The following is a 72089-nucleotide window of genomic DNA, read 5'->3' on the forward strand; positions in this document are numbered from 1 at the left end:
CACAACGCTGAGTGCCTGGACACAGCCCTTAGCCGTGGTATATTGGCCATATATCACAAACCCCAGAGGTGCCTTATTGCTATTATAAACTGCAGTAAAAATAAATGTTTTGTCATACCCGTGGTATACGGTCTGACATACCATGGCTTTCAGCCAATCAGCATTCAGGGCTCGAACCACCCAGTTTATAATTCATTATAACTTCCTCATATACTGTAAAACTACTGTTTCATACTCAAGGGGGATTACAGCAAAATGTCTCTGGTCTGAATGAGATTAACAATCTCATTTGTATTACTATATGTAACGAAACTGGTTAAGACAAGAAGAATGCATTTGCTCTCATAAATAGCAATAGCCAACATTTTACCACCTCTAGACAGTTCTTGTTCAGCGGAAAAGTGCATACTTGCAGAAATGTTCGTTAGTGGAAACGAGTGCGTTTGTTTCCTGCACATGTCCCCTCCTGTATACCACCTCCAGTCCTGGCCCATTGCTAATATTTCAGAAATGTGGGGCTATAAAATCAGGCTCTAGCATATCTTCCAGGCATCGCAGCTAGGTGACCGCTGTAGTTCAGTATCAGTACAGTGTGCAGAGGTGGGGAAAGAGGAGATTTCATCAGCTCAGTAGTTTAGTTTAGGAGGGCAGGGTCCAGTAACAGCCGCTCAGTGGGTTCAGTAGTTAAAGTAGTAGGTTCCTGGGCTGTCGCTGTGTGTTTAGTACTGTTTGGACCGATGAGTGACGTTGGGGAGTTGGTTTAGTTCTCAATAGTCGACCAGCCAGGTGATTGACTGGTGGAATCAGGTGTTAATTAAAAAGATGTCCATTCGATAGCAACGGTCTGGAAAGTCATCGGATACTGCAGTAATCTCACATGTTAGGTACCACAGCCGTGTGTGGGGGTAATAAATAAAGAAGGGTTCATGGCCCAATGGTGCAGCAATGGGAACAGGTCAAACTGACAGCTTGTTCCAATGGAAATGGGCCCTCCCATATGTCCATTAGTGGAACTCTCTACTCAAATGGAGGAGGAGGATGCAGGGCTTGGAAGAAGGATATTGGGGATTTTTATTACAAGGGTGCAGAAGAATAGAGTTCCAGTACAAAGTGCCATTCCTCATTGGTGCCTGTGTGTCTGTCTGTCTGTATATATGCAAGGACTGCAGTGTGTGTGTTTGTGTTTGTATGTCTGCGATGGGCGCTGTGTCCATCATTCTGTCCGTCTGTCCGAGCGAGCACACAGGCTCTCACTTGCACGTGTGCACATCGTAGACGCGCACGCACTCCTGGCAGCTGACGTAGCAGCACCAGTGGAAGATACAGTGGCACTTCTCCTTTCGCTTCTCAGTCCGGGTGTTGTGGCCCCTGCCGCAGCAGAGCAGGTCGCAGCCCTCGATGCCATGCGAGGACACGTTGCAGGCGCGGTCGCGGGTGCCGAACGAGCCCGTCTCCTGGTTGGGCTCGCAGAAGTTGGGTGAGCCCTCGTAGTAGACCATGTCACGCTCCGTGGGGTGTTTGAAGAAGGCATACTTGGCGCGCAGCGTCTCCACCCAGCCGCGCGACTCGCGGTGCTTCTCCACCACCATCTCTGAGGCGCTGTCATACTTGTCCTTCAGGTAGTCGCCCAGCATGCGGAAGTCGGGCTGTGCCCACCAGCACGTTTTCACCTCACAGCTGCCAGACAGGCCATGACATTTACAGCGCAGGTGCATGTGGTCCAGGATGGTCTGAGAGAAAAAGAGGAAGAGGGAACAGCTCAGAAACTGATAGAATAATCCTGTTTTCTTTCAGCACAGTGTAAATGTGATTTCAATTGGTAGCTTGTCAATATTAATTCTAATTTTGTCTGATGTTGATTTTTTTAGTCTGGGTGTCAGTTTGTTTAGTCTAGGGGCATGTGTGTCTATTGCCTGCATTGTTTAGTCTACTAACGGACAGTCCGTTTGATGAACTGTTCTTACCAATAACCTGGCTAGTGACTACCGACTTGTAGGTTGAGAACAACATGCTACTTGGCTGAGTCTTCAGGTGTGGTTCAGGCAGCTGTGAAACAGAGGCAGGCCTTTGCAGTGTACAGCAGCTAATTCCCTCAGAAGTCACTGCGCTCACCTGAGCAATGCCACCGGCTCTCTTCGCCTTTGTTTAGATTTGTTTAGCTTGAATTCTCTGGCTATATTTAGCTGCAGAATTCCCCCAGCTGCGGCGGAAGGCAGGTGTTTGTGGCACCTTTGGGCGAGAGGGGAGTGGGGGCGGTGAGGGGTTCTTAATTCTGACATCATGTCCTGGGCTTGTCAGCCCTGGGGGTAAACAATGGAGCGTGAGAGGGCCAGGTGGGGCGACTGGGATCAGGGTGATAGAGAGAGGGATAGAGGGAGAGAGAGAGGGGTTCTGACAGGGCTACCTGCCGTTTTGCGGCTCCTGTGGTCTCCCTGCTCCTGTCTAGTCAGATCAAAAGGCTGCCTTGTTGCCGTGTGGTCTCTCCAATTGCCCCTCAGCGTGCTGGTGAGGAGTAGCTCGCCAGATATTTCACTGAGCAATGACAGCAGCGAGTGATGGTTTAAGTCCGGGGTGATTCCCTTCTCAACTAACTCAGGTTATTTGTCTGTCAGGGAATTTCGGATGGGACGTGAGGCATGAAAGGCAGGGGCGACTTTTTTACATCAGATAATTACCCAGTGATTCAAGATGAAGTGCTACTTTTCAGGCGGAAACTCACAGAAATGTGCACTGAATTTAAGTCAAATACCGAAATCCTTCCTGTCACAGAATTAGTAATCTGGTACTGTAACGTTTACTGTGGATAATTCCATCCTATTGCCAAACAAGTACAGTGAGGGAAAAAAGTATTTGATCCCCTGCTGATTTTGTACGATTGCCCACTGACAAAGAAATGATCAGTCTATAATTTTAATGGTAGGTTTATTTGAACAGTGAGAGAGAATAACAACAAAAAAATCCAGAAAAACGCATTGTCAAAAATGTTATAAATTGATTTGCATTTTAATGAGGGAAATAAGTATTTGACCCCCTCTCAATCAGAAAGATTTCTGGCTCCAAGGTGTATTTTATACAGGTAACGAGCTGAGATTAGGAGCACACTCTTAAAGGGAGTGCTCCTAATCTCAGCTTGTTACCTGTATAAAAGACACCTGTCCACAGAAGCAATCAATCAATCACATTCCAAACACTCCACCATGGTCAAGACCAAAGAGCTCTCCAAGGATGTCAGGGACAAGATTGTAGACCTACACAAGGCTGGAATGGGCTACAAGACCATCGCCAAGCAGCTTGGTGAGAAGGTGACAACAGTTGTTGCAATTACTCGCAAATGGAAGAAACACAAAAGAACTGTCAATCTCCCTCGGCCTGGGGCTCCATGCAAGATCTCACCTCATGGAGTTGCAATGATCATGAGAACGGTGAGGAATCAGCCCAGAACTACACGGGAGGATCTTGTCAATGATCTCAAGGCAGCTGGGACCATAGTCACCAAGAAAACAATTGGTAACACACTACGCCGTGAAGGACTGAAATCCTGCAGCGCCCGCAAGGTCCCCCTGCTCAAGAAAGCACATATACAGGGACGTCTGAAGTTTGCCAATGAACATCTGAATGATTCAGAGAACTGGGTGAAAGTGTTGTGGTCAGATGAGACCAAAATCGAGTTATTTGGCATCAACTCAACTCGCCATGTTTGGAGGAGGAGGAATGCTGCCTATGACCCCAAGAACACCATCCCCACCGTCAAACATGGAGGTGGAAACATTATGCTTTGGGGGTGTTTTTCTGCTAAGGGGACAGGACAACTTCACCGCATCAAAGGGACGATGGACGGGGCCATGTACTGTCAAATCTTGGGTGAGAACCTCCTTCCCTCAGCCAGGGCATTGAAAATGGGTAGTGGATGGGTATTCCAGCATGACAATGACCCAAAACACATGGCCAAGGCAACAAAAGAGTGGCTCAAGAAGAAGCACATTAAGGTCCTGGAGTGGCCTAGCCAGTCTCCAGACCTTAATCCCATAGAATATCTGTGGAGGGAGCTGAAGGTTCGAGTTGCCAAACGTCAGCCTCGAAACCTTAATGACTTGAAGATCTGCAAAGAGGAGTGGAACAAAATCCCTCCTGAGATGTGTGCAAACCTGGTGGCCAACTACAAGAAACGTCTGACCTCTGTGATTGCCAACAAGGGTTTTGCCACCAAGTACTAAGTCTTGTTTTGCAGAGGGGTCAAATACTTATTTCCCTCATTAAAATGCAAATTAATTTATAACATTTTTGACATGCGTTTTTCTGGATTTTTTTGTTGTTATTCTGTCTCTCACTGTTCAAATAATCCTACCATTAAAATTATAGACTGATCATGTCTTTGTCAGTGGGCAAACGTACAAAATCAGCAGGGGATCAAATACTTTTTTTCCCTCACTGTAGATCTTTGTTCATTGTCTTTTTACTACTGTGCTTTTTACCTTTCTTCGGCTCCGAGGCTGGGTGTGTCCAGTATCATTATGTAGTGAAGTGTACTAAAGTTTATACACTGCATCCTGCTTGGCTGTGTAGTCAACAGTGTTACATATGTGTATTTACATTACATGCATGGCTTTGTGTTACCAACTGTTGTATAATTAACTGTATAGTATGTATAGCCAATATATCCATTCTAGTTGTACAGTAAATCCTCAGTGTAGGCATATTTACCGTGCGTCCTGCTTCGTTGTTGTGTCGGTTCATAGCAGAGCGTGCGTCGGGACGGTTCTCTCTGGCATCGGCAAACTCTCTGGACACCAGCACCCCAAACTCAGCGTCCTCGCTGCAGCCGCCCCACTTCCAGCCCTCCCCTGGTGGACCCTTGTGGTGGGAGTCACAGCCACACATGGTGGACGTGCCCTCAGCACAGGACCGCGTCACAGCAAACGCCACACCCGCAGAGGCGATGGCGTGGACGAACGCCGACTCTCTGGTCGCTAGAGAGAAGAAGGAAAGAGTAAATTCAATCAATGAATCTTTAGTACCATCTTCTTAACCAAACAGTTTCTGTAATCTTCATTGCTGCCAACTTCCATACATCAGGGGTAATGAAAATGACACCCTTGGGCACAAAAATATTAACACAGCTTTTCACCTTCAAGCAGGTATTCATACATCATAGCAATAAATACTTGGTTGACACACAATGTACTGCAAGAATGTTTTTTCAGAGAAAAGTCCTTGAGAGGATTTAAAACATTGGGCTCTGATCTGTGTAGAAAACACCGGGTGAAATTCTCTTCACTCTCATCAACTCAACATCTTCTCAATATTGATCATTCACTACCATAGAGCGAGGCGATATGGACAAAAATCCATATTGCGATGAATTGACCCATTTTTTGGGTAACGATAAATCAGTGATCAATAATTTTTTGGGGAGGTGGCATGTTCTACAGATTTTGGAAAGCGTCGTAGAGATGGCTTCATGTCCCCTAGCTGTGGCATCACCAAATTGTGGCTGGTGTCAGTATGGCCTAATGCTCAGTGTGATCTCACTGACCTTCTGTCATCCCTGAGGTGTGCTGTTTTGCATTGGAAAGTGTTTCAGGAATGTCGTCCCCCCCATCTCCTCCTCCTCCCCCTGTCAGAACCCACAGGGCCTCTGGGTAGAAACTGAGCAGTGCGTCTGCTCTGCTCCGCTGCGTGTTTGTGCTGAGAGATGGAGTTACGCCTCCTTTGAATGCAACAACTTATTATGTAACCAGACACCATTGTTTCACAATCGCAGCACACTTATTGTGGGCTGAAGGCTTACCCATTTCTCTGCTGCACCACCTCACACTGCACACACACAGGCAGGGACACACACACGGAGGGTATGGGGAGGCCCCACTCTGCAATAGATCCACTGTTAAAGTATCTAGGGAGGCCTAGCCCCTCTAAAACGGACTGCAGTTAGTAGTGTTCTCTACTAAACACCTGCAGGGAAGTTAGTTATTCTACAGTGTAAGTCGATCTACAAGTCTTTGTAGTGTTCATTTGCATTAAACAGAGAGAAACATACTTGAAAAAGTTGTAGTTTGGGTTGCTAGGGGACATTTAAAGTTAATTAGCGCTCAACCTTTCATGACGATATCCTGTTGATGTTGTTTTTTGCATTTATAATACACAGCCTTTGTTTGAGTGAAACCTTTATGTGAATGGCTGAATAGAGTCATAATTCATAATAGGGTGAGCGGTCATATGGCTGATGGGAAATCCTGGGAAGTGGAAATGTAATACAGTCACTAGACTACCACTAAACATCACCCCTGTTATCTACATGACAACATGTCTCACACAATATCCAATCAGATAATACATCTTGTAAATATATGGTCACAAAACCATGATTAAAGAAATTGTCTCAAAAATGTTTTCCAGTGTGCTTCATTCTAGGTAAACCGCTATAAAGCATCATTTTTGTGCTAAAACCTGGATCGCACACACCTCTGGTAGGGAGGCGAGCGGGAGTCCCAGCTAGCCCTGGCAAGCCCTGCTGGGCTCTCCACAACGGGGGCCTGTGAGCTGTGGGCCCCTGGAACTCTGGCTGTCAGCCAAGGCTGCGCTGCTCCTGCTACCTACTGGGCCCATCAATCCGCCTTTGTTTCCCTTGTGTCACACTAGATTACCCACACAAAGGGCCCAGCGACTCGCGCCCCTGCAGCCCCGCTCTGCCCAGAGTTGGCAATCCCTAAACTCCCATCCCTCCAACACCCTCTCTCCGCCACCACCCTGAAACCCCATCCTCCATTACCACCACCGCCACTATGCACCCTCAACCCCCCATTTTCCGCCTGTAGCCACCACCACCCCCATAAACACCATAGTGGGTAAGGTGGTGGTGGACTGGTATAGCCACCCTGGTCTGGGACCTCCTCCCTCGCCAACCCCATGCCGTCACTCCCGACTCAGGCTGCCCCCCTCCTTCGCCAGCACCCCCTGCCTTCCTTCCACCTCACCCCAACATGCCTGGGTTAGGTTGGGAGATTCCCTTTCAGCCTGTTTTCATGACAGAGTCAAAAGGGCGTGTGAATGGGGCGTCCGTGGGATCCGGGCTGTGTGAGGCGCGCACTGGTCTTCAGGCACAGTAGGGGTTGAGCTGAGCCCCCCAGACCCTTTCTATTGCATGTAATCTCATTTGGCCTCCCCGCTCCCTTTTTTTATTTATTTTTAGGAGACCGAGGGAGGTTCACACTGCCCCATTCCTCCCCAGATCCCTTCCCCTCTGACACGCAGACTAATTAATATCCAATCAGCAGCCTCACTCCGCAACACAAAGACCCATCTTTATCATTAGGGATTTAAATGCCTACTCCGAGCACCCCGTGTTCTGTTTTCTTAGTGCGTTCTGTGTTTTTGTATCAGATTGTTTAAAGCACCCAGTCAGTTTTAAGACCGTTGATGATTAGTATTCAGTGTAAAAAGCCTGGTAGATGATCTCCAATGTATTAACTGTAACAACTGTGTATCAACTGTAATTGTGTGAGCTAATCTTGAGAGATTTACAATACTAACTAACCTTCTTTCATGTCTGACAACATCAACAAGGTTGGGAAGCCCAGAAGAAGACACACAGACTCAAAAGACAAATGTGATGTTGAAGGTAGAGAGATGGATGGACATTGAATAATCTGTCAGTGCTGGTACCGGCGCTCATTTCTCACTGCAGTAAGGAAAGGTGTATATCATTTGTCAGTAGGAGCACAGGGAACAGGCAGTGCTCAGCAGCAGAGCAACAGGTTATTCTATCCTGATGTCAGTTTACCTCACATTTGTTTACACAAAATGGGTGCATTTCCCATTTTCTCACTGATATGTCCTTTAATGTTTTTATCACTGCTATGAGAAAAAGTAGTTTCCTCATAGAACCTGCAATCCCCTGCTGAAGTCAGATTATCTCACATTTGACTAAGGAGTCGAATTTCATGGTTGTTGTACAGCAATTCATTTTTTGTATGTTTTATATGATACTTGGCTGTAATTCATATATCCCAAAGATATATCAGTTACATCCCTCATACGAATACCTCATTGGCAGTATAGAGGAAGGAGTATATTTGTATTCTTTAAACAAACAGTCCTGTTACAGTAAGAGGCCTACCTTTGTCCAGCACAGGCCCGAAGATGGCCAGGTTGTCCTTGATGGTGGTGCAGTTCCAGCGGCGCCCCCTAAACTGGTGCTGGCACTCTTGGATGCCCAGCTTCACGCCCTCGGCCACACTGGGCATGATCTCGATGTAGTTGCGACAGAAGCGCAGCTGCTTGGGCACCAGGCCAGGGATAGAGCCACACAGGATGGGTTGGGAGCCCAGAGACGAGTACTGCTGCCCCAAGGCCAGGGACCTGCAACACAGGGAGAGGGAGGGAGGGAGGAAGGGAGTGTATCATGTACCAGCCCATCCAGACCTACAGTATATTACTGCCTAGCACCTACCCTACACAGTCTCTCAGGAGAAGCCATCTATAGGATCTGCTGCCATTGAGTATAGAGGACACTCCCTCAACTCACTGCCTCGATGGCAGGGAGGGTTATATATGCCAGGGCAGCCCTCCACAGTGGCATATTGTTCAAAGAAAGAAAGAGGATTGCCTCTCGATATACAAAATGCAACTTTCTGTCCCATTGGTTCTAATGTATTCTGTGCTCAGACTTGGTTTTGCAGTAGGTAGGGTTGATTATTGTTTTTCTGTGGTGGTTGGGTTGACTTGGTGAGTGTTTTATTGACTTCATGAGTGCTTAATGCAGTTGCAGTTGCAGATACAGAAGCTAATAGCCCCTCTTCAGGAAAGGGATATTACCTTTTAGTATTGACAAAGTGCTCCCTCTTGTTAGCCCCCACAGATCCTGATGACCCGAAAGATAACACACGCTAACCTGTCTGTTAGTTTCTCCTCTGGATAAGACAAACACAAACAACACACATGCTCAATTCTCTGTTATTAGCCTAATTTGTGGCTTTCCTATTGATGATATGTGATGTGTGTGTGTGTGTGTGTGTATGCAGTTCAGTGGGTACCATGTGTTGTATCGGACATATGGTATTCCTGAAACTCCCTGTGCCTCACCAGTGGGCTGGCATAGATGTGCTTAAACATGGATTAATCACAACAACGAGACAGCCCAGATCAGCCAGGGATGCCAGAAACCATTATAGTTTCATCGAGGTAATTAACTTTAATTGCCTGCTTTTTCTCCTTAGATAAGGGAAGGAGAGGAAAAGGTGATGTTTTCTACGTCCATGTTTTAACATGCTTACTGTGACGACAGGCTCAAACAAAACTGCACCTTCCAGAAGATGCTATGTTTGCCATAAAGTAGTTATGTGATTTTTAGGTTTTATTGTTTATTTATTTGCGAGTGTATGCAACTTTCATAAACACACAACCATGCCCTTACCTACCTATGCGATGTGGCGCAATCGACCATGCACCACAACGCATTGCTGCAGATATTAAGTCCTGTAAGCTAAATTGACAGTACTATAATTTAGCAGTAGCTTCTCTCAAGAGACAGAGCATTCATGATCCTTATCTGTTTTATGATATTGTACTGTACTGTTTTTTTCATCAGCATACACAGACATTTTAGAGTGTGAGAGAGGATGTGTGGGAGAGACTGAGAGAGAGAGAGAGAGAGAGAGAGAGAGAGAGAGAGAGAGAGAGAGAGAGAGAGAGAGAGAGAGAGAGAGAGAGAGAGAGAGAGAGGATCATGGGGAACAATCAACGCTGATCAAATCAGAGCGCCACTCGGGAAGACCTCATGCCCGCCGCGGGGCGCAACTCTATCACGGCAGCCACTGACTCTGACAGATGAGCGCACTGCTGCAACCCACCCCGACACAAAAGCCAAGCCATTGAAGTCAGAGGAAAAAGTTCACAGCTCATGTACGCTTTGCTTCCCAGCCCCCCCCCTCCTACCACCTCCTTCCTCCCACTTTTGCTTTTTGATCTCCTTTGGAATACAGGTGAGCATTGTTACAGCAGGCTCCCAGGTATCACTGCTTGCCAATGGGGCTTACGCACTGAGACAGCAGGCTGAATGGCTTGGCTAGTACTGCAGCTAAGCTGATGGAACATGCAAGACTGTCAACAGCCATCACTGCCTGGCCTGCCACATGTTCATCTTGTACTAACTGACCAATAATGTTCAGAAAGATCATGCAATTTCTGGACTAAATATAGATGGAGGGAAGACAAGTGACTAGTTCAAGGTATATTACAGCGAGCAGTCCTATCTCAAAAGTTTCAAATCAGCTAGTCATTTCAACTGCATTCACCCAGGCGTCAGACCGCTAACTAATTTCAATGCTGAGTTTTGTTATTTTAAACACACACTTGAAATATGTGTTCGTATTCATAAATATCTGTCGGCCCAATAAGAATATCCCAATGAGATCAACTGAATAAATAGATCCCAACATTTCATGTTCCCTTGCATGAAAATAGACCTCTGACTTATGTGCTGGTAATTTGAGAGTGATCATTTTTGATCTATCCATCTTTTTCTGTTATCCATTAATCTAAAGCCGTGTTTACTCAGGCATGACGGAAGACCGTATAAACTCATCTGCCAATCCCAGAAATGCCACTGAGTTCAAGTGTTGCTAACTTCACTCTGTCTGGAGTGACTGAGTGATTAAATTGCGTAATTACACAGTCTGCCAGCTGTGCTACTGCCCATTAATCTCCCAACCTGCCATGGGGCGGACCTGAGTGGATGCCCCTGCACGGAGCTGCCTGCCTTGGTGGAGCCCATCCCTGGCACCGCGATAGCCAATCGGCTCACCCCGCCTCCCTCTGGTACGTTTGCTGCTGACGCACCAGTTTCGAAGGCGACGTGTGGATGTCTGATGAAGTAAATTACCTAACCGCACGGGGCTTTCTTGTGGACTTAGCGTGTTTAGGCTACATGCTGAGGCTCTGCATCCTCTTCTATTTTGTTTGTAAAGGATGTGCCTCACTTGGTCTGTAATGGACTGACGAGATGAAAGCAAGGGGTGTCTTTGGCTAGGTGCTAATGAGAGTCTTAGACCTGAGGGGAATGCCTGTGGGTGCCAGGCGTATCGTACACACACACACACACACACACACACAAACACACACACACACAAACACACACACACACACAGAGCGTTGTGCGTATATCACGCTGAGCCTGTCTGCTTCGCCTCGCTTCTCGCCATGAGCGACGTGTCTCAACCGAGTGGGAGAGGAGCACAGAAGCAGCATGGCCTGGGCAGAGAGAGGCAGAATGCCGGGGGAATCCGCTCTAGGGGAGTAGACAGAGGAGCAGAAATTGCTTGGCAGGTGCATGCCTAGGCAGGTCTGTGACTGTGGGGCCTCCTCTGGCCCTGGGGGGGGATTAGTACTGCTGGTTGGGGGTTTTCTCAGTATCAAAACCAACCTGACGTAAGCATATGGGCCACTGAAAACCACAGACACGAAGAAGAGGAGACAAAGGGATTTCACCACACACAGCAAAACGGTTTATATTCAGGACATATATATCAAGGATATTTTCACAGGGGTAAAGCCTCTGTGAAGGTTGCGATTCTGCTCCATATGTCTTCTATGAAGGTTTGCTCCACCACTCCCTTAGCTGCTGAATAACCTTTGATTCAATCAGTATGTGTGGTTAGAATGTTTTGCAGCTGTTTCTGTGGGAGGTCTACATCACAGGGGTCAAAATGTCGTACCTGTCTATGAGCAGACTTTTCCTTTGTGACAGCCAGGTACTCTATGTCCAGAGGCACAGAAAACACTCTGCGACCCTCTGAACCACTTAAAGCATGACACCTGACCTCACTGCCTTAAGCTTGGTGGCCTGTAGGAGCGGTTGGAAGTTCATGACCAGCTAGGCCTCCTATCCTATCATCACTTCAACCTCCAATCATGCATTCAGCTCAACACCGGTCAAGGTCAATTACCTCAAATGTGTAGCCCTCCTAATCTCTCCAATAGTATGAGGCCTATGTCAACTGTAACATGTGCAATCACTCAGTGGTATTAGGCGTATAGGCTTACTTTGTAAAGTGATTGGGCATATTCCTGAAAATGATGTCCCTATGACAGTGCTGTTATACCATGTTGACACCTTTTTCCCTCAATAGGCCTAGGCTACACCTCATCCCATTCTCTTTCATTTGAATGTAGCCAAGTGAAGGTGATAACTAGGCAAGCTATCTCAATTCACCAATATTGTTGTCAGTTTGTCATCCATCCATCCATAGGCCTATCCAATAAAATAACAGGACACTGTGACTAAGTAGTTGCTGCTTTAAATTGCTTCAGTCATTATATTAGTAGACCCATTTTAATTATTTAGGATTTCCAAGAAAGCTTTATATTTGTGTTGCTAAAGTCACAGCCGAACTTAGCATTTTGTTGGAGCTCTCATTACATTTACATTTTACATTTTAGTCATTTAGCAGACGCTCTTATCCAGAGCGACTTACAGGAGCAATTAGGGTTAAGTGCCTTGCTCAAGGGCACATTAACGTCATTTAGCAGACGCTCTTAGCCAGAGCGACTCACAAATTGGTGCGTTCACCCTATAGCCAGTGGGATAACCACTTTACAATTTGGGGGGGGGGTTAGAAGGAATACTTTATCCTATCCCAGGTATTCCTTAAAGAGGTGGGGTTTCAAATGTCTCCGGAAGGTGGTGAGTGACTCCGCTGTCCTGGCGTCGTGAGGGAGCTTGTTCCACCATTGGGGTGCCAGAGCAGCGAACAGTTTTGACTGGGCTGAGCGGGAGCTATGCTTCCGCAGAGGAAGGGGAGCCAGCAGGCCAGAGGTGGATGAACGCAATGCCCTCGTTTGGGTGTAGGGACTGATCAGAGCCTGAAGGTACAGAGGTGCCGTTCCCCTCACTGCTCCATAGGCAAGCACCATGGTCTTGTAGCGGATGCGAGCTTCAACTGGAAGCCAGTGGAGTGTGCGGAGGAGGGGGGTGACGTGAGAGAACTTGGGAAGGTTGAACACCAGACGGGCTGCGGCATTCTGGATGAGTTGTAGGGGTTTAATGGCACAGGCAGGGAGGCCAGCCAACAGCGAGTTGCAGTAGTCCAGACGGGAGATGACAAGTGCCTGGACCAGGACCTGCGCCGCTTCCTGTGTAAGGCAGGGTCGCACTCTCCGAATGTTGTAGAGCATGAACCTGCAGGAGCGGGTCACCGCCTTGATGTTGGCGGAGAACGACAGGGTGTTGTCCAGGGTCACGCCTAGGCTCTTCGCACTCTGGGAGGAGGACACAGCGGAGTTGTCAACCGTGATGGCGAGATCATGGAACGGGCAGTCCTTCCCCGGGAGGAAGAGCAGCTCCGTCTTGCCAGGGTTCAGCTTGAGGTGGTGATCCGTCATCCATACTGATATGTCTGCCAGACATGCAGAGATGCGATTCGCCACCTGGTTATCAGAAGGGGGAAAGGAGAAGATTAGTTGTGTATCGTCAGCGTAGCAATGATAGGAAAGGCCATGTGAGGATATGACAGAGCCAAGTGACTTGGTGTATAGGGAGAAAAGGAGAGGGCCTAGAACCGAGCCCTGGGGGACACCAGTGGTGAGAGCACGTGGTGCGGAGACAGCTTCCCGCCACGCCACTTGGTAGGAGCGACCGGTCAGGTAGGACGCAATCCAGGAGTGAGCCGCGCCGGAGATGCCCAGCTCGGAGAGGGTGGAGAGGAGGATCTGATGGTGATGAAAAATGTATGCACTCACTAACTGTAAGTCGCTCTGGATAAGAGCGTCTGCTAAATGTCTAAAATGTAAGCAACCACAAGTCTAGTATCTGATCATGTTCTCATCATGAGGAACACTTCAGATACTAGACTTGTGGTTGCTTACATTTTAGACATTTAGCAGACGCTCTTATCCAGAGCGACTTACAGTTAGTGAGTGCATACATTTTTCATACTGGCCCCCTGTGGGAATCGAACCCACAACCCTGGCGATGCAAGCGCCATGCTCTACCAACTGAGCTACAGGAGTCCTGCTTGGTCCGTTATTGCTTTAGTTTACTTGTTGATGTAAATAGCCTACACATTTTTCACGCGCCGAAAATGCCAGTCAAGTTGTCAACCAGTTAACATAACTTCAGCCAACAGGGTGCCACATTTTGGCCTACATCATTTGTAAGTTGCTAACTTTAATTTCGGCTTGTAAAGGTTTACCAAACAGATATCATATCAAAGAGAGTCGCCACTATGTGATATTTGAAAAACAAACCAAGAGCAAACTGACTCGAACTATGCAAACCGGCTGGACAGACTGCGCGCTATAACAGTAAAACAGCCTGGGACAGGTGAGTCTTGTGCTGATCGTTTTCTTCCCACGCTTTGTTACCGATTGTAATCTTCTCATATGATGTCGCCTACACTAAAATACACCACATGTTGTAACTTTTGGCGATTAAACGTTATCAGGTAAGATGCATTCAATGTTACAGGGTTGGGGATTCGGTTTTCAATTAATAGATGGACAGTTTAATTCATGAATCTAGGCTAATGCATGCCTGGTCTCAGGCAAGGATAGGCTAGCCTAGGCTACTCACACGTGCTACACACATGCAACAATAAAGACCTTGAATAGAGAACAGAAATTATGCCTTACAAGCTGTCAAACACCTTAGTTTGAGTGAGGTGCAGGTAGGCTAGGCTACTTAACAGCAGTAAACAACATTTACAGGAGGGGTATTGCTAATGTCTTCTGACTGAGTTGCAATTCAGCTCCCTCCACAGATATTCTATGGGATTAAGGTCTGGAGACTGGCTAGGCCACTCCAGGACCTTAATGTGCTTCTTTTTGAGCCACTCCTTTGTTGCCTTGGCCATGTGTTCTGGGTCATTGTCATGCTGGAATACCCATCCACTACCCATTTTCAATGCCCTGGCTGAGGGAAGGAGGTTCTCACCCAAGATTTGATGGTACATTGCCCCGTCCATCGTCCCTTTGATGCGGTGAAGTTGTCCTGTCCCCTTAGCAGAAAAACACCCCCAAAGCATAATGTTTCCACCTCCATGTTTGACGGTGGGGATGGTGTTCTTGGGGTCATAGGCAGCATTCCTCCTCCTCCAAACACGGCGAGTTGAGTTGATGCCAAAGAGCTCCATTTTGGTCTCATGTGACCACAACACTTTCACCCAGTTCTCCTCTGAATCATTCAGATGTTCATTGGCAAACTTCAGACGGCCCTTTATATGTGCTTTCTTGAGCAGGGGGACCTTGCGGGCGCTGCAGAATTTCAGTCCTTCACGGCGTAGTGTGTTACCAATTGTTTTCTTGGTGACTATGGTCCCAGCTGCCTTGAGATCATTGACAAGATCCTCCCATGTAGTTCTGGGCTGATTCCTCACCGTTCTCATGATCATTTCAACTCCACGAGGTGAAATCTTGCATGGAGCCCCAGGCCGAGGGAGATTGACAGTCTTTTGTGTTTCTTCCATTTGCGAATAATCGCACCAACTGTTGTCACCTTCTCACCAAGCTGCTTGGCGATGGAATTGTAGCCCATTCCAGCCTTGTGTAGGTCTACAATCTTGTCCCTGACATCCTTGGAGAGCTCTTTGGTCTTGGTCATGGTGGAGAGTTTGGAATCTGATTGATTGATTGCTTCTGTGGACATGTGTCTTTTATACAGGTAACAAGCTGAGATTAGGAGCACTCCCTTTAAGAGTGTGCTCCTAATCTCAGCTCGTTACCTGTATAAAAGACACCTGGGTGTCAAAGGCGACGTGTATGCGGTGAGCGAAGTCAAGCGCAGGACACAGAGCTACTGGCAGACGTACTTTACTAACCAGTAAAAGAACATACAAAACAAAACCTCCTAACCGGGAGGAAACAAATACACGCATACGACACAGCAATGCCGACCTTACGGGAAACAAAACAATAACACACAATTTACCAAACGAGAGACAGGGGTAAATATAGGGACTACAATCAAACATAATAGCGAACAGGTGTAAACACTCAAGACTGAACAAGACAAACACCGAAACATCGATCGGCAGCAGCTAGTACTCCGGGGATGACGAACGCCGAAGCCTGCCCGAGCAAGGAGGAGGAGCAGCCTCGGCAGAATCCGTGACAGTACCCCACCCTTGACGCGCGGCCCCAGCCGTGCGCCGACCCCGGCCTCGGGGACGGCCAGGAGGACGCGGAGCAGGGCGAGTCAGATGACTCCGGTGGAAATCCCTCAACAGGGAGGGATCTAGGATGTCCCTCCTAGGGACCCAGCACCGTTCCTCCGGACCGTACCCCTCCCACTCCACGAGATACTGCAGACCCCCCATCCGACGCCTCGAATCCATGATGGAACGGACTGAGTACGCCGGAGCCCCTTCGATGTCTAGTGGGGGCGGAGGAGCCTCTCGTATCTCATTCTCCTGGAGTGGACCAGCTACCACCGGCCTGAGGAGAGACACATGGAACGAGGGGTTAATGCGGTAATTTATGGGCAGTTGTAACCTATAACATACCTTGTTCAATCTCCTCAGGACTTTAAATGGCCCCACAAACCGCCGACCCAGCTTCCGGCAGGGCAGGCGAAGGGGCAGGTTTCGGGTCGAGAGCCAGACCCGATCTCCCGGTGCATAAACCGGACCCTCACTGCGGTGGCGATCGGCGCTCGCCTTTTGCCTTCTGATAGCCCGCTGCAGATGGACATGCGCAGCGTTCCATGTTTCCTCCGAGCGCCGAAACCACTCATCCACCGCAGGAGCCTCGATCTGGCTCTGATGCCAGGGTGCCAGGACCGGCTGATAACCCAACACACACTGAAAAGGCGTAAGATTAGTGGAGGAGTGGCGAAGTGAGTTTTGGGCTATCTCTGCCCAGGGGATATAACCCGACCACTCCTCCTGCCGGTCCTGGCAATAGGACCTCAGAAACCTACCCACATCCTGGTTTACTCTCTCCACCTGCCCATTACTCTCAGGGTGAAAACCCGAGGTAAGGCTAATCGAGACCACCAAACGTTCCATAAACGCCCTCCAGACTCTAGAGGTGAACTGGGGACCCCGATCAGACAGTATATCATTTACATTACATTTTTTTTTACATTTTAGTCATTTAGCAGACGCTCTTATCCAGAGCGACTTACAGGAGCAATTAGGGTTAAGTGCCTTGCTCAAGGGCACATTTACGTCATTTAGCAGACGCTCTTATCCAGAGCGACTCACCAATTGGTGCGTTCACCCTATAGACAGTGGGATAATCACTTTACAAATTTTTTTTTGGGGGGGGGGGGGGGGGGGGGGGGTAGAAGGATTACTTTATCCTATCCCAGGTATTCCTTAAAGAGGTGGGGTTTCAAATGTCTCCGGAAGGTGGTAAGTGACTCCGCTGTCCTGGCGTCGTGAGGGAGCTTGTTCCACCATTGGGGTGCCAGAGCAGCGAACAGTTTTGACTGGGCTGAGCGGGAACTATGCTTCCGCAGAGGAAGGGGAGCCAGCAGGCCAGAGGTGGATGAACGCAATGCCCTCGTTTGGGTGTAGGGACTGATCAGAGCCCGAAGGTACAGAGGTGCCGTTCCCCTCACTGCTCCATAGGCAAGCACCATGGTCTTGTAGCGGATGCGAGCTTCAACTGGAAGCCAGTGGAGTGTGCGGAGGAGGGGGGTGACGTGAGAGAACTTGGGAAGGTTGAACACCAGACGGGCTGCGGCATTCTGGATGAGTTGTAGGGGTTTAATGGCACAGGCAGGGAGGCCAGCCAACAGCGAGTTGCAGTAGTCCAGACGGGAGATGACAAGTGCCTGGATTAGGACCTGTGCCGCTTCCTGTGTAAGGCAGGGTCGTACTCTCCGAATGTTGTAGAGCATGAACCTGCAGGATCGGGTCACCGCCTTGATGTTGGCGGAGAACGACAGGGTGTTGTCCAGGGTCACGCCAAGGCTCTTCGCACTCTGGGAGGAGGACACAATGGAGTTGTCAACCGTGATGGCGAGATCATGGAACGGGCAGTCCTTCCCCGGGAGGAAGAGCAGCTCCGTCTTGCCAGGGTTCAGCTTGAGGTGGTGATCCGTCATCCATACTGATATGTCTGCCAGACATGCAGAGATGCGATTCGCCACCTGGTTATCAGAAGGGGGAAAGGAGAAGATTAGTTGTGTATCGTCAGCGTAGCAATGATAGGAGAGGCCATGTGAGGATATGACAGAGCCAAGTGACTTGGTGTATAGGGAGAAAAGGAGAGGGCCTAGAACTGAGCCCTGGGGGACACCAGTGGTGAGAGCACGTGGTGCGGAGACAGCTTCTCGCCACGCCACTTGGTAGGAGCGACCGGTCAGGTAGGACGCAATCCAGGAGTGAGCCGCGCCGGAGATGCCCAGCTCAGAGAGGGTGGAGAGGAGGATCTGATGGTTCACAGTATCAAAGGCAGCAGACAGGTCTAGAAGGACAAGAGCAGAGGAGAGAGAGTTAGCTTTAGCAGTGCGGAGAGCCTCCGTGACACAGAGAAGAGCAGTCTCAGTTGAATGACCAGTCCTGAAACCTGACTGGTTTGGATCAAGAAGGTCATTCTGAGAGAGATAGCAAGAGAGTTGGCTAAAGACGGCACGCTCAATAGTTTTGGAAAGAAAAGAAAGAAGGGATACTGGTCTGTAGTTGTTGACATCAGTGGGATCGAGTGTTGGTTTTTTGAGAAGGGGAGCAACTCTCGCTCTCTTGAAGACGGAAGGGACATGGCCAGCGGTCAAGGATGAGTTGATCAGCGAGGTGAGGTAGGGGAGAAGGTCACCGGAGATGGTCTGGAGAAGAGAGGAGGGGATGGGGTCAAGCGGGCAGGTTGTTGGGCGGCCTGCAGTCACAAGTCGCAGGATTTTATCTGGAGAGAGAGGGGAGAAAGAAGTCAAAGCATAGGGTAGGGCAGTGTGAGTAGGACCAGCAGTGTCATTAGACTTAACAAACGAGGATCGAATGTCGTCAACCTTCTTTTCAAAGTGGTTGACGAAGTCATCCACAGAGAGAGAGGAGGGGGGGGCGGGGGGGGGAGGATTCAGGAGGGAGGAAAATGTGGCAAAGAGCTTCCTAGGGTTAGAGGCAGATGCTTGGAATTTAGAGTGGTAGAAAGTGGCCTTAGCAGCAGAAACAGATGAAGAAAATGTAGAGAGGAGGGAGTGAAAAGATGCCAGGTCGGCAGGGAGTTTAGTTTTCTTCCATTTCCGCTCCGCTGCCCGGAGCTCTGTTCTGTGAGCTCGCAATGAGTCATCAAGCCACGGAGCTGGAGGGGAGGACCGAGCCGGCCAGGAGGATAGGGGACACAGAGAGTCAAAGGATGCAGAAAGGGAGGAGAGGAGGGTTGAGGAGGCAGAATCAGGAGATTGGAGGGAGAATGATTGAGCAGAGGGAAGAGATGATAGGATGGAAGAGGAGAGAGTAGTGGGAGAGAGAGAGCGAAGGTTGCGGCGGCGCATTACCATCTGTGTAGGGGCAGAGTGAGTAGTGTGGGAGGAGAGCGAGAGAGAAAAGGAAACAAAGTAGTGGTCGGAGACATGGAGGGGAGTTGCAGTGAGATTAGTAGAAGAGCAGCATCTAGTAAAGATGAGGTCAAGCGTATTGCCTGCCTTGTGAGTAGGGGGGGACGGTGAGAGGGTGAGGTCAAAAGAGGAGAGAAGTGGAAAGAAGGAGGCAGAGAGAAATGAGTCAAATGTGGACATAGGGAGGTTGAAATCCCCCAAAACTGTGAGGGGTGAGCCATCCTCAGGAAAGGAACTTATCAAGGCATCAAGCTCATTGATGAACTCTCCAAGGGAACCTGGAGGGCGATAGATGACAAGGATATTAAGCTTAAATGGGCTAGTGACTGTGACAGCATGGAATTCAAATGAGGAGATAGACAGATGGGTTAGGGGAAAAATTGAGAATGTCCACTTGGGAGAGATGAGGATTCCTGTGCCACCACCCCTCTGACCAGATGCTCTCGGGGTATGCGAGAACACATGGTCAGACGAGGAGAGAGCAGTAGGAGTAGCAGTGTTTTCAGTGGTAATCCATGTTTCCGTCAGCGCCAGGAAGTCGAGGGACTGGAGATTAGCATAGGCTGGGATGAAGTCAGCTTTGTTGGCAGCAGAATGGCAGTTCCAGAGGCTGCCTGAGACCTGGAACTCCAGGTGTGGGGTGCGTGCAGGGACCACCAGGTTAGAGAGGCAGCAGCCACGCGGTGTGGGGCGTTTGTGTAGCCTGTGCAGAGAGGAGAGAACAGGGATAGGCAGAGGCATAGTTGACAGGCTGTAGCAAATGGCTACAATAATGCAGAGGAGATCGGAATGAAATGAACTAAACATCTGGGAGAGTAGAGAGCAGGGCCTCCCTCACCAAAAACTTCTACTTCTAACAACTATAATTGTTTCACTGAACCACCCGAACAAAAACTCTACCAACTTCCACCTTTAGAAATCAGAATTGTTGTGAACCACAGCGGTTCAATGTTTAAAGGAATAGACTCAACCCACTTTATTCAGCTAGCTAACTATGACACCATAGCTAACTAGCATGCTAGCATCCAAAAACACACAGTTTAGCACCAACACTTGCATCCAAAAACACACAGTTTAGCGCCAACACTTGGTCACAACAAACCACCAATAGTGTGTTAACACACTAAGCAGATAATTCGTGTCCGTGTCTGTTGGCTAGCTAGCAATGGCCACTGTGTTGACCTTGTTTGAAGAACGGCTAGCTAGCTAGCTTCGTGCTACCCCCGGCACCGCCGAACAACAATGCCAACCCACAGTAACTAACCACAACAGCCCACGATGCCTAGCTATGACGCCATAGCTAACTAGCATGCTAGCATCCAATAACACACAGTTTAGCACCAATACTTGGTTACAACAAACCACCAAGAGTGTGTTAACACACTAAACAGATAACTCATGTCCGTGTCTAGTTTCTTTCGTAACGCAGCAAAAATTAAACGTTGGTTAGCTAGCACATTAACATTGGAAACAACTCTCCACCGTTGCACTAAACAGATAATTACCAATAAACGTTACCAGTAGCTACCCGCTAGCTAGCTAGCATACCAAGAGTGTGTTAACACACAAAACAGATCATTCATGTCCGTGTCAAGTTCCTTTCATAACGCAGCAAAAAAATTTAACGTTGGCTAGCTAGCTAGCACATTAGCTAGCACATTAACATTGGAAACCACTCTCCACCATTGCACTAAACAGATAATAACCAATAAACGTTACCAGTAGCTACCCGCTAGCTAGCTAGCCTCGTGCTTCGCCGGGCTCCGCCGTAACAATACTTAAACAATACGTAAACAATACTTACCTACAATAATTGCCTACGGAAACCTACAATAACTACCTAAATAAACTACCTACCTACGATCTAAATACATGGTTTAAGCTTTACTCAACACCATATGAGAAGCCAAGCTTACCTCCTGCTAGAGAAAAACACAACCTCTCCCGGCGAAGTCAGCACAGTACGTTATCCTCAGGCACCCCGTAGTGCCGGAAGACGTGAGTAAACAGGGCGTCGGCCGTTTGTAGGGCTGTAGGGAGACCTGGCATCGGAATGAGACGGCAGGCCTTAGAAAACCGATCCACAACGACCAAGATCGTGGTATTCCCCTGGGAGGGGGGAAGGTCCGTGACAAAATCCACCGATAGGTGAGACCACGGCCGTTGTGGAACGGGTAGAGGTTGTAACTTCCCTCTGGGCAGGTGTCTAGGCGCCTTACACTGAGCGCACACCGAGCAGGAAGAAACGTAAACCCTCACGTCCTTAGCCAAGGTGGGCCATCAGTACTTCCCGCTAAGGCAGTGCACCGTTCGACCATTACCCGGATGACCAGAGGAGGGTGACGTGTGAGCCCAATATATCAGTCGATCACGGACCTTGAGCGGCACGTACCTCCGCCCCTCTGGACACTCTGGGGGAGTAGGGTCGGTATGTAACGCCCGCTCGATTTCCGCATCGACCTCCCACACCACCGATGCCACTAGACAAGACTCCGGAAGTATGGGAGTGGGCTCAATGGACCTCTCCTCTGTGTCATATCGCCGGGACAGGGCGTCTGCCTTAGCGTTCTGTGACCCTGGTATAGGCAAGAAACATGGCCTACCTAGCCTGACGAGGGTTCAGTCTCCTCGCTGCCCGGATGTACTCCAGGTTACGATGGTCAGTCAGAATGAGGAAAGGGTGTTTAGCCCCCTCAAGCCAATGCCTCCACACCTTCAGGGCTTGAACTACCGCTAGCAGCTCCCTGTCCCCCACGTCATAATTGCGTTCCGCCGGACTGAGCTTCTTGGAATAAAAAGCACAGGGGCGGAGTTTTGGAGGCGTGCCTGAGCGTTGAGACAGTACAGCACCGATCCCCGCCTCGGACGCATCCACCTCAACTTGGAACGCCAAAGAGGGGTCCGGATGTGCCAGCACCGGAACCGAGGTGAACAGGTCCTTCAGATGTCTAAACACCCTGTCTGCCTCAGCCGACCACTGCAAACGCACCGGGCCCCCCTTTAGCAGGGAGGTGATGGGAGCTGCTACCTGTCCAAAACCCCGGATAAACCTCCGGTAGTAATTGGCAAAACCCAAAAACCGCTGCACCTCCTTAACCATGGTGGGAGTCTGCCAATTACGCACGGCTGAAACGCGGTCAATCTCCATCTCCACCCCTGACGCGGACAACCGATGTCCCAGGAACAGGCATTTCTCCGCCTTCACATACAGGTCATGCTCCAACAGTCTACCCGGCACCCGACGCACCAGGGACACATGCTCGGCTCGTGTAGCGGAGTATATCAGAATATCATCAATATACACCACTACACCCTGTCCATGCAAATCCCGGAAAATCTCGTCCACAAATGATTGGAAGACTGAAGGAGCATTCATTAAACCGTATGGCATGACGAGATACTCATTGTGACCCGAGGTGGTACTGAATGCTGTTTTCCATTCATCTCCTTCCCTAATGCGCACCAGGTTGTAAGCGCTCCTGAGATCCAATTTTGTGAAGAATCGCGCCCCGTGTAATGACTCCGTCATACTCGCAATCAGAGGGAGAGGATAGCTGTATTTAATGGTAATCTGATTGAGACCACGGTAATCAATACACGGGCGTAAACCCCTATCCTTCTTCTTCACAAAAAAGAAACTCGAGGACGCAGGGGAAGTGGACGGCCGTATGTATCCCTGTCTCAGAGATTCGGTGACGTATGTCTCCATAGCTGCTGTCTCCTCCTGAGACAGAGGATACACATGACTACGAGGAAGTGCAGCGCCTACCTGGAGGTCTATCGCACAATCCCCCTGTCTATGAGGTGGTAATTGAGTCGCCTTCTTCTTACAGAAGGCGAGTGCCAAATCTGCATACTCAGGAGGAATGTGCATTGCAGGCATTTGGTTCGGACTTTTCACCGTCGTTGCCCCTACGGAAAAACCTATACACCGCCCGACACACTGATCAGACCATCCCTTGAGAGCCCTCTGTTGCCATGAAATGTTGGGGTCTTGAGATATTAACCAGGGAAGCCCCAACACCACGAGAAACAGCGATCGATAAAATTCCCAGCTGCGCCTGAATCGACTAGCGCCTTATGCTGGGAGTGAGAAGAAACCTCGGGAAACACAACTTTAATATACATATGTACAACAGAGAGCTCTGGGTGAGTTGGGTGCTTACTCACCTGGAGTGACTCATCAGTGCGTGGCCTACTGCCTCGATCCCTAGGAGACCCTCCCCAGCACCGAACCGCAGTGTGTCCTCTGCGGCCACAGTTGGTGCAGGGGACGGCCTCTCTCCTGGTCTCTCTCCTCTTCTCTCTAGCACCAGCACCCCCGAGCTCCATAGGGCTCGGCTCGGAGGTGCTGGGGGATGGAATGGACTGCCCCAACTCCGGACGTCCGCGGGTAGCCAACAGGGTATCTAGACGAATCGACATGTCCACCAGCTGATCGAAACTTAGGTTGGTGTCCCTGCAGGCCAACTCTCGGCGAACGTCCTCCCTTAGGCTGCACCTGTAGTGGTCGATGAGGGCCCTCTCATTCCATCCCGCATTGGCAGCCAGAGTCCGGAAGTCCAGTGCGAACTCCTGCACGTTCCTCTTCCCCTGTCTGAGGTGGAACAGACGCTCACCCGCCGCTTTCCCCTCTGGGGATGATCGAAAACCGCCCTGAAGCGGCGGGAGAACTCTGCATAGCTGACTGTAGCGGCGTCTATTCCCCTCCACTCGGCGTTGGCCCACTCCAGTGCCTTGCCGGACAGACAGGAGATGAGGGCGGAAACGCTCTCGTATCCCGAGGGCGCCGGGTGGATGGTTGCCAGGTAGAGTTCCACTTGGAGCAGGAAACCCTGAAACCCGGCCGCGGTGCCATCATAAGCCCTCGGGAGCGAGAGCCGAATCCCACTGGACTCCGGAGGTGAAACGATGGGTATGGCTGATGGTGCTGGTATCGTTGGAGGAGGTGTGGGCAAACCTCCTCTTTCCCATCGCCTCAAGGTGTCCATCACCCCTTGCATGGCGGTGCCAAGATCCTGGATCATGGCCGCTTGTTGGATAACGCGCTCCTCCAGTGATCCCGTTGGCACCGCTGATCCTGCTGACTCCATGTGTGGTGTGTTATTCTGTCAAAGGCGACGTGTATGCGGTGAGCGAAGTCAAGCGCAGGACACAGAGCTACTGGCAGACATACTTTACTAACCAGTAAAAGAACATACAAAACAAAACCTCCAAACCGGGAGGAAACAAATACACGCATACGACACAGCAATGCCGACCTTACGGGAAACAAAACAATAACACACAATTTACCAAACGAGAGACAGGGGTAAATATAGGGACTACAATCAAACATAATAGCGAACAGGTGTAAACACTCAAGACTGAACAAGACAAACACCGAAACATCGATCGGCAGCAGCTAGTACTCCGGGGACGATGAACGCCGAAGCCTGCCCGAGAAAGGAGGAGGAGCAGCCTCGGCTGAATCCGTGACACTGGGAGCCAGAAATCTTTCTGATTGAGAGGGGGTCAAACACTTATTTCCCTCATTAAAATGCAAATCAATTTATAACATTTTTGACATGCGTTTTTCTGGATTTTGTTGTTGTTATTCTGTCTCTCACTATTCAAATAAACCTACCATTAAAATTATAGACTGATCATTTCTTTGTCAGTGGGCAAATGTACAAAATCAGCAGGGGATCAAATACTTTTTTCCCTCACTGTAGGGAGAGAGGGATTAGAGAGAACCAGCCTGTCACAATCCATCCCTCTATGCATTATTCCTCAGGCACTGTTCAGAACTCCATGGAAAGTAGGGTGGTGTGTTTGTGTGCTTGTTCAGCGGGAGGGCGGCAGAGGGGATGGCTCTGTTGCTACTTGTACTCAAAGGCCTCACTCCTATCATGCCATGCATGTATAAACAGTAAAAAAAAAAAAAAAACTTAAACAACTACAATCATTTTTCACTTTTAAATTATGCCAAACAAAAACCATTGATTGAAAAGTTAAACAAACCATACAATTCTATGCACAAGGACTACTTGTAACAATTTCCACTGAGAATTGTACAAAAACACATTTACTGGAAGAACTGTGCAGAAACAAATTTGGTAACAGAATTTCAGTAAAAATCTCCCTCAGGTTTTATGCGACAACGTTTTCCAAATATGCTCCGAATTAAGATTCAAAGATGTCTGCAGAAATAACGGGGGGTTGAGTTTGCTGACAGGTGTATAAAATAGAGCACACAGCCATGCAATCTCTATAGACAAACATTGTCAGTAGAATGGCCTTACTGAAGAGCTCAGTGAATTTCAACGTCGCACCGTCATAGGATGCCACCTTTCCAACAAGTCAGTTCTTCAAATTTCTGCCCTGCCAGAGGCACCGGTCAACTGTAAGTGCTGCTATTGCGAAGTGGAAACATCTAGGAGCAACAACGGCTCAGCTGCGAAGTGGTAGAACACACAAGCTCACAGAACGGGACTACCGAGTGCTGAAGTGCATAGCGCATAAAACATCGTCTGTCTTCGGTTGCAACACTCACTACCGAGTTCCAAACTGCCTCTGGAAGCAACGTCAGCACAATAACTGTTCGTCGGGAGCTTCATGAAATGGGTCATGGCCGAGCAGCCACACACAAGCCTAAGATCACCATGCGCAATGCCAAGCGTCGGCTGGAGTGGTGTAAAGCTCGCCACCATTGGACTCTGGAGCAGTGGAAACGCGTTCTCTGGAGTGATGAATCATGCTTCACCATCTAGTAGTCCGACGGACTAATCTGGGTTTGGCGGATGCCAGAGGAACACTACCTGCCCCCAGCATATAATGACATTCTAGACGATTCTGTGCTTCCAACTTTGTGGTAACAGTTTGGGTAAGGCCCTTTCCTGTTTTAGCATGACAATGCCCCCGTGCAAAGCGAGGTCCATACAGAAATTGTTTGTCCAGATCGGTGTGGAAGAACTTTTTATAATAATATAATATAATATGCCATTTAGCAGACGCTTTTATCCAAAGCGACTTACAGTCATGTGTGCATACATTTTTTTTTTTTGTGTATGGGTGGTCCCGGGGATCGAACCCACTACCTTGGCGTTACAAGCGCCGTGCTCTACCAGCTGAGCTACAGAGGACCACATTGACTGGCCTGCACAGAGCCCTGACCTCAACCACATCGAACACCTTTGGGATGAATTGGAACTCCGACTGCGAGCCAGGCCTAATCGCCCAACATCAGTGCCCGACCTCACTAATGCTCTTGTGGCTGAATGGAAGCAAGTCCCCGCAGCAATGTTCAAACATCTAGTGGAAAGCCTTCCCAGAAGAGTGGAGGCTGTTATAGCAGCAAAGGGGGGACCAACTCCATATTAATGCCCATGATTTTGGAATGAGATGTTCAACGAGCAGGTGTCCACATACTTCTGGTCATGTAGTGTAGCTTCAGGAGATTTGTTCAAATACTGAGGGCAGATTTAAACAGCAACAAACAGCAGGGATTTAGACAGCCACTATCCCAGGATAATATGTGGTCCCAGCCACAAGGGCAGTTGTTACAACAACATGAAAATAGCTTCAAGAGCTTTTTCCAAATACTGAGGGCAGATTTAAACAGCAACAAACAGCAGGGATTTAGACAGCCACTAGCCCAGGATAATCCGCATTCCCAGCCACAAGGGCTAACCTCATTGTGGCCTGTGTTCAAGCTTTTAAGGAAACGTTGCTAGCTTGATAGCTAGTTAGCAGCTAGGCTAGCATAGGGATAGTTGTTGATGAATGCCAATCATTCTTGTACAAACTTTGATTTGATTAATTATATTAATCTTATACCACAGCATTGTTGAATACTCATTTCTGATTGGCTAGAAGGGCATTCTAGAATGGACATTTAAACCAGATAACGGGACAGTTGGAAAAGATATCGGGACACCTTGCAATCATGATAGTTGTCTTATCAATCACACAGAGATGAGAATCAGACTCCAGAAAGTTAGACTCCATAGAAAGTCCATAGACTGTTCAGTCTAAAGGAACGCTCTCAACAATTTAAGTGCTATCAAACTTTTCTTCTAGATCTATGTTGACATCACAAGCTAAATGAGGCCTCATGCACTCAGGATGCACACCAAAACATTGCCATCGGAATCTCAATTATAATCCAACCACAGAATCTACAGGAGAGACAAAGACACTCTGAAGAGAGTGTAAGTGGGCCACAGGAAGTTGTCGGCTTCGCCCCCAGGATGGGACTTTTCCTGGCGGAGGCTGGAATGCACAGCTCCTGTCTGTGTTGTTGTGTTCTGTTTTTCTTTGGCACACTTTTGATTTGTAGTCCAACAGCTCTGGGCTGATCAGATAAAAAATGACAGGACCCCTGAAAAATGTTCCAACCTGTTTTTGCTTTCTTCCCTCCTTCCCTTCATCCCTCGCTCTTGCTCTCCTTCCTTCGACACTTTGAGAGTGAGTGCAAAGCTGGGACAGGGAGCCCCTGCAGTCAGAACAGAGGAGAACAGGGAGCTGGGGTGTAAACTTGTGAACCTGCCTGTTAGGAAGCAACACTGAGTGTGAGAGCTGTGCAGCTTGCAGTTCACTGGGGAGCAGACAGAACACTCTGACTGACTGTGTTTAACTCAGTGCAGCAGTGCCAGTCATAGTGGAAGTAGTCCTTTCTTTCTTTCTTTCTTTCTTTCTTTCTTTCTTTCTTTCTTTCTTTCTTTCTTTCTTTCTTTCTTTCTTTCTTTCTTTCTTTCTTTCTTTCTTTCTTTCTTTCTTTCTTGCTCTCTTGCTTTCTCTGTCTCGCTCTTTATGTCAGAGCAAAGACACAACTGAAACTGTTCAGATAGAAAACAGCATGGCCTGTTTGATCAAACCCTTTGCAAAGTGTTTGAATGAACCATCCAAAAGAAACAGTAGTAATCGGGACTGCCCTGGCTTTACCTCTCCTAGCATTGTGAGACAGTGCCCACTGGTTTTGATTTGCATTTGGTTGAGTTGTCAACGTGAATTCAACGTGAAATCAACCAAAAATGTCACCCTGTCATTCGATTTAGGTTAAAAGTTGGGTAAACATTTTTACTAAATTCCCTTACGTTGATGATTTTCTGCAAATCCAATCAGTTTTCCACATTTGATTCAAATTCATCACATAGAATTTGTGGGTTGAAATGACGTGGAAACAACGTTAATTCAACAAAATGCTTGTTGAATTACACTACATTACCAAAAGTATATGGACACCTGCTCGTCGAACATCTCATTCCAAAGTCATGGGCATTAATATGGAGTTGGTCCCCCTTTGATGCTATAACAGTTTCCACTCTTCTGGGAAGGCTTTCCACTAGATGTTGGAACATTGCTGCGGGGACTTGCTTCCATTCAGCCACAAGAGCATTAGTGAGGTCGGGCACTGATGTTGGGCGATTAGCCCTGGCTTGCAGTCGCCGTTCCAATTCATCCCAAAGGTTTTAGATGGGGTGGAGGTCAGGGCTCTGTGCAGGCCACAGTGATCTCGACAAACCATTTCTGTATGGACCTCGCTTTGTGCACAGGGGCATTGTCATGCTGAAACAGGAAAGGGCCTTCCCCAAACTGTTGGCACAAAGTTGGAAGCACAGAATCGTCTAGAATGTCGTTGTATGCTGTAGCGCTAAGATTTCCCTTCACTGGAACTAAGGGGCCTAGCCCGAACCATGAAAAACAGCCCCAGACAGTTATTCCCCCTCCACCAAACTTTACAGTTGGCACTATGCATTGGGGCAGGTAGTGTTCTCCTGGCATCAACCAAACTCAGATTCGTCCGTCGGACTGCCAGATGATGAAGCGTGATTCATCACTCCAGAGAACGTGTTTCCACTGCTCCAGAGTCCAATGGCGGCGAGCTTTACACCACTCCAGCCGACGCTTAGCATTGTGCATGGTGATCTTAGGCTTGTGTGCGGCTGCTCGGCCATGGAAACCCATTTCATGAAGCTCCAGACAAACAGTTATTGTGCAGACGTTGCTTCCAGAGGCAGTTTGGAACTCGGTAGTGAGTGTTGCAACCGAGGACAGAGGAATCTTATGCACTATGCACTTCAGCACTCGGCGGTCCCGTTCTGTGAGCTTGTGTGGCCTACCACTTCGCGGCTGAGCCGTTGTTGCTCCTAGACGTTTCCACTTCACAATAACAGCACCTACAGTTGACCAGGGCAGCCCTAGGAGGGCAGAAATGTGACGAACTGACTTGGAAAGGTGGCATCCTATGACGGTGCCACGTTGCAAGTCACTGAGCTCTTCAATAAGGCCATTCTACTGCCAATGTTGGGCTATGGAGATTGCATGGCTGTTTGCTCGATTTTATACACCTGTCAGCAACGAGTGTGGCTGAAATAGCCGAATCCACTAATTTGAAGGCGTGTCCACATACTTGTGTATATATAGTGTATCTGGAATATTGTGTTATGCAGGCATGTATGACCTGTGAGATAACTTGGGGAGGTTTGACTATAATTAAGTATTTAGGGTGCACAGGTGTGACTAATACTAATTAGTCACCAGACGCCAGGTCTGTCTAAAGATTACTTGTTGTTCATGATTAGCTGCTGCCCAGTAGCAGATTTTCAAACAGGAGCTATAGAAGCTGGCAATTCTGGCCAATGAAGGCTTTTACGGTGGTGTGTGTGTGTGGGTTGCTGTTTCAGCGTGAATGTGTTTGTTCCTTCCCTCTTTCCTTCTCTCTCTCTCTCTCTCTCTCTCTCTCTCTCTCTCTCTCTCTCTCTCTCTCTCTCTCTCTCTCTCTCTCTCTCTCTCTCTCTCTCTCTCTGTGTGTGCCCCTGAGGACTCCTGTGCCTCTTGGCGTTTGGGCCTATTTTCCTTTGAGGAACTGTCCTGACCTGTGTTTTAATACAGGTAATAGCCCTGCACTGTGGGACTTTGTCATTTCCTATACAAGTAGTTAATCACATGTTCTTTGATAATGTGCTGAGATTAGGAATCTCCTTTACTGCTTTGAACTACCAGCCTCCTTTGAACCTCTCTCCCAACCGTCTGGTTAGACTGGATAACGTCATGCCAGTGGTTTGTTTTGTAGAGCTGGACAGTCAGGGTGTCAGGCTCTTTTTGTGTCAACTGAATGTTAGCTCACTTGGATGAAGTACATCGATTGCAATTCAAGCAGTTAGCTAACTACTGTAGCTGTCACTGTGGCAAAGGAACCACAGCACAATATAATCCAAACTGGGGCACAAATGGGGAACCTTATCCACCTGCTCAAGTGATGTAGGCTAGTCCAATATCTACTGTACAGAATGGAGGTTAGCCAAATGGGAAAATAAACGTGCATTTCACATGGCACAGATCTCTGTCTGGCGAAGTCACTATGCTAGCCATAGATAATTCTCACAGGCATTAGGGGTGTCTTTGACCCCCGCCTGTATGGCAGCCGCTGCCATTGATATGGAACCCTACCGGTCTTAAGAATAACATTCTTTAAGGCTTTCCTCTTTTCTTTCCATCCCTTTGCACTGTTCAATGTAATGCTTGAACATCCTTGATCTTTTCACACCAGGATTGCAGACAGAGGATTTTCTCGCACTGAGAGGGGGGGGGTGGGTCACAGTCACATAATGACATTCCAGCGACCCAGAGATGGACCCTAGAGCCCACATTTAAGCCACAAGAGTTGTCCTGCACATAGAGGGCAGGGGTGGCCAGGACAGGGCAGGACAGGACGGGGGATGTGTATGGTAGGCATGCCTTAGAGAAGATTGACCATTTCATGTACTCCGCTACCCACATATCACAGAGGGAAACGGTGTTTAGTCTCTCTCTCACTCTACCTAAACTTTTATATAGGGCCCGACCTATATGATTTTTTGGGTCCGATTCTTATTTGTTGGGGGGCGAAACGTGCCGATATACTGTTTTACAGCGGGGAAAATGAAAAAGTGTAATTTTTCCGCACTGAATTCTCATAAATTGCCATCCAAAAAATTTATTGTCTTAGTAACTATGCTTCAAATGTTGATTTCATACATTGTGACAATAATGACATCATGAGAATGGCCGCAAGTGTTCAGATAAGCAAGACATTCCCTTTTATTATCCTATTTATTGAGTATCGTTTATCGGTGGAGTTATCGGTGAACCGATATATCGGTCGGGCTTTAGTTTTATACATTATCTATGTCACTTCCTTTCCTCTATGTACTTTCTATACCTAAATCAGAAATTCATTTGTGTCTTATTTTCTTATGGTAACACTTTGCTTTCACTACAAGCAGACATGAGAATTACAGAACGTATGCTATGTTACATGGGAATGTACTTTATGATATGTTAACATCATATTTCTGCAATTTCCTATGTTCTATATCTGTGGTATTGACAAATGTATTGTATTTGTCTGTCACAATTGTAGCAAATAGATAGTTTTGGTGCTCCGCATATAGCTACTCTGACCTGCAGAAAGTGGATTACACGCATCTGATGCAGTGGCAGTCAGTGCCGTTAGATATTTTTTTCATGAGCATGGCCTTATTTCTATTACAGCATATTCGATCACTTTCATTCATATTCCATTCACCCAGTTCAATGTAACAGCGATAGATTTAGACTACTACATGATACTCGATATTTTCCCTATACCCATCATAAGGTTGCTACAACCTAGCCTATGAATGAAAGTTTACAACGTAGGTGCACACAGGTTGAGAGACAAATTTGAGGTGACAGACAGTGACATTCAATATCGCCTTTCCATATGTATTACGTTGTTTTTTCCCATCATCAATCTACACACAATACCCCATAATGACAAAGCAAAAACAGATTTCTAGAAAAAAACTGAAATATGACATTTACGTAAGTATTCAGACCCTTTACCCAGTACTTTGTTGACACACCTTTGGCAGTGATTACAGCCTTGAGTCTTCTTGGGTATGACACTACAAGTTTGGCACACTTGTATTTGGGGAGTGTCTCCCATTCTTCTCTACAGATCCTCTCAAGCTCTGTCAGGTTGGATGGAGAGCGTTGCTGCATAGCTATTTACAGGTCTCTCCAGAGGTGTTCAATCGGGTTCAAGTCCGGGCTCTGGCTCGGCCACTCAAGGACATTCAGAGACTTGTCCCGAAGCCACTCCTGCGTTGTCTTGGCTGTGTGCTTAGGGTCGTTGTCCTGTTGGAAGGTGAACCTTCGTCCCAGTCTCTGGTCCTGAGCGCTCTGGAGCAGGTTTTCATCAAGGATCTCTCTGTACTTTGCTCCGTTCATCTTTCCCTCGATCCTGACTAGTCTCCCAGTCCCTTCCGCTGAAAAACATCCCCACAGCATGATGCTGCCACCACCATGCTTCACCGTAGGAATGGTGCCAGATTTCCTCCAGACGTGATGCTTGGCATTCAGGCCAAATAGTTCAATCTTGGTTTCATCAGACCAGATAATCTTGTTACTCATGGTCTGAGAGTCCTTTAGGTAACTGTTGGCAAACTCCAAGCGGGCTGTCATGTGCCTTTTACTGAGGAGTGGCTTCCGTCTGGCCACTCTACCATAAAGGCCTGATTGGTGGAGTGCTGCAGAGATGGTTGTCCTTCTGGAAGGTTCTCCCATCTCCACAGAGGAACTCTGGAGCTCTATCAGAGTGACCATCGGGTTCTTGGTCACCTCCCTGACCATGAAGAATGATGGAGGCCACTGTGTTATTGGGGACTTTCAATGCTGCAGACATTTTTTGGTACCCTTCCCCAGATCTGTGCCTCGGCACAATCCTGTCTCGGAGCGCTACAGAGAATTCCTTCGACCTCATGGCTTGGTTTTTGCTCTGACATGCACTGTCAACTGTGGGACCTTATATAGACAGGTGTGTGCCTTTCCAAATCATGTTCAATCAATTGAATTTACCACTGGTGGACTCCAATCAAGTTGTAGAAACATCTCAAGGATGATCAATGGAAACAGGATGCACCTGAGCTCAATTTCGAGTCTCATAGCAAAGGGTCTTAATATTTTAATTTTTAATACATTTGCAAAGATTTCTAAAAACCTGTTTTTGCCTTTTCATTATGGGGTATTATGTGTAGATTGATGAGGAAAATGTTTAATGTAATCCATTTTAGAATAAGGCTGTAAGGTAACAAAATGTTGAAAAAAGGATTGGGTGGACAACATGTCAGTTCATGCTGCAAGAGCTCTGATAGGCTGGAGGACATCCTCCGGAAGTTGTCATAATTACTGTGTAATTCTATGGAAGTGGGTGTGAATCATGAGCCTCCTAGGTTTTGTATTGAAGTCAATGTACCCAGAGGAGGACGGAAGCTAGCTGTCCTCCGGGTACACCATGGTGCTACCCTACAGAGTGCTGTTGAGGCTACTGTAGACCTTCTTTGCAAAATTGTGTGTTTTAATCAATTATTTGGTGACGTGATTATATTTAGTATAGTTTTATCTAAAAATGATAACCTTTTTAATGTTTTACGATTTTAATTTGTATGAAATTCACTGAGGAGAATGGTCCTCCCCTTCCTTCTCTGAGGAGCCTCCACCCACCGACTAGGGCGGTGTTGACATGGGTGCTACGTAGGCTACACTGATCTGTTAAAAACTGCAATTTACCAGAAGTCACCAAAAACTCTGGCATTAAAAGCTAAAGCCACAGCTCAGTCAGTTTGCATAGTAACATACAGTTTCCATAGGTGACATGCTCTCTCTGGTTCCCTCTGTAACGGAACAGTGGCCATAATTACCAGAATATTAAGTGGATAATAAATGTTTAGTGATTCTGCGACGATATTCTTCGACTACACCACAAATCTTTGTTCCTCCAAGGTTGGTATTTGAAGAGTTTTTAATGGATAAAGACATGGGCGATGTGGAGTGTCGGCATTCACTCATCATGACCACTGTCTATAACATGAATACAAACAGAAAAGGCTGAACTGGCTGACAGGTTAGCTTTAGCGCTTCCATTTAGGGATTACCTGTGTATATACCAAGCGTTGACGGTATTTTTATGTGTGATGGGCTCGTCCTAAACTACTTATGACTTGTCAAGATCTTTTTAATGATGACAAACATGTAGGCCTACTGTAGTTACAGTATAGTGTAGAATACAGATGCTAATCAAAGTTGAAGCATATCAACCCTTTTTCTCCAATCACTTTAATTTTATTTGTATTTATTTGGGTTGTGCTGCACTATAGCATTATTTGATTTGAATACAGGAATGAGCAGGTCAGCATTTTTCTGGAGGAAGCTCTGCAGAGTGGTCACTAGCTGGAACAGCCACAAAGTCATCAAGTCTGATTTGAAACCTAACCCTAACCTTAACCCTAACATTAACCACATTGCTAAACCTAATGCCTAACCCTAACCCACATTTTTTATTTCATGAATTTATACATAGCTGGCCTATATAAGTGGAAATCACTCAGTTCTGCCTCCAGGACAAGACTCATGACAATGAACATCAACCGGCGCAAAATTCTGTCATAAAATACTTTCAGCATTATACATCCCAGTATTATAGCCTGGCTAGAGACACCATGTGGAAGCAGTACAGGGCTTTTTTTCTCCAAAATACTTGATATTAAAGATGAGACTTGTGAGATGTACTATATTTATATACAGCGTAAGAGGTGAGGAATAGAGGTACAAAGTAAAAAAACACGGATTTCTTCCCAAAAGCCACACATTTATATTAGAGATGGGCATCAGGCTGCCAAAACCTTTATCAGATGGCTCTAGTCTACCCTCTTGGAACACTTATCTTTTATCTGCTTTGAGATCTTTCCACATACTTCATTTTCTCTCACTTATGAAACTCTTCTAGCTACCTAACATTTTTGCATTTTAAAGAGGAGTCTATTTAAGTGACATTCTTGCAGGGGGGTATATTTTTGTGGCAGCTCCAGCTCCTCTCCAAACCCCCTCATTTGCCAGCTATTTCACTCTATCACCTCTTCCTCTGTGCATATGTACATCTCTAGAGTTATTTATGCTCTGTTTTGTTTTCGACACCCCATCTTGTGATTGTGTGACTGGCTGCCAGGCATGTAGCAGTCAAAACTCCTTCTCCCCTCCCTTCCCCACTTGGCTGGAGAATTTATGACCAAGTCATCGCCCCTGAAGCTGAAACGAGCCCTGGCTCGCTGAAACTTAGCACCCTCTCCCTTGACGCACCACGTACCCATCTCGTTGTTTTGTCCCCTCTTGGATGTGCTCAACACCGCTCCACGACGTCAGTGACAGCGCTCCATGACATCCATTCCTCAGCACCTGTCCAACCACCTGAAGCTACACAAGGCCATTTCATCTTTCTCCCTCTCCGCCTCCCCCACCCTCCACTTCAAATGAGTTATCCAAATCAAAGGTGGTATGCATTGTCCGGGGCTGAACATTACACCAGTGTCATGTAAGCTCGTTGAGCAGAGAACAGCTGCAGGTAATTCAGACAGAGAATCCTGGTGTCTTTGTTATGTTGTGTGCTGAATCAAGGGAGTGGGTGTAAAGTCGTCCTGCCATTAACACTTCATCCCTGTGGCCTGTGTGTTTGGCAGCTCCCCTCTCTGTAAATGAAACCAGAAGATGCTGGTGGTTTGGACAGCACCGCTGTGGGACCACATGCTAACTGGGCTACTAAAATTGCAGTAGCTCTGACAAGTATTGTGTCGGGAGCCAAAGAAGCTTTGTCATACGCCTACTCGCAAATATCTCTAAAATAAAAGGCTTTATGTTTCAAAAGAGCAAGGCCTATGAGGTCAGATGCATGAAGCTGAATTTGTAATGAGATGATCCTCTACATTTCATGTGAGGGTGCCAAACGGGTTCTGGAATATTTCAACAAAGACACATAAAGCCCTACAGAGCCTAACCTGATTGTACCATGACACAAACTCCCAGAGACCTCGGCAATATTGCAATATTAATTTAATGACAAAGTATATGCTTAATTATTGTTCATATTAAGTAGATACAAATTAATTAAAACCATTTATGTATAAATTAGATCTGACACTGGGGCAGTCTCACAAATGTGTCTATTTCGTTGATTTGGAGAATTTCAAAATGACATGGCTTTAAGTAATTTCAAACAGCATTGATGGTACTAAACAGTTAACCCTTTAGTATGTGATAAACTCCCTCGAAACAAAACCAATGAAGAACATTCAGTTAACAATGAAGAGTTACACGGCATGATTGGGGGCCGGCGGCCTGAATGTAGAATATGGACGCACAATGGCAAAACAAAACAAAATGATGCTGACTTAAAAGGTCCTGATTGTACGACTCCAAATATAAAATTATAGTTTTATTTAACAAAATAAACTAAGTACTTATACATTTGGACTCACAAACTTTTTGTTTTCGTGAAGATGTTCAATGTTGTCATTGTCCTTGGAGGATGGAGACATTATCTAAACCAATAATTACACTAATTCCAACCGCTATTTAGAAACGCTCCAGACCAATATTCAGGGACAATTTACATAGACAAGCCATCCATAGGCTCCTTTTAAAAAAATCCCTAAAGATATTGAATAAGCTTCATGCTCAAAACTACAATTCCAACCTCCTTAGCATCACAACATTTATCTAATAAGATAAATGGACCTTAGTGTAGAGGAAAAGAACGGCAAGCCTTTTCCGTTACACCAGTATTTGAGGTTAAGATTCTTTGGACTGGGCTGGATAACATTTTTCCACCCAGTCAACTGAAAGTGCACTGTATTCTGCCCTCTACAAATGATAATTGACCAAAAGTCTCCCTATAGCAGCTCTAGGATTTGATGCTGAAACTCTAGATTGTACTCACCACCAGATGGGATAACCTCCAAGCACCCGCCAACTGGACAACCACACAAACATCATATATCCAATCAGGTACAAATCCATGAGGTATGCCTTGTGGTGATAGGAGTGGAAATGGATCAATACATTGAATTTCCAAAGGGGAATGAAGAACAGACTTCCTGGAGAAGAAGCTTTAGCAGAAGCTTGATTGTTGAGGGAGGGGAATTTAAATGAAATTGAAGCAACAAAAAAAACTCCTGTTTTCCCCCTTCTTTGAGTCGGGCCAGGAAAGTGTGTCTGGCTCCTAGTAGTTAAGAGAGTAAGTCTCTCTCTCTCACACATACACAAACGCACACACACACGCTCCTACCCGTCCTCTCCTTCTCTCCCTCTCTGAGGTTCTTTCCTAAGGTAGATATATTTTTCTCTCTCCAATTTTTTTTCTCCCTCAGGATGCCTCATCCACAGGCCCAATATTAAAGGGGGGGGGGGGGGGGGAAGAAGACGAGTGAAGTTTGGAGATGTCAGCTTGTAAGCCAATCACAGAGGACGGCCTTAGGTTACGAAAAAAAAAATATTTGTTCCCGTCTGTCAATCACACACCACCCCCTGGTAATGTGAAAAATAAAGGAGAGAGAAAGAGGGAGGGCGAGAGGGAGGGAAAATGAGAGGGGAGATATAGGGAGGGACAGAGGAAAAAGGTAGAGTTCTTCTTATTCAATCTATTCCATCCGTGATAATTCAAAGCAAGCACTCCCTAAAGTGGCTGAGGATAGGTGGAAGGATGTAAGGCCTGCCTCTTCATGGAGGCTTTGGGATTGGCGACGGAGCAGAGGGCATACGGGGGGGAGGAAGTGTTGACTCCATTTTTAAGGGATTGTGCCCTGACTAATTGATCTGGATATATGTGCATACATCCAGACACTCACTTTCTCTGTCACGCACACAGGGAGATATTTACAGTGAATTTTCTAAATCGTTGTCCTCCCACACCGACGAGAGGACATAAAAGGAGACAAAATAAAGCCATAAAACTTGGCGGTCAGGCCAGGCACGCAAGGTTATATGCTCTAGTGGCCGAAAGGCGACACATTTTACATCAATACCATTGTCATTTTGATGGGCTGAGGGGCAGGCAGTAGTGGGAGAGAGAGGAGGGAGAACGGGGCACACCAGTAGAGGGACACTAGAACTAACCCAAAGTCAATTTAGATGTTGGGAAACTGATTTGTGACCATAACAAACTTCACGCTTTTGTTGAGCCACTGGGTTAAATGCTCTTTTATTTATATCAAGACTTAGGGAAAAGTTTGATTTTCAACAAAGGCATATTGATGTGCTGTACAACAACAGCAAAAACATAAATTAACCAATGAAAAGACTGTAGTATGTTAGCGGAAATTGAGTTTTCATAAATTTCTTCTGTTTCCCCTATAGAGAGAAAATCTCTTCTCGGTTGGACAGCTTGTTATTAGAGTTTTGCTAGTGTGTTGCTTCATGTGTTTAGAGAATGATGTCTCATGCGCTTAGCGGTTCCTCTAGTTTCTTATGATTCTGTGTGTTCAGATGGTGTTTTCTTTGAAACAGAAACATGACATGACATCATGTCTTCATCTGAGTCAAAACAAGATCAATATGAGTTATTTAAAAGTTATTTACTGTGAGATTTATTCAGCCGTTATATTTCTTACCAGACACGCAGCTATTCATCAGCCACTGAAGTAATCATCCTTTTGAGAAACATAGGCCCACATTTATTAATTGACAAATCTTGTCTAAATTATTTCCTTGATGATCTGATGATCTTTCGGACTGATGTCGTCATAGTGGCACAGGTGCCTCAAAGAGGAATTGATCATGGCTGTAATGTTCTGCTTGCAGTACCCATGAGGATCATGTTGGCCCTTCATCCAAACCTTGTCTATACTACTATAGCAACATCCCTAAGATAAACCTTTTTGTTTTGGTGACCACAAATCAAAGAACTCTCGTCTTCTCTGGTGTGGCTATAAAATGTACCCCAGTGTAGGGTTTGTCTGGTGACAACTGATGTGCTGCCTTGGGGTGGTGGTGGTGATGGTCTACCCCAGGGCAGGAGTGAGTGAGTGTCGGAGGGGCTGAAGGAAGGGGCTGAAAGGTTTCACAGTAGGGGCTGGGAATGTGCCCTCTGGAGTGGAGAGCTCCCTACCTACCACAGGGAGAGAGCCCAGTGACCACAGCCTAGAGGTCAGCCACAGAATACACCCCTCGTTCTCCTCCTATATTATTCCCCACGACAAAGAAGCTGTGACCGATGCACTTTGGGACCAAATATCGCCCCACTTGAGGAAGAAAACATCAGTCACTATCCCCAAAAATGTGAGAGTCATATTGACATTAATGACATACGTCCTTGTGAAATTTGTGTGAGGATATAGTCTTGATTAATACATACCCGTCAAGATGGGGTATGTATCTGTGATGCTCACGACAAGGAACTGAGGTCTGCTTTCGATCACAGACATTGTCATGTGCTACGATGAAGGAGTTCGAAAATGTGCCGAGCTCAGCGCTTCCATTTGGACTCCAGGCATTCTTGAGGAGTGATCGACGCTTCGCGGGGCCAGGGATGGATGGATGGGGAATGTGACGAGAGCGCAATTTACGAGCGGAGGCGATGGAATGGTCTGCGGTCTGCATCTGAACAACATTGAAACCACGTTTCCCTGCAGGTCAAAGCTACAATGTGATCAACTGTCTGGAAACTTGACGATTAGAATCTACAACTCTATGAAACCTGGTCCTGAACTGTGACTCGTGGACAGTTTCCATTGTGCAGATGTAGGATCTTAATTTGAGGCAGTTTGCTACAGCAGGAAAATACTCCTGCAGCAACAGGAAATGTGAATTATTATAATTATAATTAATGGACATTTTTGTAGGGGTTGAGCCATTTTTCATAAGGGAAAATCCAGTGGATATTACAAACTTCAGAAGCCTTTTTAAACCTGAAATACACTACAAGTTTAACATTTCCTCTCTCAACTCTCTCTCTCTCTCTCTCTCTCTCTCTCTCTCTCACTCTGTCTCTCTCTACTGATTCTGAGATACAGATACAATGTAGGCCTCCCACCAGTGCATGAAGTTTCCATCAGCTTGATTGGGCTGTGGTTTCAGGCTGGCTTCATCAGTGTAGAGAGTGGGAGACATCTCAGAGGCCATGACCTCTAGGTCAGGAGTTCATCGCTCTCCAATGTTTATAAACACCAAGGGTCTTTATGAACTGATCTGTAAGGTAATGCATCATGTTCAGATCTTCTATCCAGTGGATTTAGTCTGTAGACCTGATTGGTGTCAGTCTTTGAATATTCTCTCACGTTAGATATCAGGTTCCTCATTGGAGAGAGAACTTCAGACTCAAGGGCAGGTATGAAGATGACTCATGACAGCCTGAGAAGTAGGCTATTCTGTGAAACGAGTACTTGTTTGATCTTTGTTTGTTAACTACGTAATGTATGGATGTATGTCAAAAACTCAATAGTGACATAAAACGTGTGCGTGTCTATTCTTGTGCATGGCGTGCGCTCGTGCGTAAGAATATGTGTGTAAGTGAGAGAGAGACTATGTGCTTGTATCAGCATGTGCCCAGGAGGAGGGGGGAGGGGCACTCAGAGGACCCCTGCTGTGCTGGTTTCTACGGTGACCTGAGAAAGGCTGTAACCAGGTCCGGCTCTTTCTCAGGCCTGATCAGCGTATTACCACAAAGGAGGACATGTGTTCAGCCCCCTGCCTCCCGCCCCCTCCCACTCAATCCGACCAGCGTGGCCGGACACAGGCAGCCAATAAAACCAGGGTTAGGAGGGTGTCTACACACACTGGGCTGTAGCGAAAAAGGTTCTGAACACGCCCAACTCCACCCTCCCCTTTCTTTCATTACTTCTGTCTTAGACCGTCTTTCTGTCTTTGTTTATTTCATTCGCTCCCATTTTCTCTCCTTCCTCTGTCTCTTTCTTTCAAACTCCTAACTCTGTAAGCTCCTGACACAATGGGGTTTCCAGAAATTACTCATTTTGCCGGGGCAGTTCAGCCAATTCTCAATGCCCGTCTCCCCCTGTCATATTTGGGGTCCTGTGTCTTGCCCTGTTATGATAATGAAATGTGCTCCGTCACAATAATAATGGTGTGTGTTTGTGTGTGTTGCTTGTGTGCGTGTGCATGCACCTATGCCTCGAACATGTGTTTGACAGAGATACAATTCGATGTCTCTCAGGTTTATTGTTTCACTCCAGAACAATGCAACGATGTCTGCTTTGTGATGTGTCCCATCTGCAACCCATCATGTGTTGTGTGCTGTCATGAATGTCTGGCGCATGCTACCAGTAGGCCTCTCTGCATCCAGAGACTGCATCCTCATCCATCTGCTCTGGATCCCATCTCCCTAACGCTATAATGCTAACGTGTCCTGGAAATGGGAGCGTTTGGATAATATCGCCGCAGCCTTTGTCAGGGATTTTGTAAGCTGGGGACAAAGAGCGACAAGAACTCTTCCCCCAAACAAACCTTTTTCATTAGAGCAGCAAACACTTCATCCCTTAGCTATGCAGCAGGAGCCCCTGTTGGTGTGGAAGGCCGAGCCACTGTCACACAGGGAGGGAAGAGCCTTAAACCCTCGGTTGGCGGTCTTCAGCCGGACACTGAGCCCAAGCCTAATTAAAGGGCACTTAAGCCCCACAATGAGCCACCGTGCAGGTTTGGGGGTGGCAGGGGTCTCAGAGTGGAGGGGCAGTATTCATGACACTCGTAAACAAGGGGGTCTGGGACCGAGAGAGAGAGAACAGAGAGAGAGAACAGAGACAGAGAGAACAGAGACGGAGAGAGAAGAGGGACTTTGGACCAGCGACTTTGTTCACACTCTTCAAGATGAAGAGTCAACAGCCAGCCCTCTTGCCATCCCCTCTAATAACCACCTTCTTCAGAGGGCCCTGCGAACACAATGCTTCTCCCACTCCCCTCCTCTTGCTCTCAATCACTGATGGGACAATGAGGGAGCCACCCCCCCCCCCCCCCCCCCCGCACCCGCTCCCAAGTCCTCCCACCCTCCCAAACAGACACTTATTTTATTGAAATTCTTTGGTGTTCTAATCCCCAGCTTCCTCCAGGGCCAATAATGGACTCCCTACGACAGACTTTTCCAGCACCGATAGCTGTCATTCTCCCAGCCCGTGTCACATGTCTTCTCCTCCTCCAATGACAGCACTATATGCCTTCCCAGTCAGTGAAAATAAGCTATAGCTAGCACTGTAGCATTTGTTAGTAAAATGAAATGTAATCTTAAATCAATACAAATGTGCTGCTGAATTCAAAGGTTGATGGGAAGTCAGAGAAATCGTGTTGAAAGTTATAGTTTTTTTTACTTCAATAACAGTGTCATGTTGTATTTCAAGGTGATGCTACATCTCAGAGCCAATAGCAAATGTGTCCTTCCATCATGTAGTGACCAACCTTAGTTTTGCTTTAACAAAAAATGTAGATACAGTTGAAGTCGGAAGTTTACATACACTTAGGTTGGAGTCATTAAAACTCGTTTTTCAACCACTCCACAAATTTCTTGTTAACAAACTATAGTTTTGGCAAGTCGGTTAGGACATCTACTTTGTAATTTTTCCAACAATTGTTTACAGACAGATGATTTCACTTATAATTCACTGTATCACAATTCCAGTGGTCAGAAGTTTACATACACTAAGTTGACTGTGCCTTTAAACAGCTTGGAAAGTTCCAGAAAATTATGGTTTTAGAAGCTTCTGATAGGCTAATTGACATCATTTGAGTTCATTGGAGGTGTACCTGTGGATGTATTTCAAGGCCTACCATCAAACTTAGCCCTGACCTCAATCCTATAGAAAATCTGTGGCCAGAACTGAAAAAGTGTGCGCGAGCAAGGAGGCCTACAAACCTGACTCAGTTACACCAGCTCTGTCAGGAGGAATGGGCCAAAATTCACTCAATTTATTGTGGGAAGCTTGTGGGAAACGTTTGACCCAAGTTAAACAATGTAAAGGCATGCTACCAAATACTAATTGAGTGTATGTAAACTTCTGACCCACTGGGAATGTGATGAAAGAAATAAAAGCTGAAATAAATCATTCTCTCTACTATTATTCTGACATTTCACATTCTTAAAATAAAGTGGTGATCCTAACTGACCTAAGACAGGGATTTTTTACTAGGATTAAATGTCAGGAATTGTGAAAAACTGAGTTTAAATGTATTTGGCTAAGGTGTATGTAAACTTCCGACTTCAACTGTATATGGCTAGTTTTACAATTCAAATAACAAGGTATTGATTTGAGTTGTATTTTGGCAGAGGGCAACAGAATACAGAGTTGGGCAGAGACATGGGGCTGTATAATGGACTGCATGAACAATGAGCATACTACCCAACGTCATGCATTTATGTTACATTATCATACGGTTTATGACGAATGTCCAACATACCTGTCCTGTCCACCTTCACATTTATCTTGACTACATGTTCAATTGGTTCTCATTGCAGGTGTACCATTCACTCCCAGTCAGAAGAATCCCAGAGGGGGGAAGCGACCAGTTGGAAATGTGAGGATGGTGACATCTACTGGTCACATGGGATTCTTAAGGGCACATGGGATTTCTCCTTAGATAGCCAATTTTTACTTTGCAGCTGGCCTATGTAGAAAATAGAAGGAAGGGAAGCGCTGCTAGGGTCCACAATAGCATGTATTTGTAGATAGAAGGTCTTTGGTAAAAGGGGTACATTTGTCATAAAAAGAAAGGAGAACCAAGGTGCTCTTCATATAATTAATTAAAATATATTCATTTTTATGGCATGTTCAATGGAACAAAGATTCGAAAACTCTGACACGTTTCGGCTGTATGGCCTACGTAAGGGAGCACAAAGATCGGATGATACTGTGCAACAGAGGCGCAACTTTAACTGGGGACATTCAGAAATTCAAATATCATTGGAATGTGATACAAAACGAAATGCACATCAAGGTCAGACGCATTAGAACCACTAGAAAAAAACAAAATAGTTATAGCCTTGAATAGAAGTGGGCAAAATGGTGTTTATGTTACAGAAACGAAGTCCCTCGAGAGTAAGAGAGACAATAATGCTAGAAGTGAATCTAAGCATGAAAGGTATCTAGTCTTTAAAAGCTGTTATTACAGGCACGAGTCCTATTAACATGTTACTTTGGAAAGCCTCACTGGGAGAGCCTCGAGGGACCAGAGTGTATAGAAATGTAATCTGCTCCAGAACATATCTGAACAACTATTAAACGTGTGTTAGCGAAAGAGATGGAAAAGAAAAAAAGACCGCAATGACTTTGAAGCTTCCATTTGATCATCCACCAAGGTAGCCAGAGTTGTTATAGGCCAGAGATCACATTTACACACACGTCAGACTCGGTGTTTATCGTATTGTAGCTCTACAATAAAACATGAAAGATATCCACAGCGGGCTGAAAATCTAGGCCCATGCTTCAGTCTATACATTACATCATGCATTACATTATGGATTCCGTATGGCAGCAAGTTTAGAAATGTTTGATGACAAGAACGTTGTCACCTCTGAGAATTATTATGGGGTAATCAGTGGCTTTGACAGTGAATATGTGTATGTCTCTATGAGTGTTGATTGAACATCTGAAGATGGTCTCATTTGATTTGAATGGATTCGATTGTTTGATTGCTTGATTTTATTTCAGTGTCATACAAACATTTAGTGCCCAGCCCATAGGGCTAATAAGACACTATTCATCAAGTACTTGTGCAACAAAACAAAATTATAAGTCATAATCGTAGCATGTACAATTACCACATTGTCCCATTATAATGATAAGGTTGCTTTATACAAACAAACAAACAATACCTTGCTCCTTCTCCCCCAGGCATTGAAAATAAATTGGCCAATATCGAATACGCCCTTTCTGAAAAGGAATTCTAGCTTGTGTTTGTGATGTTGCCAGAACACTTCAGGGTGAGCATCAAAAATTTACAAAAAATAACATGTCTCAACAATGTACTTAGCTTTGAAAACAATGACAAAAGTATAGTTATTATGATATGGCCATGACTTGATAGGAGTGTTCTGTGCTGTTATGGTTTTTCTCATTGTTTCCAATGCCAGCTGTGATCTCAGAGCATTGTTCTTTATTTGCATGTGACGGTAGATCTAAGTTTACATCTCTAACACACCACTCTGTAACACCCAGGGCTATGACCATGAGATAATACCTTGTCAGCTGGCCAAACCTGTTTAATGCCACTCAATTCTGGGGTACTCTTAGAAAACAGTGGGTATCACATAACCACCCAGTTAAATGGAACATAGCTGACCCCCTCAGCTTTAGGGAACGGCATTCCCTAAATTAGTGTTTGGACTTATCTGGGGATCTAGAACATGACACTCTTCATCTTCTTTGATTTGGGAATCTCAGGCATCAACCTCGTCAGTCATTCTCACTGCTTCTAGACTAGAGGAGCCTCCACTGTCCCACCACGTATAGGAGTCAAAGGCCTCCTTTTGTGCACAAATAACAAATTATGATTGAAATGACGTCAGAGTTCTCTAAAGAGCTAGACTATTTGTTTTGATCAAATGGTGCAATTAGCAAAAATATCTATTTTGTAACACTTTATTTTACCGTAGGCCTACATTTTCCATTAGTATTGATCTATCAATTTAATATCAATATGAAAAGGCAGTCACATGTAGGCTACATAGTATACACGATATATACAAAGGTATGTGGACACTCCTTCAAATTAGTGGATTCGGCTATTTCAGCCACACCCGTTGCTGACAGGTGTATAAAATCAAGCACACCGCCATGCAATCTCCATAGACAAACATTGGCAGTAGAATAGCCTTACTGAAGAGCTCAGTGACTTTCAACGTGGCACTGTCATAGGATGCCATCTTTCCAACAAGTCAGTTTGTCTAATTTCTGCCCTGCTAGAGCTGCCCCGGTCGACTGTAAGTGCTGTTATTGTTTGGGTGACAATGCCCCCGTGCACAAAGCGAGGTCCATACAGAAATAGTTTGTTGAGGTTGGTGTGGAAGAACTTGACTGGCCTGCACAGAGCCCTGACCTCAACTCCATCGGAACACCTTTGGGATGAATTGGAACGCCGACTGCAAGCCAGGCCTAATCGCACAACATCAGTGCCCGATCTCACTAATGCTCTTGTGGCTGAATTGAAGCAAGTCCCCGCAGCAATTTTCCAACATCTAGTGGAAAGCCTTCCCAGAAGAGTGGAGGCTGTTATAGCAGCAAAGGGGGGAGCAAGTCCATATTAATGCCCATGATTTTGGAATGAGATGTTCAACGACCAGATGTCCACATACTTTTGGTCATGTAGTGTACTTGGTGACATACTAGGTAGGCCTACTTTTCTTACTTCAAAGAATTTAACTCAATTGGTAACTATCTTGGTAGCTTACCAAATTAAATGTATTTTATAAAGCCCTTTTTACATCAGCAGTTGTCACAAAATGCTATACAGATACCCAGTGTAAAACCCCAAAGAGATAGCAATGCAGATGCAGAAGCAAATGGTGCCTGTAGTGCTGTATTTAATTAATTCCTAAGAAACAAATAATATATTAATTGGTTATTACTGTGTAATGACCATTTACTATGTAATTTCTCAGTGAATACTTGATGATTTCTGTACAGTAAAAATCAAGTTCCACCATTCGTTTTGATATCAAAGGTTGACCTACTGATAATAGTAATTTGATGGTCTGTGTGATGTTATAATGCTTGAAATATAACACTTTTTTCCAAATATGCCTGTTCAGTAGCCATGAAAAGTGCCCTCTCCCTCCCGTTCCTGTGACGTTGCAGGGGGGCGTTTCCCCAACTTTTCAACGCATCTATTTGAATTGGTCAATTTTACCCATGTGATGTAAAGGCACCAATCAGTGCTAAGAGCGATAAAAAAAACAAAAAACATCCAAATTCGGAGCTCTGAAAATGATGACGTTCTACATGAATTGCTGGCTGGGAGTGGAAGTGGAACTATTTAGCCTGAATGTCGGGCAATAAACTGAAGGATACATGAATAACATTGCATAAGAAAGCAATAAGAAGGTATTTGAATGAATGACTAATCGAAACGATATAGCAGTCTAACCTATTGATGCCAATTACCTAACCAGAGAAGGCGATAGTGAATAAGAGGAATACAGCGATATAACGGACTGAAGCCAAAAGTGCGATTGAAGCCATTTTCTCCTGTAAGTATTATCTTGTTTTATTTAGTCTACTTTGTTTACTTATTATTGATATTGGAATACAGTAGTCCTAGTGCATGATGCAATATATTAGATCATAATGTCGTATTTCAATTTGATAATGGAAAGTTCTGGAAGAACTGAAAGAATGTGAGTTGAATCAGCCTGCCCTACATGCTGGGTCATGTAATTCTCATAGCTATTTAATGACTATTTTTGTTACTTGAAAAGTATCCAATTTTGTGTACTGTGTGACCAAGACTAATCTACTTTCTGCTACATTTCAGCAAGACTCCCTCCCCAAAGTTACACACAGCCTAGTTCAGCACTACATTCCAACTAAATTTAGCCTATCTAGGGACCCCAGCCCCTCCCAATAGGGTCTAATAATGAACAGTATATGGATGGAATAGTCAAGCTGTAGCTTAGTCGTATTGCTTGCATTATTCATAATTGCTGGCATACCTAAGGAATTACACACACCCTTCTGTTCCCAACACTCAGCGTTGACCCCCAAGCAGAAGAGGAGTGTGGTAACGTGACATCATGAACGTGGGCACGGCACACAGCGAGGTGAACCCCAACACGCGGGTAATGAACAGCCGGGGCATCTGGCTCTCCTACCTGCTGGGCATCGGCCTGCTGCATGTCATCCTGCTCAGCATCCCCTTTGCCAGCGTGCCCGTGGTCTGGACCCTCACCAACCTCATACACAACCTGGTGGGTAGTGCGCACCTTAGTAGGCTATGCCTAGGGGCACCAGTGCATCTCACTCACCCACTGTATAACATAAGTGCTGTAGGTGGATGGTCCAGTCACTGTTATTGCACACAATGGTAGTCTCCATAAGCAAACTACTCTGCAGTCTGCACTGTCATTAGGAGTGGGCTGAGTGAAAGTGAATCAAATCAATAGTCCATGGGGCAGTCTTGAGCATTTGCCCCAGTTTGTGGCATTTTCATTGCTATAAAATTCACAGAACAGATCAGTTTCCACATCCTTTTTCAAAATGAATCGTTTTGCGGTTCTAGGCTACTGAACATTTCACAGTATCACTTTTGCCCATACTGTTTTCTATATACCAGCTAAAGCTTTCCTGACCGACTATTCTGTGCTGTGTGTGTTGCAGTGCATGTACCTGTTGTTACACTTGGTGAAAGGAACCCCGTTTGAGACTCCGGACCAGAGCAAGGCTCGCTTCTACACATACTGGGAGCAGATGGACTATGGTGTCCAGTTCACTGCCTCACGCAAGTTCCTCACCATCACCCCCATTGTCCTGTAAGGACCTTTACACTACCTTATGCTTTATAGACAATTTATAAAATATTAGTCTATTTACCTCTTATAATCCTTTATAAAGTATCATTTAATGCAACAGGTTACATTGGTATTTTAGTAGTAATAGGACTGTGGGCCTCCCGAGTGGCGCAGCGGTCTAAGGCACTGCATCGCAGTGCTAGAGGCTTCACTACAGTTCGATCCCAGGCTGTGTCGCAGCCGGCCGCGACCTGAAGACCCATGAGGCGGCGCACAATTGGCCCAGCGTCGTCCGGGTTAGGAGAGGGTTTGGCCGGCAGGGATGTCCTTGTCCCATCGCGCTCTAGCGACTCCTTGTGGCGGGCCGGGAGCATGCACGCTGACTTCGGTCGCCAGTTGTACAGTGTTTCCTCCGACACATTGGTGCGGCTGGCTTCCGGGTTAAGCGAGCAGTGTGTCAAGAAACAGTGCGGCTTGGCAGGGTCGTGTTTCGGAGGACGCATGGCTCTCGACCTTCGCCTCTCCCGAGTCTGTAGGGGAGTTGCAGTGATGGTACAAGACTGTAACTACCAATTGGATATCACGAAATTGGGGAGAAAAAGGGGTAAAAAGTACACAAAAAATAAATAAATAAAAGTAATAGGACTGTGACGTGAAGCATTAGCCTATTTTTTAAGTACTGTTTGTTTCCCCACTGTCCTTGTTAATGACTTCAGCAGCCTCATCCAGCCAGTCTGTGGGCAGTGGGGAGTATGGGCTGCAGTGGTGCCTGCTGTCAGCGGAAGGCTCTATTTAAAGACACTGCTGACAGATGCTTTGTCACTAATGCTTAGTCAATGAACCATGATGGATCTATTTGCAGATACGTCCTCTTCTGAATTTTTTGGGAGGATAAATTACATTTTTATTTTAGTCCTTGTCACTTTGATCTTCAAAAGTCCTCCACAACAGTTGACATGTTCACATGTGGCATTGTGAATTGGAAAGACATGTAACTGTCGACCAAAAAAACAGATACCTGTTCAGGGAGACCTTCACCCAGCTACAGTCTTTCTTTGACCTACCCTTTCTTTCTCTCCCTCATACATTCTCCCTCTCCCCATAGCTACATCCTCACCAGCTTCTACACCAAGTATGACCGGGCCCACTTTGTGTTCAATACGGTCTCCCTGATGACAGTGCTCATTCCCAAACTCCCCCAGCTTCACGGAGTCCGGATCTTTGGAATTAACAAGTACTGATGGGGCGGAAGAGGACACCGCCATTCCTCCATCTCCCTGTGGACTGTGAACACAGAGTATCAGGCCCCTCCGCATTGGCCCCCGGCCCATAGGGATCCATGGCCCCTCTCTGGCTCCCAGTGCTATTGAGCACTCTGCTAAATGAAACCTATGGACGATACTCAACACAGAATTGACTTAAAGAGCTCGGCTGGGTCCAAGCTCCTATGTGGTCCTATTGAAGCTGTGTTGTGGTGTTTATTTGTGGTTCCCTTTATGTCAGTTTTATTTAATTCACAGAGAACACTGCAAGTTAAGCCTTGGAGGACATACAGTAGTATGAGATGTATCGAGATTGAGTTACAATGTGGAGAGGAGAAACCTCTGAGCAGTTTGCTCCTGAGAAAAGTGAGACACTTTAGCATCTTGTCCTCACAAGGCTCATCCTCTCTGTCTCTCGAAAGGACAGACTGCTAGAGAAAGGGTTAGCTAGGGAGTTGCTCTGACTGTCGCAGTGGTCAGACGGGAGGGACCGCAGGGTTTATATTTAGCCCCCCTGACCACTAACAGTCTAAGTTTGGAAAGTTTAAGGAACACTTATTTTATCTGATCATTCCATATTTGGATTGCCTTGTTCTGATTTGAACCAGAGTAGGATATAAAAGACTGTAGAAACATCAGGAAGTCAGCTCCAAGTGATTTCAATTTAAGAAATCTGTTCCCAAGTATTCCCACACGTAATAGAGAGACACATGATCATATATATATACAAATGTAAACAAGGTTTGAAATGATTATGTTTTAGTCAAACATTATATCTGTTTGGGCTTCTTGCGGTCAATTTGCAGTCTACAAATTATTTGTAATTGTGTTCCGGGCTCCCGACCATCCGCTCAAGAACAAATTGGCCCGCGGCTGAATCTAGTTGATGATCCCTGTTCTAAGTATTGCATATTCAACAATAATAGATTGTAGTGCATGGGTATGGGCTTAAAGACTTCCTTCTGCATGGAGAGACATACAAATTGTATCCATGAGTTTATCTGACTCTGGGTAAGTAGAAAATAGGGCTTGATTGCCAAAATCTCATACTATCCCTTCAGTTGATACAAAGGCTGTAAATGTGTTATGAAATCCTAAGAAATATTTTGTAATGTTGGTGTTTAATAAGGTACCGGGTACAGATAGATACCGGGAGTTTGCCACATACCATGTATTTCCGTACTTCGAGCAGAGTCATCATGTCAACATGTCAACAACAACAACAAGTGTTTTTAAAAAGGGGAAACTGAAACTGAGAACTACTCAGCACAACGTGTTGTATTTAGAACTCACACTCACAATTTACTCTGAGTGAAGAGAGGTTGTGATAATTGAGATGAATGTTCATTTGAAATGATTTTCCAGTGTCTTTCACACAGCTTTAGATAACCCAGTCAGTATTTGTGGCTATGAAAGGGAGAAAATAACTTAGTGTAACATTTTCATATCCACAAAATGCACTATAATCGAATATGAATGGCTTCAGTGGATTTTACTCAGTGCAGAGAAGATTAATTAATTACACTCATGATTGACAGGGTTTCAATTTACAACCATTGTAGAGATACTGCATATTGTTTTCTATTGGAAGTAAAAACCAAAGTATGTGAGTGGTATAGAGTATGTACGCCTTCCTAGTTTGTTAGCACAGTAAGTAGCAATGAACATGAGTGTTTTTCAATGTGTGTGAGGTCTGTTGTACAGTAGCAATGTGAAGTTTATGTGTGATCTGACTGGAACAGAGCACAGGACTTTATTCATTTGATTGTGTAACAACATTACAGTTTTATGAAATTGTAGGTACTCGCTTGATAGTGGTTAGGAAAAATATTGCTTAGGGTTTTTTTGGCACTTAAGTTCAGAAGGAGGATGGACTATTGTAAATACATTTTACAAAGTAAAACCTATAACGATGAGGGTTAAAGGTTTTGTGTTTTTGTTTTGTTAAGAGTAGGCCTACGTGGAAAAACGTATTTTTCTACGGTTACTACGGGCAAGCAAACAGTTTTTTCTTGTTAGTGAATACCTGTACATGATAGGCACTATTTAGTTCAACCACACAGAATAATATGCTTGTATTTGGTTTCAGTGAATGAGGGTCGTTTCAGTTGGTGTACCAATATTATTCAAATACATATAGTATACCTGAATACAGTTGGGAAATTCCTGAGAAATGTACAGTAGCAAGCGATATTAACATAACTTATGTTGGCGTTGCACCTTTATCAGTATTTTTTCATGGTGTATAAAAACCTATCCAGGCCTTGAGGTCCTCCTATCTTCAGAAGAACTCTGCTCACGTTTAAAGTTGAGCAGAAAAAATCCATTATGAAATTGGTAATTTTAAGTAGTGTTTAGCTGAAAACATGCTAGTTTATGCATAGACAAATCTATTTGTTACATATGATAATAGTATAATGTTTAGGTTGGTTAAACAACAAAACAGTTGTGCCACAGAAATGCGTTGGCTAAGTTGCTGAGACATGGACGTTGCCAATTGGTTTAGAATCTAGACCTTGTCCGTATTAGCTAAGCCTTAATTATTAATAGCATACTATTTATATTAGTGTTGATTTTGAACACTTAGGCCTGTGCTGTCTTTCAACCCCTACTTGGAACAAAACTAGTCATACAACTCTAGATAGTAATCCATGGGTATTGCAACCCGAATCCAATTAGTGTTGTTTGGAACGTTAGAACCCAAAGCCAGCAGCTTGTTAAACATTGATTGAGGGGAGAGTAATAGTGATAGTGGTGAAAGTGAGTATTCAGGTGTCACTTAACCAGCCTTGCTAGCCACAGACTGGCACTAAACCTACAGCTGACAGATGTGTAACCTTACAGAAAAACCACATGATTTCACATTTCATGTGAAAACGTGTTTTTGGACCACTTAACATGTTTTCACACGTGTAGTTTCATGTAATCACATGTTGCTTTACATGTTGTCACATTATCACATTAACTTCACATAAGATCACATGAAAACGTGTTTTTTGAACACTTCGTGTGTTCACGTGTGAAATTCATGTGGTATGGGGTAGGCCTTTATTGTTCCAGAAGTAAGTGTCTCCCTTCATACAGTACAATCCATTTCAGTAGACTAAAGCGGTTGGCTAATCTATTAATATGTACGACAGTGACTTGTGTCCTGTTCATAGCATAATGTTTTCTATTTACAAATGCATTGTATAGCATTGTGAATTATAGCTGATGTTGTTGAATTAGATATATATTTTCCAGGTTGAGAGGCTACAGTTGTCACCTAAGGTGTTTTATGATCTAATTATACATTTCCAAAATGTTTGTCTTTGTATGACCTTTTCTCAATATTTTTAGATATAGTAGTGATAACCTACAATGACACATAGGAAAAGTAAGAGATGGATATGCACTTTACGTAGTTAAAGTAGATTTATTTTCTCTCTGGCAGCGAATATACAATAGTTTATTAATAATAGATTTGCGTTAGTACTTTGAACTCGTTAGATTTGTATAATATTAAGGAAATTCTGTTTATTCAGAATCCACTAAACAAAAATATGAATGCAACATGCAACAATTTAAAAGATTTTACTGAGTTACAATTCATATAAGGAAATCAGTTAATTGAAATAAATGAATTAGACCCTAATCTATGGATTTCACATGACTGGGCAGCCATGGGTGGGCCTGTGAGGGCATAGGCCCACCCACTGACGTCTCTCTTCCAGACAAGCTAAACACCTTCTTCGCCCGCTTTGAGGATAACACAGTGACTGAGTTTATCATGAAGTGTATAGGTGATGTTGTGCCCACTGTGACTATTAAAACCTACCCTAACCAGAAACCACTGTACTCATATCCTTCCATACCCTTGTCTGGACATAATGCCCTGAATCTATTCTACAACGCCCGGAAATCTGCCCCTTTTTTTCTCTGTACCCAACGCACTAGAAGACCAGTTCTTAAAAGCCTTTAGCCGTATCCTTATTCTACTCCTCCTCTGTTCCTCTGGTGATGTAGAGGTTAACCCAGGCCCTGTTGCCCCAAGTATCACTCCTACTCCCCAGGCGTTATCATTTGTTGACTTCTGTAACCGTAAAAGCCTTGGTTTCTTGCACGTTAACATCAGAAGCCTCCTCCCTAAGTTTGAGTGATTCACTGTGTTAGCACACTCCGCCAACCCTGATGTTCTAGCAGTGTCTGAATCCTGGCTTAGGAAGGCCACCAAAAATTCAGAAATGTCCATCCCCAACTACAACTTTTCCGTCTCGATAGAACTGCCAAAGGGGGTGGGGTTACAATCTACTGAAGAGAGAGCCTGCAGAGCTCTATCATACTATCCAGGTCTGTGCCCAAACAGTTTGAGCTTCTACTTCTAAAAATCCACCTTTCCAGAAATAAGTCTCTCACTGTTGCCACTTGCTACAGACCCCCCTCAGCCCCGAGCTGTGCCCTGGACACCATATGTGAACTGATTGCCCCCCATCTATCCTCAGAGTTCGTACTGCTTGGTGACCTAAACTGGGATATGCTTAACACCCCGGCCAACCTACAATCTAAACTAGATGCCCTCAATCTCACACAAATTATCAACGAACCTACCAGGTACAACCCTAAATCTGTAAACATGGGCACCCTCATAGATATCATCCTGACAAATGTACCCTCTAAATACACCTCCGCTGTCTTCAACCAGGATCTCAGCGATCACTGCCTTATTGCCTGCATCCATAATGGGTCCGCAGTCAAACAACCACCCCTCATCACTGTCAAACGCTCCCTAAAACACTTTAGCGAGCAGGCCTTTCTAATTGACCTGGCCCGGGTATCCTGGATGGATATTGACCTCATTCCGTCAGTAGAGGATGCCTAGTTGTTCTTTAAAAGTGCTTTCCTCTCAATCTTAAATAAGCATGCCCCATTCAAAAAATTCAGAACTAAGAACAGATATAGCCCCTGGTTCTCCTCAGACTTGACTGCCCTTTACCCTTTTTGTGCGTATGGAACAATTCTTGGATCTTTTATTTCAGCTCATGAAACATGGGACCAACACTTTACATGTTGCGTTTATATTTTTGTTCAGTATAGTATCTGAATGTTTTCAGAACAGGTTTGTCTAGGCTTGTGTCTTTAACAAGATTACTTGATAGTTTTGTTAAACTATGACACAACATTTTTTTTTGTTTAATTTTATTTCACCTTTATTTAACCAGGTAAGCCAGTTGAGAACAAGTTCTCATTTACAATTGCGACCTGGCCAAGATAAAGCAAAGCAGTGCGATAAAAACAACAACACATAGTTACATATGGGGTAAACAAAACATAAAGTCAAAAATACAACAGAAAATATATATACAGTGTGTGCGAATGTAGTAAATTATGGAGGTAAGGCAATAAATAGGCCATAGTGCAAAATAGTTACAATTTCGTATTAACACTGGAATGATAGATGTGCAAAAGATGATGTGCAAATAGAGATACTGGGGTGCAAATTAGCAAAATAAATAACAATATGGGGATGAGGTACATCAAAAAGAAAGGAGGACCAAGGCACTCTTCATATAATTAAATAAAATGCCTTTATTAGTATGGCATGTTCAATAGAAACAAGATTGTGCTCAATTGCCCTCAGCTATGTTTAGACTGTTGTTGTTCATGTTTTGCTGGTTTCTAGTGTACTATGGAATATATTGCTTTCTTATTTTTGACTCTTTTCCCAGTCATATTTAAGGTTAGAACTACCTTTCTAAGTGTTCTGATACTTCTAACTTGGAGTTGTATTTGTATGATAACATAGTTACAGTATTTCACTTTTTAATGTGTATAGTATTGCTTACTAGGTGTGTCCAATGAACTTTGTAACCACTCCCTCTTCAAATTAGGGCTAATTGGAAAAGCTGTTCAAAAGAGGTCATTGTATTATTTCTTTGTACTCCCTGACAGCCGAAACGTGCCAGATAAAAAAAAAAAATCTTGTTTCTATTGAACATGCCATACTAATAAAGGCATTTTAATTAATTATATGAAGAGTGCCTTGGTCCTCCTTTCTTTTTGATGACCAATTCACCCCTTTGACCAAAGAGCACCTTCTGTCTACTAACATGTACTATTGTGTACCTTAGTAGCGCTTCCCTTCCTCCTCTTTCTACATGGGGATGAGGTAGTTGGATGGGCTAATTACAGATGGGCTGTGTACAGGTGCAGTGATCGGTAAGCTGCTCTGACAACTGACGCCTAAAGTTAGTGAGGGAGATAAGAGTCTCCAGCTTCAGAGATTTTTGCAGTTCGTTCCAGTCATTGGCAGCAGAGAACTGGAAGGAATGGCGGCCAAAGGAGGTGTTGGCTTTGGGGATGACCAGTGAGATATACCTGCTGGAGCGCAGACTACGGGTGGGTGTTGCTATGGTGACCAGTGAGCTAAGATAAGACAGGGATTTGCCTAGCAGTGATTTATAGATGACCTGGAGCCAGTGGGTTTGGCGACTAATATGTAGTGAGGGCCAGCCAACAAGAGCTTACAGGTCACAATGGTGGGTAGTATATGGGGCTTTGGTGACAAAACGGATGGCACTGTGATAGACTACATCCAATTTGCTGAGTAGAGTGTTGGACGCTATTTTGTAAATGACATCGCCGAAGTCAAGGATCGGTAGGATCGTCACTTTTATGAGGGCATGTTTGGCAGCATGAGTGAAGGAGGCTTTGTTGCGAAATAGGAAGCTGATTCTAGATCTAACTTTTGATTGGAGATGCTTGATGTGAGTCTAGAAGGAGAGTTTACAGTCTAACCAGACACCTAGGTATTTGTAGTTGTCCACATACTCTAGGTCAGACCCGCCGAGAGTAGTGACTCTAGTCGGGTGGCCGGGTGCAAGCAGCGTTCGGTTGAAGAGCATGCATTTAGTTTTACATAAACATTATATATTAATGTAATCAAATTGTTTTGTAATTGTTTGTAGGCTACCTCTCATAACATGCTTTTAAACGTTTTATTACCTCAGTAAACCAACCAACACTTGATGGCAGCAAAGCTGTACTGAGGGGAAAAACTTTAGTAAAGTACACAAGTAGAATACTTTGACATGGATACTGGCCAGCACTGATCATACAATAACACATCAGTCTGGGCAAGTTGAGCTCTAACCATGAACACTAACCAAGGCCAGCCCAATATGTTGCTGAATCTGAGTTAGGATAGTACAGGAATCCATAGGTGTGAAGCCACACTCTGTAAGGTGTGCATGTCTGTGACTTTAAATGTGTTATTCAATGTTTATGATACTATCCAGACAGTCCACATACCCCAGAAGCCATTTTAACCTCTCCATTTCCATCATACAATGCTAGATTGTTGTTATTGTTATATAGAATATGCCACGTGTTGTTGGCCTCATGCTCTCCAGTGATGTTCTCTCATTAAAAACACTTCTCTCCAGCAGAGGGCAGCAAATGCCTGTCACTGATCCTAATCTGAACTGACATTTTCCTCCTATAAATAGGAATCGCCTCAAGGTTTTTTTTTTTTTTTTTTTTGTGAGGACTTCTCAGCTCACCCTAACCTTGACTCTTTAATTCAAATTGCATTTAAAGATTTCTATTAAGATTCTTGCTTGCTTTGTGCGTAAATAGTGTTTGGTTGGTGGCTTCTATGATCTTTTAGCTCAAAATTCGAAAAGTATAGATTGCAAATGTTTGCCCTAAAATAGCCCCAATTCCTCCCTAATTTCACCCAGACTCACTGTTCATCATTATGGACTACACTCCCACATGTCTAAATAGCTTGTTAATTTTCCCTATCTGAGAGCAGTGACCTTATGTTCCCCCGGCCCTCCCTATAGTAAGCCCTTCCCATAAATATTATCGAACATATTCTGTACAAGATCAGTCAGTGTCAGCACCTTTGTCTGCACTGTTTGGTGATACTCAATGGTTTCCTGTGTCATTTTCACCTAGTGTATGGTGTAAACCTTGCAAGTATTTCACAATGGAAAATGTGTATTGTACTTAGATAAAATGTTGTCTTGCTGGCAAGTATAGAACGGTGACAAGTCCAAACTGGTTTGTAAACACATAAGACTTCAACGTTTACCAAGAGCAGCAACATCCAATATGAATACACATTTAATAAAGGAACACCTGATCCCCAAAAAGTGAAACACATGGGATGTTAGTTACCTACTTATTCCAAGTTGTGCCTTTGAAATATACATGTGCTGTGTTGTTGGATTCCCTTTGCGTGTACCGGGGCTTTTTGAGTATGTGACAGTGACAGCACGCGTGGGGGATTAGATAAGTTTGCAAACACATCAAATCATTTAGTAATGGAACTGTTGTGCCCATGTACTCCCCCTTCAACCCACTGACGCTCACACAAAGTGACCTGAACGAGTGCGGCAGTGCTGAATATCTCATGTGTTCCTGGTGGGAGTGCCCTGGGAGTACGGGGAAAAGGGGAATCATTTTACAGTACGGATGAGTTTAGCTATAAATAGCAGAGTTCCAGAATATAGTTCAATTAAATATGAGCTTTGGATCCCATATGGATCTGTGAACCAAGAACTGAGTGAATTGAGAAACCCAAGGACAGTTCAGAGGACAGAGCACTAAAAAATGTGTTCAGCTGTTATTGGAAAGCGCTTGGGAGGAGGGAAGAGAGTGAAGAGTTGGATGCTGTCTCAAGCTCAGGGGGTAGCTGCTATGTAATGGGTGTACTGTCAAACAGAGTTATGTGTCATATGTCTCACATCCTTATTAAAGGAATAATCCACAAAAAAACTATTTTGGTATTTTTTTAATTAGTCCACTGTTGATACAGTCCCAAAAATGTTTTGCATGTCAGCAATACAGTTTTCAAGATATAGGACTTTCAAAAAGCAAATTGTAACTTGCCACATCATCATGATGATGCAAAACACATCATCATGATGATGTGGCATGTTAAAAAGATAATTTTAGAGTTCAGGAAGAATTTCCCAATATTTTCGCAATGCGCTACAGTATGGTAGCTATTGGGAAAGTATAGTCCAAAGGGAAAGGGCCAGATGCAGTTCTATCTTTGCACTGAGCCAAGAGTCAAATGTCAAGAGCCAACGTCAAAACTCTAATCCCTTTTTGCTGATACAACAAAGAAACTGATATTCCCAAAGATGTTCTTAAATATTTATATTTTATTTGATATATAACCCTTATACATGTTGTTTATACATTTCACATTATTGTCAATAAACATATTTTGAAAGCCAGACATAATCGCGTCTGTTACTTATTCATCATGGCTGACTTTGCACAACTTGTGTGACTCAAGACTCAAAAGCACTTAGTATTATTTTCTTACATAAGACGTTGTGTGGCGATACGAGCAAGCCAACTGATACAGTCTTACAAAGATCTATCTTTATAAATCATGAATATTCATATACTGTTTTACATTATTAACATATTGGGTGCAGTTAGCCTCCACATTAAATCAGATCATGAGTAATGAGATTTAAGATTATTATATTATTATATGACGTTACAGCTGAAAACGCAATGCATTTTGGAAAGGAGGGAGAGAGAGAAAGGGGGGTTGGGGGATAATTAAAACGCAAATAAAACACTTATCAGCACTAAAAAGCTAATTAGCCATCCATTCAAAATGATTAAGCATCTCCGAGGGTATTAAGTGTTTAAAAATCAGGCTTCCATGGAGCATTTTACTAGTTAGTCATCATAATGATGAATAGGCTATTGAGCACTAATCAAGTTATAGTGCATTCTTTCAAGTTGGTCCCAAGTGGTTGAGTAATCAATGGCCTTTTAGGCTTACTGACCTTCCATTGTGGGGAGACTGCATTGGTCCTACTGACCTTCCATTGTGGGGAGACTGCATTGGTTCTACTGACCTTCCATTGTGGGAAGACTGCATTGGTCCTACTGACCTTCCATTGTGGGGAGACTGCATTGGGCCTACTGACCTTCCATTGTGGGGAGACTGCATTTGTCCTACTGACCTTCCATTGTGGGGAAAGTGACAATGTCCTAAGACCCATTGTTGCTCTCATTCATGCTCCTCTTATACTCTCTCACCTGCTTCCTCACTCTCATCACCTGCTAGATGATACAAACCGTCCCACACTCTAATCACATCCTTGACTTCCTCCAATGCTTTTAGATCGCTAATGCTAAAAACATCACGGAAGATCAGAGGGTTTCCAAACATGCGTGTTAGCGTATGCTACCTATGGATTTTACATTGGCTTCACTAGTTAGCTAGCCACACACATATGTTAGCGCATTAGCTTGACCTCTGTTTCTCTTAAATCTTGGCAGTAGTCCAGGAGAGCTCTGGGGGGATCCACACACCCCCTACAGAGTTGATCAGATCAGAGAATATCCCCTTGAGCGGATGAGACGAGACACATTGCCTATACAGGGGTCAATTCCAACACCGTATTATCTGTGGTGCACAAAGTCCTATTGCGCTCATTGATTTACTATAGGGCCAAGTAAAGGTCTCACACAGTGACAGTATAATGTTTGTTTACTGTACTAATCTTTAGCCATGTCAAGAGGCATTTGCACCGGCATTAATGTTGGTCTTTATTGCAGTTAAAGGGTGCTCTGACATGAAAGAGACATGTTAACCTCCACTCCTGTCAGCCATTGATGCATAGCTCTTCATATTATGATAATGAATGGTAATTCGTTTTTGTGGTTAATACTGCATGAATGGTGTGCTTTTTATTTCATGTGTGTGTAAAATATTACTGTTCTCAGATTTTTTATTAATAGATTTTAGATGTGTATTAAAATGTGTCCATTGTTTAGCTGGAATGGAATGTTCATGTCCTGTGATATGTGGTTGTCTCACCAAGCTATCTTAAGATGAATGCACTAACTGTAAGTCACTCTGGATAAGAGCATCTGCTAAATTACTAAAATGTCAAATGTAAATGTTTTACATACAGATCTCATATTACTGTAATGAATTATCATATATACAGTGGGGGAAAAAAGTATTTAGTCAGCCACCAATTGTGCAAGTTCTCCCACTTAAAAAGATGAGAGAGGCCTGTAATTTTCTTCATAGGTACACGTCAACTATGACAGACAAATTGAGGAACAAAATTCCAGAAAATCACATTGTAGGATTTTTTATGAATTTATTTGCAAATTATGGTGGAAAATAAGTATTTGGTCACCTACAAACAAGCAAGATTTCTGGCTCTCACAGACCTGTAACTTCTTCTTTAAGAGGCTCCTCTGTCCTCCACTCGTTACCTGTATTAATGGCACCTGTTTGAACTTGTTATCAGTATAAAAGACACCTGTCCACAACCTCAAACAGTCACACTCCAAACTCCACTATGGCCATGACCAAAGAGCTGTCAAAGGACACCAGAAAAACATGTGTAGACCTGCACCAGGCTGGGAAGACTGAATCTGCAATAGGTAAGCAGCTTGGTTTGAATAAATCAACTGTGGGAGCAATTATTAGGAAATGGAAGACATACAAGACCACTGATAATCTCCCTCGATCTGGGGCTCCACGCAAGATCTCACCCCGTGGGGTCAAAATGATCACAAGAACGGTGAGCCAGAACCACACGGGGGGACCTAGTGAATGACCTGCAGAGAGCTGGGACCAAAGTAACAAAGCCTACCATCAGTAACACACTACGCCGCCAGGGACTCAAATCCTGCAGTGCCAGACGTGTCCCCCTGCTTAAGCCAGTACATGTCCAGGCCCGTCTGAAGTTTGCTAGAGTGCATTTGGATGATCCAGGATTTGGAGAATGTCATATGGTCAGATGAAACCAAATTAGAACTTTTTGGTAAAAACTCAACTCGTCGTGTTTGGAGGACAAAGAATGCTGAGTTGCATCCAAAGAACACCATACCTACTGTGAAGCATGGGGGTGGAAACATCATGCTTTGGGGCTGTTTTTCTGCAAAGGGACCAGGACGACTGATCCGTGTAAAGGAAAGAATGAATGGGGCCATGTATTGTGAGATTTTGAGTGAAAACCTCCTTCCATCAGCAAGGGCTTTGAAGATGAAACGTGGCTGGGTCTTTCAGCATGACAATGATCCCAAACACACCGCCCGGGCAACGAAGGAGTGGCTTCGTAAGAACCATTTCAAGGTCCTGGAGTGGCCTAGCCAGTCTCCAGATCTCAACCCCATAGAAAATCTTTGGAGGGAGTTGAAAGTCTGGGTTGCCCAGCGACAGCCCCAAAACATCACTGCTCTAGAGGAGATCTGCATGTAGGAATGGGCCAAAATACCAGCAACAGTGTGTGAAAACCTTGTGAAGACTTACAGAAATCGTTTGACCTGTGTCATTGCCAACAAAGGGTATATAACAAAGTATTGAGAAACTTTTGTTATTGACCAAATACTTATTTTCCACCATAATTTGCAAATAAATTCATTAAAAATCCTACAATGTGATTTTCTGGAATTTTTTTCCACATTTTGTCTGTCATAGTTGACGTGTACCTATGATGAAAATTACAGGCCTCGCTCATCTTTTTAAGTGGGAGAACTTGCACAATTGGTGGCTGACTAAATACTTTTTTTCCCCACTGTATATATATAACAATAATTTAAATATTGATGTCACAAATGTATAAAGATATCCCACTTGAAGCCTGAGTTGAACTGCAGTAGATACAAATGTAATGCACATTTTCAAATACATTTCAATGTTTCTTTACCCCCACATATTTCAAATGCTACCAATTACATTTAGCCAAATGTGAAAGTTTTAGTTATGGAATAGCATCACAAAGTCAGAATTCATTCAGCCCTCTGTTGGCCTACAGAATACTGGAGATGCCTGGCTAAGTTTAATTTAACTGCACAGCCTGCACGTTAACAGCTACGTGACCAATCCCCGTATGTGTTCATATAGCCTCCACTCCATGTCCCCTTCACAGTTCAACTCCCCCACAAATCATTGACTCAATAATTCATAAAGGGATAGCATGTAAATGATGAGCGATGTAAGTCACCCTGGATGAATCCTTGTATAGTTAGATGAATAATGTAGAGGAGCGGAGGCCTGCCCTTCCCCTGACCCAGCTAGCTCTCCAAATCTCAGCGCTAACTGAAATTATTCAGTGTGTTCTCTCTCTGTCGGCACAGCCGAGTGCCTGGCAGATTCATGAAGAGCGCCAAGGTCTACTACTTCTCTCCATCTCCCCATTACTGCGCTATGGCACTTTGTTGGAAAGTAATAGCTGCCTGGCTGGAAAATGTAGTGCTGACAGTACTCTGTGAAAAGGGGGGACGAGAGCGATGTATACTGTCGTGTTGTTGTTCTTCTTCTTTTGTGGTGTTCAGCCTGACTCTGACAGGGTACTCTGCTCTTTGCTTCCCCCACTAATCTTCACTAAAGATGGAAAAGGCTATCAGAGGTGGGACGTTTTAGCTGTATACAGATGTAGGACCTTAATTTGATCACTTTTTTGTTGCTGAGAATTTTCGTTCAATGCAGGAAATGCAAACTTGTAGTGTATTTGAGTTTTAAAAAGGCTGATTTTCCCTAATGAAAAATGTATCAACCCCTACAAAAATGTCCATAAATTATAATCCACATAATAATTCACATGTCCTGTTGCTGTAGGATTATTTCTCTATGGTTTTGCAGCTGACTATGTTCCACAGTCCATACTAGATCAATAGCTCCCAGAAAGTGACAGAGAGCGAATTGGAAGTGAAAAGTATTGGTCCGGGCCTTGTAAAACAATCCGGTCTACACAGTAGTACGCTATCCATTGCACCACAGATGCTGTTAATTTAGCAGTGTGGTGACATCATAAGAACTTGCTGGGAAAGATTAGTATGTCAACTGTTATGGTTCACACACACGCGCACACACACACACACACACACACACACACACACACACATTATATTCTCTCATGGGTCACGTTCAGCTGGCTACTTCACTTCAGCATTTTCTCTCTCATCCTAAGCGCCTGTTTTACTGTGTTAAATCAGACTGTCCAGACCAGTCACTGTGGTCTAATGCAGTTTGACTGATAAGCCCATGAAATTACACTGAACAACCACAGACCACGTGTAACCACGCCAGCCCAGGACCTCCACATCAGACTTCTTCACCAGCGGGATCGTCTGAGACCAGCCACCTGGACAGCTGATGAAATACTGGGTTTGCACAACCAAAGAATTTCTGCACAAACTGTCAGAAACCGTCTCAGGGAAGCTCATCTGCATGCTCGTCGTCCTCACCAGGGTCTTTACCTGACTGCAGTTCGGCGTCGTAAGAGACTTCAGTGGGCAAATGCTCACTTTCGATGACCACTGACATGCTGGAGAAGTGTGCTCTTCACGGATGAATCTCGGTTTCAACTGTACTGGGCAGATGACAGACGTCGTGTTGGCGAACAGTTTGCTGATGTCAACGTTGTGAACAGAGTGCCCCATGGTGGCGGTGGGGTTATGGTATAGGCAGGCAAAAGCTATGGACAACGAACACAATTGCATTTTATCGATGGCAATTTGAATGCACAGAAATACCGTGACGAGATCCTGAGGCCCATTGTCGTGCCATTCATCCACCGCCATCCCCTCATGTTTCAGCATAATGCACGGCTCCATGTCGCAAGGATCTGTACACAATTCCTGGAAGCTGAAAATGTCCCAGTTCTTTGATGGCCTGCATACTCACCTGACATGTCACCCATTGAGCATGTTTGAGATGCTCTGGATCGACATGTACGACAGTGTGTTCCAGTTCCTGCTAATATCCAGCAACTTTGCACAGCCATTGAAGAGGAGTGGGACAACATTCCACAGGCCACAATCAACAGCCTGATCAACTCTATGCGAAGGAGATGTGTGGCACTGCATGAGGCAAATGGGGGTCACACCAGATACTAGCTGATTTTCTGATACTTTTTTTAAGGGATTTGTTACCAACAGATGCATATCTGTATTTCCAGTCATGTGAAATCCATAGAACAGGGCCTAATTAATTAATTTCAATTGACTGATTTCTTTTATGAACTGTAACTCAGTAAAATCTTTGAAATTGTTGCATGTTGCGTTTATATTTTTGTTCAGTGTAGCTTACCTTACCTTTTATATGGGAGGTGGAATATTGCCCAGCGATATGATTGATGGCTCGGATGTTATCTGCCCCAATTTCAATATTGAAGTATTATTTCATCATTAGACGGCTCAGCTCTGTTTGCTCAATTTAATTGTTTTTACTCAGCTCTGTTTGCACAATTTAATTGTTTTTACTTATTACTCCATTATTACCATGATTATTAAAGGACACTTAATCCACATGCGCTATTCAAATAAAGTAACCTATGTGTCACGCCTACTCTCGCTCCTCCCCTCCGGCGTTCGACTACAGGGATGTAGCTCAGTTGGTAGAGCATGGCGTTTGCAACGCCAGGGTTGTGGGTTCGATTCTCACGGGGGGCCAGTATGAATTTTTTTTATAATAATGTATGCACTCACTAACTGTAAGTCGCTCTGGATAAGAGCGTCTGCTAAATGACTAAAATGTAAATGTAAAAATGTCGCTGGTTTACTAACCACCGGTCCTGGTAACCATCATTATGCGCACCTGGCATCAATCATTACATGCACCTGTGCTTCATCATGAGGCACACCTGGACTCCATTACCTCCCCTTTATCTGGCACTCCCTTAGGTTCATTCCCCAGGCAGTATTGTTTCTGTGTTTCATGTCAGACGCTACTCCTATGTTGTATCGTTCCATGTTCTTTGTTATATTAAATGTACCACTTGCACCTGCTTCTCGACTCCCAGCGTCTACGTTACACTATGATTAGAACTGAAGAAGTGCCAGAATGCAAACGCAACCCCAGAGGCAGCATTTATTAAAGGGGAAATACATTCGATGACAGACAGCATCTGATTCCATCACCATTACTTCAACGCCTTTCAAAAGCACTCTGCTCATCCCCTATTGGCTTGGCATTGATCAGGACAAGACATCGGTTACCATGACTATTAGCTCAGCCGAGAGACTGCAAGACGATTATCCGGGACGAAGAGACAAGTGCCCTGTCCATTTACCTGGCATACATTATCAGGACGGGTCCAGGCACAGGCTGCATTTGCAGGTCCATTAGCAGACCATCCTCAGTCCTATGTCTGTATATGGGCCCCCGAGGGACAGCCTCTCTCCCTGGGTGTTCTGGAAGAGCCTTCCCCGGCACTTTGCCTAAGGGGAAAGATTGAGCCGCTTGGCCCCTCTTATGAGTCATTTCATGTGCTGGCTAATATCGATTGATCGGCTTCTAGATGCGGTTCACGGGCGTTAAGTGGTCTTCTGACTCCATGGTCATTTGCATGGAAATGATTATATTTGAGGTGGGCTTGGTCCTGCTTGGTCCATTTGTAATGAATGCCCTGTTTAGTGGTGAATCAGATGAGAGGATTCAGAAGTTGGAGAATTGGAGAGTTGTTACATGCACAGGTGCATTATTCATGCTTTTCTAAATCCTGTCAGTTCACTGGAGATAACATTTCAGCATGATGATCATATAGGAATATAATAACAACAGTGTGTGTGTGTGTGTGTCAGGGGTGAAAGTAATCTGGTGCGTTCTGGAGTAAAATAAATAGTAGGGTACGCTTTATCGGTTGAACATGAACCTATCACAATCATTAAAACAAAAATGGCAAAAAAAAAACTGTTACACTATTATTTACAGTATCATTAACGCATATAACCCGCATGAAAAATGTGTGAATTAACTTGAAAATGTGTGGAATACGCTCAAAATGTGGTGTGGTTCGACAATAAGTGACTTTTTGCGATGGCAGAGATGAGTGGATGAGACTGAGAACTACGCGGACAGTGGATGCATCAGTTCAGGTTACAAGTGTAGGCCTGATGAATGTCAATCACTGAATGTCCTTCATTACACTTCTTGGTGTTCTGTTACAGATGTCTCTTCCCATTCTTCAAATGGCGAGTGCACGGTGCACTGTATGGATGCGGGAATTAGTGGACAAACGTGCGCAGGTAGCCAGGCTTACAGGAGCCTTTTGAAGTGATTGTTTGACAATCAGATGAAATAGTCATGACTGGTTGTGTTTATGCCATATTAAAAAGTTATATTTGAAAAGTTAAACGACAAATATTTACTATTAGGCCCACTGAGATCGAACTAAATTAATAGGGATTCTATATGTACAGTATATGTTTAGGCCCCCAATTATGTGCATGTGCAAGCTCGTGCACACATAGTAGGAAGTGTGTGTGTGTGTGCGCATGTTTGTGCGCATGTGTGTGTATGTGAAGTAGGTCCTCTTAAAATGTGGCCTCTTTTTTTAAGCTTCACTTGGCTTTTCTAAATCCATTCAGTTCACTGGAGAGAACATTTCCGCATGAAGGGGGGAGTGTACTAATTTAGAAATAGAGGAACAGTGTGTGTGTGTGTGTGTAGTAGATCTTCTTAAATTGTGGCCTCTTTTTAAGCATCTCTGCTAATTCTCCATTGAGCTCATTGTGGATGCACCATAATGCATGGCTATAGGCCACATCAACCCAAAAGGACTGTCCACCCTGAGCTGTTGGTAACGGAAGTGACAGGTGATTGTGACAGGGTTGTTCCACCTCAAAGAAAGGTGATTTCGACTCCCACCATCTCAGATTGTTCTGAGATCATTTCTGTAGTTAGTAACAGATACGATTAGCATTCCTGAAACATTATTTTGTTGAAATATATTTGATTTTGCACCCAAATTGGACATTTTAATGTATTTAAAGAATTCAGATAATATTCAATAAATATAGTATCCAACATCCGATTTGGACCAAACTTTCTTCAAAAGACACCCACAGAACCCCCACACCTCATGCCAATCCCACCTCAACAACTAGTATACAGTATCAGTTCTCTATGTTTGACAAGTAGTATGAAGCTGTGGCTTGGAGTATTGCATCTCCATACTATGTCATGTATTCCCTGTTCAGAGAAATTAGTAATTGGGAACACGGACTGGGAACACGCACCACTGGCTTGGTGTGAGGAGCAGGAACAGGCCGGGCCGGACTGGGAACACGCACCACTGGCTTGGTGCGAGGAGCAGGAACAGACTGGGCCGGACTGGCGACGCGCACCACAGGCTTGGTGCGAGGAGCAGGAACAGGCCGGGCCGGACTGGGAACACGCACCACTGGCTTGGTGCGAGGGGCAGGAACAGGCCGGGCCGGACTGGGAACACGCACCACTGGCTTGGTGCGAGGGGCAGGAACAGGCCGGGCCGGACTGGGAACACGCACCACTGGCTTGGTGCGAGGGGCAGGAACAGGCCGGGCCGGACTGGGAACACGCACCACTGGCTTGGTGCGGGGAGCAGGTACGGGGCGTACCGGACTGGGAACCGGCACTGGAGGTCTATGACTGTCTCCGTCCTTTACACTCCGCGCCCCGTCCTCCTCCAGTTAGGACTCCTCCTTGAGCCCCCACGAGTGCAGTGGTTGGGGCTCCTCTCTGTCGCTCCCCGACCACCCTTTTAGCCCCCCCCAAAATGTTATTGGGGCTGTCTCTCCTTCTCCACCCTGATCCCTTTCAGGGCCTCCATCTGCCTTGCCAGATCCTCTCTTATCTCCCGCCAAGTCCATACTCTCTGCTCCTCCACCTGTGTCCAGAGTGTCTGCTGCTCCTGGGCACGCTGCTTGGTCCTCGTTTGGGTGGGATCTTCTGTCACGTTCGTTTAATGACAGGTCAGACCAAGGCGCAGCGTGATATACGTACATGTTTATTTAACATGAATAAACAACCGACAAAACAACAACCGAAACGTGACGTCCAAGGTAGCACACACAACATACCTTACACGGAACAAGATCCCACAACTAGACAGTGCCAAAAGGCCTAAGTATGGTCCCCAATCAGAGACAACGAGCGACAGCTGCCTCTGATTGGGAACCACACTGGCCAACATAGAAATACACATACTAGAATACCACACATAGAAAAAGCACAACAAGGAATATACACACCCTGACTCAACATATAAGAGTCCCCTGAGTCAGGGCGTGACACTGTAATCAGTTACGTTTCCAGCAAAAATGTTGTAATCAGGTTACAGATACTTTTGAAAAACTAGATGATTACTTCTTGGATTGCTTTTAAATTCAGAAAGGATGTTTGGGAAAAAATTGATAATGATACCTTCTGTTTTCTCAATAACATTCAATTCAGCATTGAAAAAAGGCGCAAGTGTATGTTTGTTCCAACTGAGTGAGTCTGATCACAAGTCATAGACCACTATAATGACACATCAAATGTGTTTGATGGATCCTTTTTGTCTTCTTCTAATGCCTCTTAGTGGGAAAAAGCAACTGAAAGTAATCAGATGAAATTATTTAGTTGTGGCGTAATCCAAATGTTACGTTAATGATTACAGTTTTGGACAGGTCACTAGTAACTGTAATGGATTACATTTAGAAAGTAACCTACCCAACCCTGATGATGCGGTGTGTATCAATATAAACAAACTTGTAGCCATGTCGTTAGCGACATTCAGCAGCCCCTTACTGCCAATTTCACAAGTTAAGGACCAGACATTTGAAATAGATTTGGAATATGTATTGAGGAAATGGAATGGAGGGGATTCAGGAGGAGAATGAAAATAGATGATATGAGCCAAGGGCTATAGATGAAGGATCCAGGGGGTGCTCTGTAGTGTTTGGGCATTAGATGAGGGGTCCAGATTTGACTATGTACAGACTCAGTGAGCATAGCCTTGCTATTGAGAGAGGCCGCCGTAGGCAGACCTGGCTATCAAGAGAAGACAGGCTTTGTGCACACTGCCCACAAAATTAGGTGGAAACTGAGCTGCACTTCCTAACTTCCTGCTAAATATATGACCATATTAGAAACACATATTTCCCTCAGATTGCACAGACCCACAACAAATCTGAAAACAAATCCAATTTTGATAAACTCCCATACAGTGAGGGAAAAAAGTATTTGATCCCCTGCTGATTTTGTACGTTTGCCCACTGACAAATAAATGATTAGTCTATGATTTTAACGGTAGGTTTATTTGAACAGTGAGAGACAGAATAACAACAAAAAAAATCAGAAAAACACATGTGTCACGCCCTGATCTAGAGAACTCTTGTTGGTTGGTCAGGGTGTGAGTTTCTGTTGAGATCTATGTTATTGTATTTCTATGTTGTAGATCTAGTTTGTTATTTCTATGTTTGGCCGGGTGGGATTCCCAATCAGAGGCAGCTGTCGCTCGTTGTCTCTGATTGGGGATCATACTTAGGTAGCCTGGTTGCCTACCTTAGTTGTTGGATTTTGACTCGTGTTTGGCTTGTTGTATGTAGCCACTGTTTGAGCTTCACGGTTCGTTGTTTTGTTTATTCGTATTTCAAGTGTTTATTCGTATTAATAAATATGTACGCATATCACGCTGCACCTTGGTCTGACCCGTCTCTCAACGATCGTGACAGAAGATCCCAAACAAGGACCAAGCAGCGTGCCTGTCACGAATACCGCCGAGGCTGCTCCTCCTCCTTGTTCGGGCAGGCTTCGGCGTTCGTCGTCCCCGGAGTACTAGCTGCCACCGTTTGATGTTTTCGATGTTTGTTTGGTCATGTCTAGTTTAGTGCACCTGTTTCGTATTCTGTCCTGATTATGTCACCTATAAGTCTCCCTGTGTTATGTTTTGTAGTTGTGTGTTATTGTTCCACATGTCGTGTGTTGTAGGTTCGGTGCCTTGTCTTGGTTTAGTGTTTTACGCACTGCGCGTATTTTGTTCGCCTCCTGTGTTTGAGGCCGTTTCTTTTTGTGTCTATCTACAAGTTTAGTAAAGACGCTTAACTGATCCTCTGTGTCCTGCGATTGACTCACCACCGCATCCACATCAGCACATTCCCTGACAGTGCCCTGGAGGAGCAGAAATCATGGACTTGGGAGGAGATATTGAATGGTAAGGGATCATGGACATGGGAAGAGATCCAGGCTGGGATGGATCGCCTTCCTTGGGAGCAGACAGAGGCAGCAAGGGAGGAGAAACAGCGACTAAAAAAGGACTCGGTCATGAAGAAAGCCAGAGAAGCAGCCCCAATAAATTTTTTTGGGGGGGACACACGGGGTGGACGACGAAGCAGCAGGAGGCCGTGAAAGGGCTGACTGTAGAGGAGGAGGCCGCTATTTTAGAGGTCCTCCAAGACCTGTGGATCTACAGTTTAAGAGAGGAGGCCACCACATTACGGGGGCTGATAGGGAGAATAGAGCAGGAGAGCTCCCTTAAAGAGGAAGTGCTGCAGGAGGCCCGTAGGGAGAAGGAAGTAGTGGAGGCACGGAGAGAGGAGCTGGTCAGGCAACAAAAGGAGCGTGTGTTCATTGAGGAACCAAGGTATGCAGAGATACGCACTGTGTCGCCAGTGCCCAGTGCGTCCTGTGCCAGCGCCCCGCACGTGTTGTGCAAAAGTGGGCATCCAGCCAGGACGGGTTGTGCCGGCTCAACGCTCCTGGTCTCCAGTGCGCCTCCACGGTCCAGTATATCCTGCGCCAGTCCTACGCACTGTGTCGCCAGTGCGCGGTCACAGCCCAGTGCGTCCTGTGCCAGCGCCCCGCACGTGCCGTGCGAAAGTGGGCATCCAGCCAGGATGTCCAGACCTCCATTGCGCCTCCACAGCCCGGTACGGCCTGTGCCAGCTCCTCGCACCAAACCAGTGGTGCCTGTCGCCAGCCCGGTATGCCCCGTACCTGCTCCCCGCACCAAACCAGTGTTGCGTGTATCCAGTCCAGTACGGCCCGTACCTACTCCCCGCACCAAACCAGTGGTGCGTGTAGCCAGCCCGGTACGCCCCGTACCTGCTCCCCGCACCAAACCAGTGGTGCGTGTAGCCAGCCCGGTACACCCCGTACCTGCTCCCCGCACCAAACCAGTGGTGCGTGTATCCAGTCCAGTACGGCCCGTACCTGCTCCCCGCACCAAACTAGTGATGCGTGTCGCCAGCCCGGTACCCCCCTACCTGCTCCCTGCACCAAACCAGTGGTGCGCATATCCAGTCCGGTACGGCCCGTACCTGCTCCCCGCACCAAACCAGT

General features: G+C 45.2%; 2 protein-coding genes across 2 annotated transcripts; one reads left to right on the forward strand and one right to left on the reverse strand.

The window, feature by feature from the left end:
* Positions 1-1250: 1250 nt before the first annotated feature.
* Positions 1251-37345, reverse strand: LOC311128966 (proto-oncogene Wnt-3-like; the record flags this gene model as incomplete). The annotated part of the gene is made up of 4 exons (XM_084161197.1): positions 1251-1730; positions 4702-4967; positions 8117-8358; positions 37266-37345. The coding sequence occupies 4 exons, from the start codon at positions 37343-37345 to the stop codon at positions 1251-1253; spliced, it is 1068 nt and encodes a 355-aa protein (XP_084017323.1).
* Positions 37346-47235: 9890 nt separating this feature from the next.
* On the forward strand, positions 47236-51947 carry LOC311111271 (ORM1-like protein 3). The gene is made up of 4 exons (XM_084153987.1): positions 47236-47507; positions 48009-48224; positions 48634-48785; positions 49870-51947. Exons 2-4 carry the CDS (start codon positions 48051-48053, stop codon positions 50003-50005), a joined length of 462 nt encoding a protein of 153 aa, XP_084010113.1. The 5' UTR covers positions 47236-47507; positions 48009-48050; the 3' UTR covers positions 50006-51947.
* Positions 51948-72089: the final 20142 nt, after the last annotated feature.

The sequence above is a fragment of the Coregonus lavaretus genome (assembly GCF_964263955.1).
Source record: "Coregonus lavaretus genome assembly, chromosome: 1".
Taxonomy (NCBI): domain Eukaryota; kingdom Metazoa; phylum Chordata; class Actinopteri; order Salmoniformes; family Salmonidae; genus Coregonus; species Coregonus lavaretus.

Excerpts from the sequence above, each read along its gene's own strand:
- LOC311111271 (XM_084153987.1), top strand. The coding sequence starts at position 48,051 with ATGAACGTGGGCACGGCACACAGCGAGGTGAACCCCAACACGCGGGTA. Across the intron at positions 48,225-48,633 it reads CCAACCTCATACACAACCTG|TGCATGTACCTGTTGTTACA; the intron begins GTGGGTAGTGCG and ends TGTGTGTTGCAG. Across the intron at positions 48,786-49,869 it reads ACCATCACCCCCATTGTCCT|CTACATCCTCACCAGCTTCT; the intron begins GTAAGGACCTTT and ends CTCTCCCCATAG.